Genomic DNA, 72,089 nt, shown 5'->3' with positions numbered 1-72,089 from the left:
CAAAGATATGGAATGCTTTAGATGCATAAAGAAACGGCACTTTCGAAATGAATGCCCTGAACTGACTCAATCTGAGCGCAAAGAGCTGAAAGCCAAGAAGGATCGCAGTTATGCGAAGAAGAAAGCGATGGTTGCTGACGATGCTGAATCTTCCGAAGACACATCAGAATCATCCGACTTCAACTCTACCAGCTCAGATGATGAGAGCCAAGCCCTGATGGCCAATGAAACTGAAAGCGTGGCTGACAACAGCTACGACAATGGAATGAATGGCTCAGATGTAATCTCTCATTCAAAAACTCCTTATACTGATAACTTCCTGATGCTTTCAGGAGATCACTCAGAATCTGGAGAAAGCTCTACCGATGAAACTGACGAGTTCGATCAGCTCATGACTGATCACTGTCAGTTGAGGAAATTGTTCGAAGAACTCCTCAAGCATAATCAAAAAATGGAAAAGGAGATCAATGATGAACGAGCCAAGAATCAGACAATCATCTACTTTCCGGATGAAACTTGTCTTGATCAGCTGATCATGGAGAATAGTCGATTGGAAGAAAAGCTCAGAATCTCCAACTCAGAATGTGATAGAGCTTCTCATGAAATCAAGAGGCTCAATCACAAACTGGAAGAAACAGCCAAGGACTGCATGATGAAGTCTCCCATGATGAGCAACTTTCCATCAAAAGGCCTCGTTGAAAGCATTGGAGCAAAGGTTGTTGCTGCTGATAAAGGAAAGAATGTCATGATCAATGCAAAAGACGATACTTCTGAAAAAACAACACATCAGAAGAATCAAGAGATCATGACATGGATGAAGTTCGCAAACGCAAACTGATGGCAAGGACTAATGTCCGTCCTCCACAAAGCTATAGACGAGCAAGGCAGGCCCCCAACCAGATCATTGGTGCGTCGTTTTACACCAAAAATATCCGGCAGTCAGCCGGTATGCCCACACTGCGCAGACAGCAGTAAGCAAAATCGTCTCCCAAGGGATCGGTGAGAATTCTCCTAAAATTCAACCTGCAAAGAAACTTAAGAAACGAAATTATGGGGAAAAATATGAAAAATACTAAAATAGATATAAATAAATAAATAAATAAAATTCAAAAGAAGTGCAATGGTTATAATATTAAATATTAAATAGAAAATTCTAACTATTAATAAAGAATTCCAGCAATCAATTAAGTCCACCCTAGCTTAATTATTCCGATCATTGATGTAAATATAACTTTAATTTATGCAAGCAAACCAGTTATAACCACCGAAGACGCTTCTGACGTTATCTTATTTCTCCTTAATTATTCGGTAACCAGGAAGACGCTTCACTAATTACTACCCTAATCGACTGACAACCGTAAGAGACGCTCTATAGGTTTAATGAGCCGACAGCATTAATATCTAGAGAAACCCGATTCAAAACCAATAAACTCTGACGCAGGATTATTGAATTAAGACTGCTTTTCCCTTGATCCTGATGTGTCAATTTACCACTAATCAAATCTAAACCACAATTACGGATGGCCGATTCAATTGGCTGTATAATTAATTCTAACCCACTAACTATTGCGCACTACCTAATGGATTAAAATAATTAATAACGATAAACACGGAGAATCACAGATACAAGCATAAAAATAAAGTATAAGAACAAATTAGATCTCACAGAATAATCTTGCTAGTGCTTCCCTAATCATTGCTGGAACAAACGAAATTAGCTAGAACACATAAATAAAATAAATCAAGAAAAATAAATAATAAATAGCGAAAAGAAAGAAGAATAAAAAAACTGGAATTGATGCCAAGGTTGTGCGCCTAAGCTGCTGTTTGAAGGAAAGTGGCGTGAATTTTTTTTTTCTCCTTTTTTCCTATATGATCTCCCTTATACTCCCTCCGTCCCATTAAAGTTGGCCACGTTCTTTTCGGCACGGAGATTAAGAAAGAGATAGTTAATGGAGATTAAAGTGTGGTCCAATAAAATTAAAGAGATAATTAAGTCTTTCTTTAATCTAAATCTGTATCTTCTTCCCCATTTTCCGGCAACAGCAACGCCGGCGCCGGCGACCGCGACGCCGCCGCCGACGATAATCGCCCCAAATTTTCTGGCTATGCGAGTTCGTTTGTCACCAAAAAAATCAAAAATCAAAAATCAAAACCAAATCAGACCCAATTTCCTCAAAACCAAATCAGACCCCAATCAAAACCAAACGGCGCCGGCGGTCGTCTCACCGCCGCTAACCCTCCATGACTTCGATGTTCAACGGCCCCATATCTCGATTTTCCACCGCTCGCCCTGATTTATCGCGGCCAGGCTTAGATTTTCAGCCCTGTTTCTCGCCCCAAAACCAGACGCCGCCGCCGCGTACTCCTTTCTGAACCGCCGCCTACTCCCTTCCCGCGGTGCAGACAGAGGGACGACGGCCATGGGGTCACGACGCAGACATAGAGACGGCGGCCATGGGGTCGCGCCACCTCAGATCTGGGCGAACCACCCCTAAATCGCGCGAATCGGAACCCTTGCTCACCGGAGACGACGATAGATTCAGACGGGGAAGCCGACGGTCAGACGAGAGAGAGGAGAGAAGCATCCGATGGAGAGAAAGCGGGAGAGAGTAGAGGCGACGTTTGTGCGCGTGCGTGCGCACGCAACGAGAGAGAGAGGGAGAGCAGAGGCAAGAGAGGTCAGGGGCGGAGGCGGCGGCCGACGGCCGGCGGCGGTATCGGCCGCCGGAGAAGAAGCAAGAAGGAGAGCCTAGAGAGTGGGCGGCTAGGGTTAAGTGTAAATGATGGAAAATTAGACTTAAGTTGGTTAAATTAGGGTTTGCTTAGTAACTTAATTAGTAGCTCTAATTAAGTTAAATGTTTCCTTATTTAGAAAGTGGCCAACTTTAGTGGGACACCCAAAAAGGAAATATGGCCAACTTTAATGGGACGGAGGGAGTATATAATATTAAGGAAAACAAAATTAAAACCTAATCTAATACTATTAACTAAGTAAAGTGGCGCAAGGCCCTAACAAAATAAAAGCTTAATTCAGCCCACAACTAAAAGAATAAAAATTGGTCCACTAAAAGACAAAATAAGAGTCAGCCCACAATTATCTTCTCGGCAATCTTCAATTTTGGACATTCCAGACGGTATGGGCACACCGCTCAGCCTGTTCGCACAGCTCTCTCTTTACAGCTTCACAACTTTCAAAACTCTTCTAAAAAATCGAAGCTTTTCTCCCAAACCTATCAAAATCATTAAAATAATTTATTAGTTCCACAATTAACTCCAAAAGATAATAATAAGCATAAACTATGCATTAAAATCCACAAAAAACATTCAAAATATACGTATAAAATACGCCCAATCAAACTCCCCCACACTTAAACAATGCTCGCCCTCGAGCATAAGAAGAACAAAGCAAATGGAAAAAATAAACTCAAAAGACAAGACAAGACAAGACGCAACTAACGACGACTAGCCATGGCAACAATCACAACAAGCAAATCTCAAAGTTAGAATAAGATACAATCATCCTTTTTTCTCAAACCATTCTTGAAATCTACAAATATGTGCATTCACCCTTCATTCGAATCAAAAGTGTGCAAATCAATCCTGCCTCACCATTTTTAAGAATATGTACAACCAACAACCTCTTTTGTCAATTTCAATCCTCAATCATTCCAACCAAGCACTAAATTTCAATCAACCTTATTCTTCCAACAAAGTAATATCACAAAACAAAACCACTTGCATCATGTTGCAAATGGACAAAACAAAGCTAAAAGAAGGCTAATGGTTAAAATTTTCGAGGCTTCAATCATATATAACAATAAAAAGGGTCAAGGCTTCAAAATGGCTTACTAGTGGATATCGAAAGGTGGGACATTTTTAAGCCAATGAGGTTTATTCCTAATGCCTAAATCATCTTCACAAATGAGTCCAATTCCAAAAATTTTTTATTATGGCAACATGGCAAACCGAATATCAAGAAGTCAAGTATGCATAACACTCATCGAAACAAGTAAGGAGCATTCAAATTATTGCTCTAAAGGCTCAATCCTCACTATATGAGTGGCTTTCAAAAAAAATTGATCACTTTGCACATTCGTCATCCTCAAACACATATGGGTTTCAACACATTTTTGTATCATCCAAGAAAACAACCAAACAATCCATATCAATATGCTCATCCTAACAAATCAAAATGCCCGCATGAAAAGTTGCCATAGACAAAAAAAAAAAGGGAAAATTGCACCTAAATACACAAACTTTGCCAAAAATCCATATTTGACGCGAAGTTAGGATTTTACATTTTAATACACCAACTTTCGTTATTGTCCAAATTTGACACGACTTAATTCTTAAAAATTCAAAAAACAACCCCTTTTTGTAAATAATTATACAAAGACCCACTTATGTTATAATTTGGGACATTTAAACCAAAACAAGATATTTCCTTATGATGTTTTCTTTTAAACCATTTTAGGCGCGGATCAAAGATTAAAAGAAAATATCATAAGAAAATATCTTGTTTTGGTTTAAATGTCCCAAATAATAACATAAGTGGGTCTTTGTATAATTATTTACAAAAAGGGGTTGTTTTTTGAATTTTTAAGAATTAAGTCGTGTCAAATTTGGACAACAACGAAAGTTGGTGTATTAAAATGTAAAATCCTAACTTCGCGTCAAATATGGATTTTTGGCAAAGTTTGTGTATTTTCACGCAATTATCCCAAAAAAAAATAACCAAAACAAAACGAGCACACAAACTCAAGACAAAAGACACAAAAACTCTCCCACACTTAAACAACACAATGTCCTCATTGTGTGGGGAAATACTAAGAACAAAGACACAAAACAAAGGAAGCATAAAAGACAAGAAAAAGAAAAAAATAAAAAAATAAAAACGAAAGCAAACTAACAAAAACTTCCCTGAAACTGGATCAATCATCAGGTGGTTTCAATTTCCGCTTTGGCAGTTTCACAATTGAAGGCACAATCTGTCCAGTGCTGGTCGGTATGGGCATACCGCGCGACAGATACCAAGTGTGGATTTCATTGGTGGAGTTCGACTGCACTTTACACCCTTGAATTTCATCATAACATTCTGGTGGTTCTTTATTCATTGTGAATATTTCCAGAATCTCCTTGCCACATTCTGTTTCCTTGTTTTGGGCCAACTTGAAAGGAAAAGGGAAAGGAATTAGTGCTTTAAAATTAGAAATTTTAGATTCAACACTTACCTTGGGAAAAGAGAGATTTTCATATTGTTGTGCCTCTTCAACAACTTCATCGTTTTGAGCACTTTCTTGCTCTTCCTTCTCCTTTTCATCTTCCATAGGCTTTGGATCAAAGAAGTCTTCCTCACTCATGAAATTCACAGCATAAACATATTCCTTGGGATGTACTTCTTGAGATGGAAGTTTTCCATGATTGGCTTGCAACTTGTTCACTTGAGTGGTGAGTTGAGTGATCTGTGTGCCCATACTATCCAACGCAGCCTGCGTCTCTTGCTGGAAAGCTTGCTGACTTTGTACCAAATTATTAATAATCTGACTGCTCTGTTCCAGACTTTTAAGAATATCGCTCATACTGGGCTCTGGGCGGTCGGTATGGGCATACCGTCCAGCCTGTGGCTGTGCACTGGTGAAAAATTCAGGCGAATGATTCCAGCTGAAATTTGGATGATTATCCTTCTGAATTTGAGCTCCAACAAAGCCTCTAACTAAGGAAGTTAGAGCATCGAGTTTCTCATTCACACATGCATCTTCTGCTCTGTTGACCGGCCTGTACCTATCATCATCTTCATATTGTTGACCATTGGAGACCATATCAAAAATCAATTGTTTTGCTTCATCTAAGGTCTTGTTGGTCAAACTTCCTCCACAAGCAGCATCAACAATCCTCCTGTCAAAAGAAGACATACCACGACAAAAATAATTAATGAGCAACTGATAATCAGAAAATTCGTGGTTAGGACATCTATGACATAATTGTTGAAATCTCTCCCAATAATTAGACAAACACTCTTGTTGCCTCTGCTTGATGCTACTAATAGCTATTCTTAGATTTACAGCCTTTGATTCTGGAAAGAATTTACGCAAGAACTGCTCCTCTAGATCGTTCCAAGTTCTGATTGAGCTAGGTGATAGATCAAACAACCAATCTCGAGCTCTACCCTGCAATGTATGAGGAAAAGTTAGTAATCTTAAATGATCTTCAGTAAAACCTTGAGGGTGTAAAGTAGTGCAAACTAAATCAAATTCAGCAAGATGTTTATGTGCACTCTCTCCAAGCGAGTCGCTGAATTTTGGAAGAACTTGAATGAAGACAGGCTTGATTTCAGCATTTTGATTAATCGTGGGCAACACAATGCATAGCGGATGATTTCTCTTGTGGCGGCCCAACTCTCTTATCAACGGTGGTGGTGGCAGAATGTCATCACGGCCATCATCCCCATCTTCAGACATCTCAATTTCAACTCAAGACCAAGAACAAACAAAAATAAATAAAATAAAGCAAGTCGAAATAATAAGAAAATTACTACTTAAAAACCGATCCCCGGCAACGGCGCCAAAATTTGGTGCGTCGTTTTACACCAAAAATATCCGGCAGTCAGCCGGTATGCCCACACTGCGCAGACAGCAGTAAGCAAAATCGTCTCCCAAGGGATCGGTGAGAATTCTCCTAAAATTCAACATGCAAAGAAACTCAAGAAACGAAATTATGGGGAAAAATATGAAAATACTAAAATAGATATAAATAAATAAATAAAATTCAAAAGAAGTGCAATGGTTATAATATTAAATATTAAATAGAAAATTCTACTTCGTCTGTCCGCCAAAAAGTATTCCACAATTACTATATTTGGCGTCCGCAAAAAGTATTCCACTTTCCTTTTTAAGCCATGGTCCCACCATCCACCATTATATTTTATCCTTACAAACACTCTTTATTTACAAAAAACCCACCCCAAATTCAATCTCAACCACACATCTCATAAAGTGGTGGGACCCTTTCTCCACTACATCAACATCATCACACATTTTATTAAACTCCGTGCCCGGCCAAAGTGGAATACTTTTGGCGGACGGAGGGAGTAACAATTAATAAAGAATTCCAGCAATCAATTAAGTCCACCCTAACTTAATTATTTCGATCATTGATGTAAATATAACTTTAATTTATGCAAGCAAACCAGTTATAACCACCGAAGACGCTTTTGACGTGATCTTATTTCTCCTTAATTATTCGGTAACCAGGAAGACGCTTCACTAATTACTACCCTAATCGACTGACAACCGTAAGAGACGCTCTATAGGTTTAATGAGCCGACAGCATTAATATCTAGAGAAACCCGATTCAAACCAATAAACTCTGACGCAGGATTATTGAATTAAGACTGTTTTTCCCTTGACCCTGATGTGTCAATTTACCACTAATCAAATCTAAACCACAATTTACCACTAATCAAATCTAAATCAAATCTTTACCCTGATGTTCGCACAGCTCTTTCTTTACAGCTTCACAACTTTCAAAACTCTTCTAAAAAATCGAAGCTTTTCTCCCAAACCTATCAAAATCATTAAAATAATTTATTAGTTCCACAATTAACTCCAAAAGATAATAATAAGCAGGAACTATGCATTAAAATCCACCAAAAACATTCAAAATATACGTATAAAATATGCCCAATCAATCATCATACTGAGAAGACTGGAAAGCAGATTTCAGTCAAAGATCGGGGAAGGAATATCAGGAATCAAGAAGAATCTTCCTCACCAGTCAAAGGGGAAGAATAACAACATCAGTCAGAAACTGAAATCAGTTCAGTTTCAGAAAGAACAACATCCATGGAGACAAAGCAATGATGGGTCCAGACGAGCCAAACGCCATCCACTACGACAAACGACGGACATCAGATGACTCATGCCTCACGACATCAGTCAAGTCTCCATCAGTCTGAAGTGACTCGAGTATCTCAAGGAAGATACTTCATCGAGCAAAGAAGACCTCAACAACTCATCAGACAGAACTCCTACAAGAGTGAGGCCTTCAAAAGGAAAGGTCAACAGAAGAATGCTCATGTGCCAACTGAAGCGCCAACTACTTCAGTCAGACGACCAGCAAAGTGCAAGAGATCAGCAAGACCAGTTCGGAAGCAGATATGGGTTCCAAAGGGAACTCGAGCTAACATTGAAGGACCCAAATCTTGATTGGGTACCTAAATTAACTCTTCCTTGCAGGTCAAAAACAGGAAACATAAAAAGAATGAAGAAGTTAAAGCTTCAATCAGAACATGGTATCTGGAAAGCGGCTGCTCGAAGCACATGACGGGCTACAAAGATTATCTATCTCAGTATGTTGAGAAAGCTGGATCCAAAGTTGCATTCGGAGACAACTCAATCGGAGAAACAAAAGGCTATGGTGTGCTCGACATGGGTAACGCCAGTATCAGTAATGTTAGCTTTGTTTCTGGTCTTAAACATAATTTGTTGTCTGTGAGTCAATTTTGTGACAGCGGTTTCACAGTAAAGATCAAAAAGGATGAATTCACTGTTAGAAACAATCAAAGAAAGGTGGTTCTGAAAGGATTCAGACAAGGAAGTCTCTACATCGTCTCATGGGAAGACAGCCCTCCAGAAACGTGTCTCACCAACAAAAGCAGCTCGGAGCTCAACTGGCTGTGGCACAGGAGACTCAACCACCTCAACTTCAAGACGATCAACAAGCTTGCTAAACATCAACTGGTAGAAGGTTTGTCTTCTATTGTATTCCAGAATAAGCAAGAATGTGAAACATGTCAAAGAGGAAAGCAGACAAGGACGTCATTCAAGTCAAAGTCGGGACACTCCTCTGGAAGGATTCTTCAACTATTTCACATGGATCTGTTTAGCCCAATCTCTCCAAGAAGCTACAATGGTAGAAAGTACACCTTAGTTGTTGTGGATGATTATTCATGATATACTTGGGTTATCTTTCTCTACAACAAGAGAGAGACACTGCTGGAATTGCCAAAGCTGCTGAGAAGACTGAGCGTTGAAAAGGAAGTCAACATCATCAGCATCAGATCAGATCGTGGGACTGAATCCTCAATACTGTCATTCGTGAGTATTGTGAGGAACAAGGAATCGGTCATCAAACTTCTGCAGCAAGGACTCCTCAACAGAACGGAGTTACAGAAAGAAGAAACAGGTCTTTGAATGAAGTAGCAAGGACGATCCTAGCCGAATCAAAACTCCTCTTGAAGTTTTGGGCCGAAGCAGTCAACAACGCATGCTACATGCAAAATCGCTCCTTCCTCACTCAAAGACATGGAAAAACTCCATACGAGCTATGGAAGAACAGGAAGCCTTCAATTGCATATTTTCATGCTTTCGGTTCTAGGTGTTTCATCCACAACAATGATAAGAAGAGGTTAAACACATTTAATAGCAAGGCTGATCCAGGAATTTTTGTTCGATACTCTGGAATAGAACAATCCAGCAAAGCCTATCGAGTGTTTAACTCTCAAACTCTTTGTGTTGAAGAAACACCACATGTTGTTTTTGATGAGTCTACAGATGATTTCAGGAAACAGGAAACTGAAAGAAGTGTTGAGAACACTGAAGTTTCCAAGACTGAAATCGACAACACCGAACCTTCTACTGTCTTGGTGTGGGGACCAGGAAAAGATGAAGATATGAGAAGCTTCAGTATCAGAAGATCAGCCAAAGGTCTGAAGCTCATACTGGAGCCAATGCAGATGGCATCAGTCAAGGGGGAACTCCAATTGCCGAAGAACGAGTTGAACATGCCGAAACAGCTCCAGCTCAACACTCCCCTGCTCCAGAAGGTGCTCAACACTTCAGAACCATTCTGACTGAAGAAGCCCCACCATCACCAGAAGAGATCAAGAAGTATCGAAGATGGTTTGAACTCCATTCAAAGGAGAACATCATTGGAGAACCATCAGACGATGTCAAGACACGAAGATCAATGTGCAACCTCGTCTTTGATATCAACCAGAACTGCATCAATGAAGATAAAAATTTCAGCTATTTCTTATCATCTACAGAGCCCAAGGATGTCGAAGAAGCTCTGAAGTCCACTCAATGGGTCATCGCAATGCAAGAAGAACTTAATGAATTCAATCGGAATTCAGTTTGGGAGCTTGTGGATCGACCAGACGATGCAAAGGTGATTGGTTTGAAATGGATTTTCAAAAATAAGAAAGACGAAGAAGGAAATGTTGTGAGAAATAAAGCAAGGCTTGTAGCAAAAGGTTACAGTCAAGAAGAAGGTATCGACTACGATGAGACGTTTGCCCCAGTTGCCAGATTGGAAGCAGTCAGACTCTTCTTAGCCTTCGCAGCTCACAAAGGATTCAAGGTACACCAAATGGATGTGAAGTGTGCATTTCTCAATGGAGTGCTCGCCGATGAAGTCTACGTGGAACAACCTCCAGGCTTTGAGGTTGCAGGACCAGAAAAGGTGTACAAGCTGAAGAAAGCGCTCTATGGATTGAAGCAAGCTCCAAGAGCATGGTATGATACTCTCTCTGAGTATCTTGTTGAACAAGGTTTCAAGAAAGGATCTGTGGACAGAATGTTGTTCACCCTCAAAGAATGAGAAGATCTTCTACTTGTTCAGATTTATGTAGATGACATAATTTTCAGATCCAAATCCGAACGCATGTGCAAGAAGTTCGATGATATCATGACCAACAAATTCCAGATGTCCATGATGGGAGAAATGAATTTCTTTCTAGGATTGCAAGTCAAGCAGACCAGCGAAGGAATACTGATCAATCAGTCCAAGTATGCCAAGGAACTGATAGCCAAGTTCGGTATTCAGCACATGAAATCAGTCAAGATCCCAATGAATACAAACTGGAAAGTTGATCCAGGATCATAAGAGAAATCTGTATCTTCAACCAAGTATAGAGAAATCATTGGATCATTGCTGTATTTGACTGTGAGCAGACCAGATATCGCATATGCAGTCGGAGTTTGTGCGAGATATCAGTCAGATCCAAAGGAAGCTCATATGGATGCAGCAAAGCGAATTTTGCGATATCTCAAAGGCACACCCAATTTAGGATTGTGGTACCCAGCTGACGACGACTTCAAGCTCACCGGATATTCAGACTCAGATTTTGCAGCATGCAAAATTGATCGCAAATCAACGTCCGAAACCTGTCAATTCCTAGGCAACAAGCTCATCTCATGGTTTTCAAAGAAGCAGACTTCAGTCGCCACCTCCACAACTGAAGCTGAATATGTTGCTGCGGGAAGCTGCTGTTCACAACTCCTATGGTTAGTCCAACAGTTGAAGGACTATGGGATAGACGAAAAGGAAGTCCCAATCTATTGCGACAGCTCCAGTGCTATTGCAATCTCCCAGAATCCAGTTCATCACACCAGAGTCAAGCATATCGCCATTTGACATCACTTTATTCGTGATCACGTCGAAAAGAAGGATATCTCTGTAGAATGGATTCCAACTGCTGTTCAGAGAGCGGACTTGCTGACCAAGGCTCTTCCAGAAGAAAGGTTCAACGATCTGTGTGGAAGGATCGGCCTCATCAACCCAGAAGAGTGAAGCTGTGTTTGAAGATTTTCTCAAACAATCATGCTGACTGGTGGTCAACCAACTGCTGTTCTACGACCGCTGACGTGGAAAGCAATAAAGACAAGCGCTCATCTGAAGAGAAGTCATCCTGATAAGTCAACCAAGATCAAGTGGTATCGACTGACTACAATGATCAGTCGATCAGTAAGTATTTTTAAAGCTTACTATTTAAAATTAGTTACTTCAGTTAAGAGCTTTGTGTTTTAAATTCAAAATCTTTCTCTAACTGATCAGTTTCTTTCAAAAACTTTAACTGGTTGTTGGAAAATGGAATATCCGAGAAGGACAAGTACTTTTTAAAAGGAAAAATTCATATTTGATTGAACTTGTTCTGATCTTCTCTAAAAATCTTTTCAACCTTTTGCCTCTGTGATCAAATTTATTGAGAATCTCATTGACATGACATAATGCAATGATATCTCTCACCTTTTTGAAGCTTCCGTCCCCTGTAGTGACAGCGGACGTGAATTTTTACTTCAAAAATATTTTAGGCACAATTTTCGAAAAAACTTTTTCATCTTCTTACTTGGTAAAATTTGTGTATTTATACCATGATATCTTCACATATTTTCTGCATCAACTAACAACTCTCCACAGCCTTCACTGTGAGAAAAAATTTCCAATCTTTTCAAAGTTGCAGAAAAATTTATTCCGACAATAAGAGAACTCAATAACTGCAAAGTCATGGAGTGGAAGAATGACGCGCACATACTTGGTCTTCACCGGACCCTTCCACTAGATCTCAACGTCTCTCTGACGTCAAAGCATGCTCTACCCTCACTTGTATCCAGCGAAGCGAGTGTATTCCATCCTCATGTCCGGACCATACGGTTTGAAGTACCTGTCTCAAGAAGACGGACTTCACCTGTTTCTCAATAGAGCTTCTCACCTTTTGTTAAGCTTCTGTGTGGTGCAACAGCAATGAGCAGGAGCTCGTTGTCAACCGGTGCAACATCGACAGTGTCTATCCTCACGATAGTCACTGATTCGATTTTCATTTCCTTCACTTCTCCATCTCCCTTCTCATCCCTCTCTCTCCCCACTGGCGTCCTCTTCCTTCTGCATCTCGGGACCCTTCCTCTTCTCAAGTCCTCCCACGAGTGCTTGAGAGTCGGAGTTGAAGTCTCATCCGATCATAGCTTCCATCATCAGCTCTCTTTTTGATGTTGCCAAAAAGGGGGAAAGTAGGAAGTTAGAGAGAAACCTTCTCAAAGGTTTTTCCTGCATCTTCTTTCTTGACTAAAGATGGTAAAGCAAAAGGATCACCAGAAGTTGTAAGGATGACGTTCCAGTAAAGACCTCAAATCAACGGAAAACAAGTGAGAGTGGAACAAGCTTAGGAACACGAAGACAGAAGATGAAGATCAAGAAGTTCAAGGCGCAGCGATGCAGACTGCTGGAGTCCATGGGTTTCCCATGATGTTTTTATTTTTCTTTTTACTCCAATGTAAGTCTTGCTCTGTACCTCGACTGATGTCTTATCAGTCTTACTTATAATGAAAAAGAACTTCTTTTGATCTCAACCTGAAGACAATGACTCTTTGTCCAGGCTCTGATTAATATTTTACTGTCTTCTCCTAGTTCTGTGTCAGAATTGTTGCGTTCTTGACTCTAAGTATAAGTTTTTAGGTTCTATTGTTAAGGGGGAATAGTATTCACCCTGTTTTAGAACTTGTGCTCTGAGTTCAGTCTTTTTGTTTGTCTAGAACTGCTGTGTGGTTTTGGCATCATCAAAAATGGGAAAATTGTTGGGAACTTTATGGAATATCCTAATCCTTGTTTTGATGATACCAAAATCCATAGGTCTTAATTGTAATAGACTAGAACTGTTTGAACTCAAGTGTTAGAGTTCGTTTCTAGTTTAGCTTGCGGCTCTGAAGACTGAAGGACGAAGGATTGAAGACTGAAGACTGAAGATACCAATTGAAGTATCAGTTGAAGAATCAGTTCGGAACTGATTACTTAATGCGTGCCGCGTGGACTCAGCGGACTGATACTAAAGTCAAGTGTCAGTTAAACATTCTTCCTCGGACTGAACTTCCAACGTTCAAAGGAAGCCACGTACTCCAAAAGTACAGCCGCATTAAATGCATAGATCTCAGGATCATCCCTCTCTGCAGAGGTCATTCCTATTTGGTGGCTACTTTATCAGAGACGTCACATCTCATGCTCTTCAACATAGCCGTTCCCACCAAACAAAGAACCTCGAAGATTGAAGCCTTATCCCAAATTCGAAAAGCTCTCCAACGGAAAAAATCTTGAAGACGTTCTCCGCCAACGGATCTATTCAAGACCTCTCCTATAAATAGCGCTCGAGGATCACTTCAATCTTCACCGATTCAACGACATAAGCTGAAACTCTGCCACAATAGTTTCTCAGCCAAAAGCTTAACCTCCCCAAAGCTTGAATCGAAGAAGAGAATTCCAAAGCCAAAAATCAGTCACTGCTGATTACATACATTCTCTTAGACCTTTGGCAAACCTCTGTTTACCCAGAAGCCTAGGTCAAACTTGCTCCAAAGAACTTGTTATTTGAAGTATAGTTGGCAAGTTTTCAAACCTCCTTTCGAGAGATAGAATCGAGTGTTTGAGTGGTAAAGGAGTTCAGGAAGGTACTCTGACTCCGTGAGATCCTAGCGCGGGTTGTGCTAGGAGTGAGAAATCCAACGCGAGTGAAGTGTTGGTACTGAAGAGTGGGATCTTCAGTGGTACGGTTGTGTGCACCCGGCAAGCACACGGTTCGGTTTGCAGTGCACCAGTTAAGCACTTGCGGAGTGGATTGTTGGTCTGATCAACCGACCGTGGATGTAGGAAGTATTTTCCGAACCACGTAAAAGTCTCTGTGTTATTTACAGCTTTCAATTTTACATTCTTACTTGTGTTCTTTCATTTGATAAACTGAATTCTGATTAACTGCAAAGATAAACCTAAGACTAACAACGTGCTCAACCGAGGCTATTACGAAACAAAGTTATTTTCGCTGCGTATGATATTAGTCTGATTGATGTATCATCTGATAGTCAGGAAGAGTGATATCATCTCTGTTTTAGCAAACTCGACTGAAGCCTTTACGTGCATCAGTTAAGTTCCAGTAACTTAACTGATAACTCCTTACTGAAGAGTTTTTCAGTATCAGTCGTCAACCCTATTTGGTCAAAACTCCTTTCTGTTAACAAGTGTCTTAGTTTGCTTGTAAAGTTTCGTTTTGATCTCTATCTTGAGATCCCTCCGTTTTAGAGGAGAAAAATAGCCCATAGGTGTATTCCCCCCCCCATACACCTATTCGAGACCCTCCGGACCTAACAATTAGAATATTAATTAAAAGTAATAAAAATATTTTAAAAAAATAACAAAAAAGATTAATAATATTTACCGACGGAATTACCGACGGATTATTAATTAAAAATAAAAAATAAAAAAATTAAAAATTAAAAAATTAAAAATAAATTAAAAATAAATTAAAAATAAAAAATAAATAATATTTAACGACGGAATATTTTCCGTCGCTATTCCGTCGGCAAATTTAAAAAAATAATTAAAAAATAAATTAAAAATAATAAATAATATTTAACGACGGATTATTTTCCGTCGCTAATAATTCCGTCGTTATTCCGTCGGTAAATTAAAAAAATAATTAAAAAATAATGAATAATATTTAACGACGAATTATTTTTCGTCGCTAATAATTCTGCCGCTATTCCGTCGGTAAAATTTTGAAAACATCTTCGTCGGAATTCCGCCGTTGTTCCGTCGGTGATTACCAACGGATTATTTTTCATCGGTAATTCCGTCGGTGTCAGATATATTTTTTTGTAGTGAATGCAAAAGGGAGAAGAGGGAGATTATCTGTAAGCTAGAGGGTAGTTACACCTCTTGCTGAGCACAAGTGGTGTGCAAGGCATATATATGTAAACTGGAGCAAGAAATGGGGGGGAGATGAGCTCAAGAAAAGGTTCTGGAATGCAGTCTGGAGCTCTTACCCGATGGAATTCAAGATGAACTTAGCCAAAATTTCAGACATCAATAAGAAGGCAGCTCGGGACCTTGTTCAATACCCAACTGAGAATTGGTGTAGAGCTTTTCAAAGCTCTAGGTGTTGCACCTACATGGTAGACAACAACATCAATGAGTCCTTTAACTCAAGTATTTCTGATGCTAAGCATAAGCCAATCATATCTATGTTAGAAGATATTAGGATGATGGTTATGTCTTGGATAAAGGATAGGAAGTCAGTGGTCAATCGTTGGAAAACTGAATGGTGTCCTAATGCAATGAAATTATTTGAGTCAAACAAGAAGGAATCGATGGAGTGTCATGTACTGTGGAACAGAGATTATGGTTATGAAGTTAGTGATGGAGAAGACAAACACATAGTGTTTGTAGATACCAAGAAATGTACATGTAGTAGGTTGTGGGAATTAAGTGGTGTACTCTGCCCTCATGCAAATGAGCCAAAACTAAAGTTCAAGCTTTCAAGAAAGGGTAAGACACAACATTGCAGTATTTGTAGAAGTTCAAGCCACAAGAAAGACCAGTGCCCACAAGGCCACAATAGCCTAAAAAGGTTTCTTCTATTAACCATAAAAACTGATCTTTGTGTTTATTACACATACTTTATTAAACTTTCATGAATGTAGGCAAGCAACAAATCAGAGGCTTCTACTTCAAGAGGGACAGTGGCTGGAGTAGGGCTCTATGTTAATCTTGACAGTGGAAAACAAATACTTAATGTAAGTTTGATTGTGTGCATTACTTGATAACAATGAATTTGATTTGTAGCATTAAACTAACCACATATTGTGTTGGTTGCACAGCCTGGAGGATCACAATCAATGGTGATAGATGAAGCCACACCAATTGATGCAGACCCAAACACAAGATACCTCATACCTAATGAAGCAAAGCTAAGGAAGGAGAAGATGAAGAGAGGAGAAAGCAGCTTAACAGTGAAAGAAAATAATCATCAAAGGAAGCCATTTAAAGCACCTAGAAGAAAGACAGAATCTGTGGATCAAGAACCCATCCTGAGAAGAAGTTCTAGAGGAAAAAATATCATTTCAATTATTGGATCTACAACCACTAGTTGAGATGGCATTTAGCATTGAATTTTGCTTGTTTTTAGGTTGAAGACAAATAATTTAAGTGTATCACAACTTTTTTTTGGGTTTTTGGAATTCAATTTTGTTGAAACAGTTTGTGGATATTGATACACATCTTTGGTTGGTCATGAATTTCAGAATACAATGTTATGTCATTTCAGGATTACTTGGTTGGATTTAAGAACACATTTTTTTGCCTATGAATTTAAGAATACAATGCTCAATATCTCAGGCTTTGATGGAAGATATAAATCAAGATGGAAGATTGAATACAAAATAAATTTCATTCATTCATTCATTGAAACAAAACCATGATAAATCAACCAACACATAACTCCTTTAATGCTATAACAAGCTTGATTATTACAAGCCAAGATACAATAAAAAACATGTAAAGAAATTTGCTTCTCCTTCTAATAGCCCTTGTCTCTTCTTTCCAACCTTCAATTTCTGTCCAAAGATGACCAATTTCGGCTTCCAAATCCATGGGTGAGGTCGAACTTTCATGCATCTTTACAAGCTTCATGTTTTCCTTCTTTAAATGGTTAATAACTTCCCTAGCTCGTTCATTCATTGGTTCATCATACCAATAAAAAAAAACATAATTTTTGGCCTGCAAAAGGTATAAATCTGCGTTATTTCCACCAACTTACAACAACCAAATGAGTGATGAACATAGGTGATGTACCTTTCAATTTCTACACCCATAGAACCTTCTCCCCGGGTTGTCGTCCGTCCATGAAGTCATTCTCGTAGCTTTCAACCTCTTGCTTCCAAATTCGCAATGACAATACCTAACCTCGTAATTGTTCTCCATCTGCCAGTGACCGCGCGACGACGCAGACCGGAAATCTGAGTTCGAACTCATGATATAGCTCGAAAACTAATATCCTGAATAAACCCTAACCTAATTCCACAAGACTTCTTTGATTTCTCTCAATTTCTGGAAGATGGATTCGCAAATTAGGGTTCTTGCTATTTGAATCCTAAAATCTTATTAGAGTACCGTTGGAATTCGTTGGTGGTGGGCCCCATTTAATATTAAAAAAAATTGAAGGAAACGGCGTGAGTAGTCGTCTGTTATGTAGAGTTAGTTGTACCCTTGTTCTGGACTATGGGGAAGGTATTTGTACCAAGAGTATATGGGGATTAAACGCTTTAGGGGATTTACTTAAGGAACCAATCTACACATTTACCCTTGTATTTTATTAAAATTTGTGTCATTTTCTTTTACGTAATTTTTTGAGGAACATAAGGAGTAACATTTAAAATGAGATCCCTAATTTACTCACAATTTTTCTCATGTATTTTACTAAAATTTGCATCGTTCCCGATGTGTTAAATATTTTATGGAGGAAGGGATTAACTTTGAATTTTGAAAATGCAGTGTCCCAGTGGTCGATCAAAAACACCAAGCCAGCTTCATCTGGTTCATGAGTCAACGTCAAGCGACGCGCCACGTGGCAGCGCATCTTACACTTCCATGTTTGACCCTGCCTCTAAATTTAATTCCTAAACTAAGACACCCCCAAAAGAAATCTCCAAAATTCATACTCATCTTAAATTAAAAATAATTTTAAAAAAAATAATTTCCAGAATTCCTCGAGCAGATGAATACTCGCAGCTGAAATTCTTCAGATTGCTTGCTGTCCTTGAATCCGTCGAAGCTGCTGAGTTCGCGCGATCTCCGAGTTGGCTCGGAACGATGTCGTCGCCCGACATTGCCGGAATCCTCGAAAACTCGAAGGAGCTCGATCGGCTGAGGAAAGAGCAGGAGGAGGTGCTTCTCGAGATCAACAAGATGCACAAGAAGCTCATATCTTGTGAGTCGTGTAGGCGTTTTGATTATTGTTATTATTATTGTTATTATTTTTGCATTATTGATGTATATATATTTTAATTTCTCGATTGGACCGTTAATTTTGATCAGAATTACGGGTTGCCTTTTTACTGATTTGTCTTTAATTAGAAATTACGGTTGGCACAATTAAGCGTGGAATGTGCGAGTTAATGATGATTCTAAGTATGTTTGTATTACTGTCGTGGTTTTTTTGAATTGGAAGTTGCTGACACTTGTTGAGTTTGTCTGTTTCGTGAATTTTGGCTTATTATGTGTGGGGTTGCAGAGAAGCTCAGAATGGTGTTTAGTTCGAAATCTTTAACTAATTTCGCGTGTTTTGGAATTGGTTTGAATAATTAGCTGATTGATGATGAGTTCAGGCGTGAAACATCTAACTTTTTATTTTATGTGTGCTTTGTTTAATTGTTGTTTGATTATCGGATTAGCTCAAGTTGAGCTTCATGTTTAAGGGGAGAGCTTGATGTCTGATAAAGCAATGAGTTGAGTTCTGAGAAGGTTTTATCTTGATTGAGAGCTCGGGTTGTTTTTAAAATTGTTTTTGAAAACGATTACGTAATTGATGTTGTGTAAATAGCGTACGAATTTTCGAATGTTATGAGCAGTTCTTATTGTGGACTGAAAATATGGGGTTAGTGATGTGGGTTTTGAGGAAAGGGAGAGTTATTATGTCAAAGCTTGTACATGTTCATGTCGAAAATTATTAATTTTAGTGCTGAACCCAATTATGCTCTACATAGTAGTGAATTATAGTTTAGAAAATGCCCATTATCTAATTCTATGTTGCAGCACCAGCATTGAGAGAAAGCCCTTGATGTAATGACTGATTCCAGTGTGATTCGTTGTGTATTTCATGCCTTATTTTAGCTCATAATGCATAAGAGGGACACATGGGTATGAATTGTGATAATATAGAAGAAGAAGAAGAATATCAACTTTTTATCATATAATCCGGTAGAAGAGAATGATGAACTATTACCATAGACTTTGATTGCACGGTGTGGGGGATAAAAATCTTGATTCATCTACTTGATTATTTGATCATCCGGTAACTTAGCATTTTTTGACCTTTTCTGTATTTTTTTGTTTATGCATGCAGCTCCGGAGGTGGTTGAAAAGCCGGGTGATTCTTCACTATCAAAGCTTAAGATGTTATATGTTCAAGCCAAAGAGTTGTCAGAGAGTGAAGTGAGGTACGTTTGAATTGTACAGTGATGTCTTATTTCCCTGGTTAGTAGTTTCAGTTTCCAAAGTTTCATATGAACATAATGGTTTTAAGTCAAAGACGCTTTTGAATTTAGTAGCTTCATCTCATATGAGTATTCCACAGCTATAAGCCCTCCTTCCCTAGCGCACTCACACACAAAACACTCCATGTGTAGTGACTTGTTTCAATTTGTACAGATAATAACCACTTATGTAAAAATGCGAGATATCTCAGTCCTCTTTATCATTGTTCTTGCAGTATTTCTAGTCAATTGTTAGGACAACTGGATGCATTAATGCCTTCTGGAACTCAAGGACAACATCGGAGACGGATAGGTTTGTACCCTTCCAAAAATTAATCTTCAATGGGAGTAACTGTTTGCATCTCTTTCTCATTCAAGATTTGATGACTGCGGAAGCTGTAACTGGTTAGCTAAAGCTAGGCATATCATTAACTTTTTTCAATTGGTAGAAGAAATAAATATGTGTAATAGAGAGAACATGGGAAACAGTTCTAGTTATTGAAGGAAGTTGCGTGATTTATTTATGAATTATGGCAACACATGTTGATGTAATGTGTTACAAATGGAAGAATAGCTGAAAAAAATGGGATCTAAATTGTCGACTCACCTATCATATTTATATTCTTTTGTCCATTAACTCATCCTATACCCATGAATATAACTTAAGAACTTCATGGATCACAGAAGGTAGTGAGCAGAAAAAGAAGAGGGTAAAGGCTGATTCAGAAGTCCCGAGGCTCTCTCCTTCAATGAGAAGTCATCTTGAGTCTTTGGCAAGTTTGAAGGGCGAACAAGTAAGTGCCCAGCTTACACTCTCAATCCTCATTTTCTTGTCAATTTCCCTCATGGTTTTTGGAGGATTATTGCCCTTTATAGTCTTGCTATTTTCATCTGAGTATTACTACTGCCTCATCTTGCTTGTCTCTTGCATTCTTACCTCCGCATGATTTAGGTGGCAGCGAGGATCACTCAAGAGAATTCTGGAAAGGATGAGTGGTTTGTGGTTAAAGTAATCCATTTTGACAAGGAAACAAGAGAGTAAGTGCCCAGCTTTGGACAACTCTAATGAGTAGCTCTTCCTATTAAGTTACTGGGATCAATCAAACGAAGTTTGGCATTTTTGAGAAAGTAAATTAATTTATATTCTGTTTGCATGTCATAATTTAATATATGTAGATTTGAAGTGCTGGACGAGGACCCAGGTGAAGATGAAGAGAGTACTGTGCAGAGGTAAATGCCTTCTATATTATACTCTACATGACAATTGGAAATTTCTGCATAACATCTTTTAATTTTTTATCTCCAGACAAGATTGTTACTATTTTAGTTTTATTTTGGATTTCTCTACTTGGTATTGGAATTAAAATGGCTCACTGATCCTGTTGATTTTGACATGAAAAATGATATTCTTAAAATTCTGTGCATCCTTTTTTCAGAAATTTCTGGAAATATAGATAAGTAGTTTATTGTAAAATGTGATCACTTAATAAGTTTCTCAACTAGTATTAGAGCATAGATTAGCATGTGTATATGATAAAATTATTTGTATAGCATTATAGCTGTTTAATCTTTCAACATAAGGATTTTAATATATGAAATGAGAAGAGTCAACTGTTCGTAGCTGTGATCATTTGGTTGTTGTAATAGGTTCTGCATACTAATTTTGCATTAGCTATTTTATACATATGCAAACAACTGCATGTGATGAAGTCAAAATTGCATTTGGTTAGCCACAGACTAATTCTTGCCCATTGAAGTCAAAATCGCATTTCTTTAGTAAAAAAATTTACTGGTTGAATCTTGTTATTGAGTTTTGAGACATGTACTATATCTGTTTTCTGTTTTCTGCTCATCAGAAAATACAAGCTGCCCATGTCACATATCATACCTTTCCCTAAACGGAGCGATCTATCGAGCGTCCCCGACTTTCCTACAGGAAGGCATGTTTTGGCGGTTTATCCAGAAACCACGGCACTATATAAAGCAACTGTATGCCAGTCTCGTAAGGTATTTGTTGCTGCTAATTGATCACATTTACCTATAAAACAGAGTGAACTAACCTACTGCTTTTCACATACAATCCGATGCTCGTGAAATCTCTGACTATGTAGAGGAAAATTGATGAGTAAGTAGTTTCTGCACCTCTTCTTTTCCCTCACATTATCTTCTTCTTCAGATGACATGAGATTCTGAATCACCAAACTGTGTTTCTTGGCTCTTGGCAGTTATGTTGTGGAATTCGACGACGATGAAGAGGATGGATCTTTACCACAACGAGTGGTGCCGTTCCACAGGGTTGTCGCCCTTCCTGACGGATATCGTCAGTGATTATTTGCTAATAGCATTGTAAAGTATGGTGTTTTCTTAGATGAGGGGGGGTGTGTGTGTTGTGTGTGTGTGTGTGTGTGTGAGAGAGAGAGAGAGAGAGAGGCGTGGCGCCTAAATGTATTTATTTAGCCTCATCCTAACAGTAACTAAACAAGGCTTATCCACTTTGATTTCACTGTAGTATTAGTAATGTAATTGATTTTGATAGTATGTTGGTTTTTTTTTTTTTGGTCTTGTTTTACTCAGCAGCTACGCTACCTATGCGTTGGTGCATTTTGTAGTGAAAGCTCGTTAAACTAATCATGGGTCTTAAAACCAACGTTCTCCAACGAGCTTTGAGTTATCCCTACACCATCTGTTTGTGTGTGTCGGTCTAACGGTAGGAGGTTAATATCTAAGATCATGGGTTCGAATTCTTCATCGTGCGTCAAAATTACAATTTACATGTACAAATAAATTACAATCTTCAAATTACAAAATTGAACAAGTCAACTAAACCTATTAATTTTTTTTTTTGTTTTGAGAGAAACCTATTAAACAACTTTACTAGTACTACACTAATAACTAATTTAAAATTGGAACTTTAAAAAAAAAAAATCGCCTATTTTCAACGGTTAAGCCACGATTTGATTTCCAGCTACGGTACCGCCGATTTTTGGTTCTAGATTTTTAAGATCGGAACCGAATCGGGTGTTTCACGGTTCTAGCCCGTGGTCAACAGTTTGGGGTCCGAACCATTGACCACAGACCGGTTCACCTGGTTCCGGTTAGCCCTGGACATCACTAACCCTGCTGCAGCTGCACATCTGCCCTCTGTCCTCGACTGTCGGCTCCTCCCCATTGCCAACCCCTCTGCCCTCGACATCCATCGCTGCTCTACGTTCATTGGGCTGCTGTTATTACTTTGTCGATGATGCTCTGCTGCTCTGTTCTACGTATGAATAATTTTAAAATCCTAACTTTGTGGCTTTCTGCGAATTTATGTTTGTAATAGTTTAGGGTTTTGATTTTATGCTATGATTTTATATTACTATTTCTGAATTTTTGTTCTAGGTATGTATGAGCTCTTCTTGGTCGTAGTCAAGCTGTAAAAACCTAAATAAGCATTTTCATCTTGTAAAAGTGCGGGTTCCGGGTCTTCTAAAAGTACGTAGTGTTGTTGTACCTGAATGTCTTGTAAACATGCTTACACTTGTTATTATTACTAATTAACTGGAATGCACGGATTCGCAGGAAATCACCCCCGTGCAGTATCCGATTCGCGCGGGGGGCGGGTGCGGGCGCGATTCGCGTCCGATTCGCACGGGATTCGCCACCTGGCGATTCCCCCAAAAAAAAAAAAAAAAAAAAATCGGATTCGCGAATCGGGTGCGCCAATCTCACGAATCCGGCTGTAGCGAGGGAGATACAGAGGAGGATGGGGGCGAGGGAGAGGGCCGACTGTCGGTTCTTCGTCGGAGGAGGAGCCGCGGCGGCGAAACCGAGAGAGCGAGAGAGAGAGAGATGGATCTGGCGTGAGGAGGATGGGGGCGAGGGAGAGGGCCGACTGTCGGTTCTTCGTCGGAGGAGGAGCCGCGGCGGCGAAACCGAGAGAGCGAGAGAGAGAGAGATGGATCTGGCGTGAGGAGAGAGCCGAGATTTGAGAGATTTGAGAGAGCCGAGATTTGAGAGATTTGAGGAGAGAGCCGAGATCTGGCGCTGGTTTGGTGTCGAGAGCCGAGAGAGAGAGATTTGAGAGGAGGGAGGGAGGCGTGGGTTGAAAAGGGGGGAATTAGGGTTTGGGTGTTGGGCCATAGTCATTGGGCCGAATTTCACTTAATTAAGTGTTGGGCCAATTCATTTAATTGCTATTTTCTTTTTCTTTGATTATTGAATTTTTGTTTGATTTAATTGGATCTTTGAACTTTGAATTATGTTGTGATTTAGTTATTTGAATGGTCATATATATATATATATATATATATATATATATATAGCATAGGCGTATCCTTCACGAATCGCACCCTACCATTTTTGAAAAATCCGTATCCCCGCACTGGAATCGTATCGCTCCCGCACCCGCCCCCTCTAGCTAATTAATTATTGGATTGAATTCATGTGTATGCACGTTTTTCTTGTTGATTGTTATCTCAAGGTCATGAGATATATAACATATGTAATGCAGCATTTATCTTTGTTTGATGCTATTATGCAAGTGGTTAACTTGTCTGTGAGAAATCATTTTCAGACACGCTGAAACTATTTGATATGATTTAATGTTGAAGGAATTTATTTTGCCATTTTTCATATTGAATGGGGAAAAGACAATTTAGATTCCTTCTATTTTATGTAAACTAGCACGAACCATTCGTGCGATACAGGACGAACATTGAAATTAAATAATATATTTAAATAAATAAATAAAAATATTAAATAAAATTAAAATATATAAATACAAAATATATTTTAAAAATAAAATAAACTAAAACATTCCACGTCAATTACTTAATAAAAGCCTGAACTTGAAAATATAAATTTTCAACTTTGTATAAAGCGTAATGATAATTAAAGTTATTAAATAAATGTAAAAAAAAGTCTATAATAAAAATTAGCATTATGCATTATTATTATCGAGTATTACACATCATAATAAATAAATAAATATTTTCATACACAAACATAAATGAAAAATTGTAAAATTTTAATAAAGAGAGAAAATAAAATATTTTAATTTTTAATTTTTTTTCATAACTTATTTGCTTTAAATTCATTTTCACGATTTTTATACTATATTAAATTTAAAATGCATATTACATATTTTTTTAAATCAAATCATGTGACAATGTTTAGAAAATAATTAAAATATAGAAAAAAATAAAAAATAGTGATAAAAATTGATGGGAGAAGAGAGAGAAAAAAGAAAGAAAAGAAATAGATACACATTTTAGAAAGAAAAAAAAAGAAATTGGTAAAGTACTATCATGTTTTTAAAGTGGGCTGTGATACTAAACCGTATTTGGATAAATTGGATGAGTGTCCGAAAATATGGGATTATAGTTGGAAAAGAAAAAAACTAATTTTTTAAAATTTGGCGGTAAAAAATAGTTGTTAGAACTGCCTTTTTATATATAATATAGATATAGATTTTCGTAATCTTACCATGTAAATGCATCATCTATTTGGGAGGTTGCATAACCTTTTATTATGTTGGTGCATGTTGCAAGAACTTTCTGCAGTGTTTGATGTTGGTTGCTATTAACATTTATTTTATGTTTATTTTGCTATATCTATTCCAGGATCACATTTTGAAAATCCTTATTTAATTAAGATTTAAGGACTGCATTTCAGCTCATTTACTGTTGGTAATTTGGTTATAGTTTCTGGGCCACTTTTATTTCAGTTTCAGATGAGCTTAAGCCTATGGAAAAACTAAGTGGGTGAATTTGGTTGAAGCATATTTACAAGAGGCAAAGTGGTACCACAATTGAAAATTTGAAACACACCAAGCATGGATTCATCTCTGGTATAGCTAGAGAGTCAAGAAATTAGCTTGCTCAGAAGTGCAGTCAAAGTTGCAGTATAGTGTAGTTGGTTTACTTTTTTCTTTGTTCACTTCTAAGCATATTTTGTTTTTACCGTTGCTTTAGAGGGTGTTTGGCTAAACTTATTTCAAAGAGCTTAAGATTATAAGTTGTCAAAGTGTTTGAATAATTGAACTTATAAGCTACAAAGAGAATTTTTAGTTAGAGAGAGAAAATTTTTGTTACAGAAAGAAAATCAAAAAAAGATAAAATTAAAATGAGATATGATTAAAAAAATGGGTAATTGCCTGTAAATTCCTAACGTTTACACGGAATTGGTTTTTGCACCTTTTTTTATTTTTCTTCTTTTAAATACCTAACCTTTTATTTTTGTCTGGAATTTGTCCGGTGACCGGTTTTTACTGACACCGGCGCCGGAAATGCCACTGTGGCAGCCGGAATTGATGAGGTGGCAGCCGGAAATTAACATGGTGGCACTTTTGTGACATATGGAAAAAATATCTAAAGAAATTTAAAATAAAAAATACACGTGGAAAGAAAATTAAAAAGAAAAGGAAACCCCCCCCCCCAATCGTCTTTTCCGTTTTTCCCCTTCCCCCCACCCCAAACCGATCACCGGCGCCGCTCCCTGCCACCTCTGTTGGAATACAAGCTCGCGGGCGTAGTTACAATGAAACCAGAAATGTAGGAGATGGGATTACAAGGTGAAAACTGAATTGAAATTACAATAGAACAAAATCAGAAAAATAGCCGAGTCGAGGAGGGTCCTCTGTCCGCAAGACGAGATACGCCCCGGTAGTGCTCTCGGTTTGGCGTGTCGTCCCCAAAGATGAAACGGCTTCGTCTCGTAGGTAGCAGCACCGCAGACCAACGAGCTCCGGCGAACTGGAACGAGGTGAGAACAGAACTTCAACGATGCAGTATGCAGAGTTTCAGAGTGATGTTGCTTGTGATGAATTTCAGGTGTTCATGATGCATGGAGGCTGTCCTATTTATAGGCACAGTCCACATCAATAGGGGGAGCCTGCGGGATTAATACCTGTCATATCCCAGTTTTTAATCACTGATTAAAGACTTAATAATTAGGGTTCGGCATCCATTAATAATAAAAACTGATTTGATTTATCTGATATGATTTAATTGTTATATATGTGTTTTGATGTGCTAAATTCTTATTATTATTTGAATCCGTTTGAGATTTAAAGAATTATTGAGTAGTCAATAATTATTATTTCGGATTATAACTGACTTAGCAGAGTCATGTTATTTAATTTATATACGATAGAAATAGTATTTCTATTATTTACTTGAAGTCGTAATTAATTTTCGACTTATAAAACGAGTTATAAAATATGTAATTTATAGAGATTTATAACGAAGCTTCGTTATATGAGAACCCGAAATTAGTATTACAAATACAGAATAAGGATTTTATTCATCACATTCATCTAGCACCTACACATTTCCACATCCATCTTACTCTTAAATAAATTGATGGTGTTGGAAACACTCATCATATGCCAACCATCCCACTAAACACTCATCATATGCCAACCATCCCACTAAACACTCATCATTCCACTAAACACTCATTATTCCACACACTCATCATTCCACTAAACACTCTTTACACCTTCTTTTGCCAGCCATCTTCTACACCTTTAACATCTCAACATGCAATTAGCTTTTATTTAATCAAAATCAGCAGCCAACATTCCTCCCATTCCTCCTAACATTCTGATCCAAGCTATACGTTCTTATGCTTGAATTATAATTCACTGATTCCAGCTTTCCAAATCAGTTTCCAAGATTTCCCAAAACAAGAAAGAGGTAATAAACGTCCATTAATTCTTCCAATTCTTTCATAGTTTTCAGATCCAAAATTTCATTGTTAAGCTTGGCTGAATAAATTCGCAGATCCAATTTTGGTGAATTCAGAAAGAAGATTTTCCTCATTTCCTACTCATATCAAGGCTACCTCCTATTTCCTCCATACTTACTGTAAAATTCGAACCATCAAGAACATCAACACACGCACTCATAATCATTATATTTCTATCTATTACAAGTACAGATCAGTTTTTGTAAATAGAAATGATGAAAGAACATATTTTTAAAAACCCTAACTTGTTCTATATTTTGAATCTGGACTGAAAAATTTGGGGGTTCTTGTGTCTTTGCCTTCTGTGTATGTCCGGGAATGGAGAGTTGGGGGTGAGAGCAGCCGGCGGCTGCTCGCGGCCGGAGGCGGCGCGGCGGCAGCCGCCGCCTTTTTCCTTTGTCTGTCTGAAACGAGAGAGAGATGGTTAGGGCTGCTGTAAAAAAAAAAAAAGAGAGAAGAGAAGGTAGAACAGGGGAGGGAGAGAGAGAGATAGGAGGGAGAACTTATCTTCTCCGGTGACGACGATGCGGCGGCATCGGCAGCGGCGACACGGCGGCGGGAGCACCGAGCTGTTCCTGGTCGGCCGGAAAAGAGAAAAAGAGGGGGAGCTCAGATCTGGAGCCTACCTTCCCGGCGAGGCAAGGCTCGGCCTCCACCGCGATTCCAGCCAGACGAACGACGGAGGAGGCGACGGACGGCGGCCGAGCTCCTTCACGGCGAGGCGCATGCATCGATTCCGGCGAGGGGGGAGAGAACAGAGAGAGAGGGAGGCGGACGGAGGAGGTCAGAGAGATGAGAGGGGAAAGGGAGGTGCTCGGCGAGGCGGCGCGCCGGAGGCGGCGCCGCACTCGACCGAGCAGAGAGAGAGTCGGGAGAGCCGAGAGGGAGAGTGAGAGTGGCTGTGTGTGTGCGTGTGTTATGTGTTTGTGTGTGTGATATATGTGTGTTATGTTAGGGTTAGGATTTAATTGGGCTTTTTATTAATTTTGTTTGGGCCGATTTATTTATTTAGCTTGGGCCGAAAATTTTAAATAAAATGGGCCGATTTTATTTTATGTTGCTGGGCCTTCCTGCTTTGTAAAAAAAAAAAAAATGGGCCGATTTTTATTTAATAAAATGTAATGGGCCCATTTTAATTAAGTTTTGAACTGCTAATTGATTAATAAAGCCTACGAATTTTTGGCCTTATTTATTTTAAAATGTTTGAATTTTCACTAAATTAATTTAGTGAATTTAAATATCTTGATTTAAATTTTAATATTTAAAGTTGAGATTATTTATTCTAAATGAAGTCCATTCTATTATTTAAATTATTAATGGACTATAAAGCAAATATTTTGGGATTAAGCCTCATTTATTATATGATAAAATTATTTTCAAAACTTACGAGTATGGATTTTTTTTTTTTTAAATGGTTAAAATGTTTTATTTCATCTCAATGGATTTTAAAATGTTTTATTATTTATAAATGAATAATGGAATTTCTTATTTATTTACATAAAAAAAAATGAAATGTATAGAATATTATAAATATGGTTTCTTTTAAAAGAAAAAGGATTAAATTATTTTATGAGTAATTCCATTATAATGGAATTAAAATGTCCTATTAGAATGGCTTCATGTTTTAAAAAAAAAAAATATATTGAGACTATTTATGTGGAATTGTGTTATAGAATGATTAAGTATATGATTTACTTTATCAAATGAGCTTGGGATTTAATTGGGATATTAAATTGCTAAGCATGTGTTTATAAATGATTTATTTATTTAAGTGATGAAAATGTGCGAAGTATGAGAAAGCATGATTTATAATGATTAAATTTTCAGGGTAATAATATATAGCTTGTTCTTAATTGATGGAGTACTTGACTAAATGACGGGTGTAGAAGGAAGTTATGGATTATGTACATGTTGATGTTCGAACAATTGGGTTTGAACCTATATGATAGTTACATGATAAGTGATTACATTTTATTGATTGAATGAAACGAGATTAATATGGATGCTGCTAGAACCCTAAAACTTTAAAAGATACCCTAGGCACGTAGAATTAGACTTTGTCTTATGACAATTTCTTCACGAACTTATCGACTCTTCATCAATGAAGGTCCGGGCGACAGAAAGTGAAGCAGAAGAAGAAACGATTCCACGCCAGCTTTAAGAACAATTGAGGTGGGCATTATTTTATTATTACGTATATAGAGATCCCCTGCGTGACGTAGGCCTCATATGCGAATATATATGCATGATATGTTTTGACTATTTATTCAGTTCTTATGAAATGCTTATATGTTTAATGCCCTTTATGAAAATGAAAATGTTATGAAAATGAAATGTTTATGAAATGATTGACTGCCAAAATGTTTATGTTTTTATATGTATCCTATCTGTGTTGGTTCGCCAACTTTAAAGGAAATCCAATTGGGATCCTATGCTAGACAAAGGTCGCTAGCTAGGGTTAACGTGTACACTCATGGAGACCGCGAGTCGCTTGCGACCGGTCTTGGCGTCCGTGGTAAGGAGGCCTCCTTCCCGGCGCGTGACAGAAAGGACAGATATGGATCATATAGACTGAAAATGGGATGCATCCACCTTTATGAAAATGAACGAAATGTTTTAGTAAGCGCAGGTCATTTATGAAAACCCCTGTGTGTTACTGTTATGGCAGTTCAATTTATATATGTATGCATGTTGTATTTTTGGCTTATGTCACTGAGTATTTTTATACTCAGCCCTGCATGTATTTCTAAATGTGCAGGTTGAGCAGGCGATGGAATGGATTGGTGTTGAGCGGATTTCCCTTTTGATGTTTATGTAATGAAACCTTGAGTATGCATCTCCATATGCATAACTCACACGTTTTTCCGCTGCAAACACTCTGAATTTGTTATCGTATTGTGGAACTTATTACTCCTTCATTTTGTTTAACTTTCATTTGGGGTTTAGTCGTTATGGCTGGCTCGTTTGTTAATTACCCAAGTGGTTATATATATATATATATATACCACTAGTTGTTGTTATTAATGTTGGTTATTTAGTAAATCCCTTTTAATTTCCATTTCTTATTGTTCACCCAAGTCATAACCCCGGTTAACCCGTCATTGGGATAGTGGGCTGTGACAATACCATTGATGGTATTCAAATGGTGTCGGGGGTTACAGCAGTAACAGCCCTGCTGTTTGAATCTGCCATGACTCCTCCGACAGCAGTTACAGATGTAACAGCTCTGACTCCTCCGACAGCAGCAGTTACGTGGGAAGCTTCCTGGGAGACCAAGGGTCCTCCCGGGCCAAGCCCTAGCGGGCTTCGTGTGCGTGCGCGTAGGCCCAACCGAGTTGGGCCTCGTCCCCTTCGAACCAAGTTTTCGTTGGTCCAAAAAGATAAGAGTCGATGTGGGCCTAGGGTAGGCCCAAAGGCCACCCAAAGACCAATTGCCAAGATCCAAGTCCACGGCCGCGCGTCGGGGACGGGACCGGGGCCAGGGCCGAGGCCGGGCGTCGGGCGACGGGGCCGGGCGGGCGGCGGCGGCGCGCGCGTGTGGGCTTTGCAACCCGTCACGTGTGCACACAGTTTTATTACATCCTGTGATGTAATAGCTTTTATACTGTAATAAATGTGATCCACATTCCGATGTGGGATAAGCATTAAATCTTATTTAGTGCTTATCTTTTCCCACAGCTCAATGTTTCAAGTACCCAACTTTAAACAATTATTTCTCACTCACCGGAAATCTGTTTTGAGTAAATAAATATACTACGATCATCTACTCGGAACGTAGACCGATCCTGTCCCATTTAATTATGCTAAATTAAATGTTTTTGGTACTCGAAAAATTATCAAACATTGGTTACTCACAACCAATTTCCAACAATCCCCCACATGAGTGGAAATAGCCAAATGCAAATGCAGACACAAGCTCTGTTCTCAAGAGACCTTAGTGCATTAGAATATGTGGTTTGCGGCCTTGAACCATCCTTAGTTAATACTATCGGATATACTGGTGAATTGGTAGAACTTGATGTCTTTGAACCATTTCTCCTTCGTGTATACCGAGACAACAGTATTAACACACTAACGCCTCAACCTCATTTCGTTCTCACGTTTTTGTCCTTTGCGGGCCTTGGATAGCTCTTTGGATTCATAAGTGTTAGGTCGATGCGGCCCCCACATCTCACTTATATAGGTGATTCTTTCCCGAGTATCCTGCTATACTCAACCTTCCCGAGGTGTTTAGGAATCATTAAAAGTCAATGACTTAACCTTACCACTAAGCAGGCTTCAACACTCAGTTGCTCTCTAGGGAATGCAAGTAGATGAGTGTTCTACTTGGAATCTTATAGCTTAGTTTTCCCATTGAACCATGTTCTTGGGATCTCCAGTCATCATGGTTGGGTTACCACTATAATCATCCTTATTTTGTAGATTTAACACCCATTCCCTCTAGCAATTTATACATTTGATCTCGATTCAAAGCTTTAGTGAGCGGATCGGCCAGATTATCTATTGACTTTATATAGTCAATTGAGATAACTCCATTTTCGATCAAATGTCTTACGGTATTATGTCGTCGACGTATGTGTCGAGACTTACCGTTGTACAACCCACTTTTCGCCCTCCCAATAGCTGCTTGGTTGTCGCAGTTTATCATGACAGGCGGCACGGGTTTTGACCAACATGGAATGTCTTCCAAAAAGTTTCGTAGCCATTCGGCTTCTTCACCTGCTTTGTCTAAAGCGATGAATTCTGATTCCATGGTGGATCTAGCAATACATGTTTGTTTTGTAGACCTCCACGAGATTGCTCCTCCCCCTATAGTGAACACGTAACCACTCGTTGATAACGAATCTTTCGCGTCGGATATCCAGTTAGCATCACAGTACCCTTCAAGTACCGGGGGGTATCTCGTGTAGTGTATTCCAAAATTTAGAGTATACTTTAAGTATCTCAAAACTCTCTCAAGTGCTTTCCAATGTTCTTTACTTGGATTGCTTGTATAGCGACTCAATTTGTTCACTGGGCATGCAAGATCAGGTCGAGTGCAATTTGTAATATACATAAGGCACCCAATGATTCTTGCATATTCCTCCTGTGCAACAGGTTCACCCATGTTCTTCTTCATGTGAACGTTGAGTTCTAATGGGGTTTTTACAGGCGATTTGTCAAACGCATTAAACCTTTTGAGCACTTTCTCAATATAATGAGATTGTGTCAAAGTTATTCCATCGGTGGTCCTGAGAATTTTCATTCCAAGGATCACGTCAGCTAACCCCATGTCTTTCATGTCAAAATTTCTTTTTAACATGTTCTTTGTATCTACAATGATACGATTGTTGCTTCCCATAATCAACATGTCGTCTACATAGAGACACAACATAACGTACCCATTACTAGTGCTCTTGATGTAGACACATTTGTCACATTCGTTGATTTTGAAGCCATTTGATAACATGACATTGTCAAATTTCAAGTGTCATTGCAGCGGCGCTTGTTTTAGTCCATAGAGAGACTTTACTAGTTTGCATACCTTTTTCTCTTGTCCAGGTACTACAAACCCTTCAGGTTGTTCCATATAGACTTCTTCTTCTAGATCACCGTTTAAGAACGCAGTTTTAACATCCATTTGATGAATCTCAAGTTGTGCAGAGCAGCAATCGCGAGAAGCACTCGAATGGATGTAATCCTCGTCACTAGTGAATAGGTATCGAAAAAATCGTACCCCTCACGCTGCTTAAATCTTTTAACGACTAAGCGCGCTTTATATTTGTCTATTGATCCATCAGCTTTATATTTCCTTTTTAGGATCCATTTACATCCTAAGGGTTTACAACGTTCAGGTAAATCAACCAACACCCAAGTGTGGTTTTGCATGATTGAATCAATTTCACTCTGGACTGCTTCCCTCCAGAGTAGTCCGTCTGGTCTAGAGAACGCCACTTTGATAGATGAAGGTTCTTCATCTAGCATGAAGGCGATATATTCTGGACCAAAGTCCTTGGCTATTCTGCCTCGTTTACTACGTCTTGGTTCTAACACTTCAAGGTCAGGGCCTGGTCTCTTTCGCGATTCGGGCACTGTCTCAATAGGTTCAGAACTAGTAGCTTCTTCTCTAGTATCGTTGCTTGTACTAGCTTCTTCTTTTCCCTTGTCTTTACAAGGAAATATATTCTCAAAGTAGACAGCGTTATTTGATTCCATCGTCATTCCTACAGTCATTGTTGGAATGTCTGACTTGTGAACCAAAAAACGATATGCATTGCTGTTTAGTGCATACCCAATAAAGATACAATCAATTATTTTAGGACCGATTGTGACTTGTTTTGGTGGAGGCACTTGCACCTTGGCTAAACACCCCCACACTTTAAGGTATTTGTATGAGGGCTTTCTGCCTTTCCACAACTCATAGGGAGTGACGTCCCTTCCCTTGAGTGGTAATTTATTGAGGATATAGTTGGCTGATAGAACAGCCTCCCCCCACATGTTCTGGGGTAACCCAGAACTGATCAACATGGCATTCATCATCTCCTTAAGAGTTCGATTCTTGCGTTCAGCAACACCATTAGATTGAGGTGAATATGGAGCAGTTGTTTGATGTATTATACCACTAGCGTTGCATAATTCCTCAAACGGAGCAACATATTCTCCCCCTCTATCACTTCGAACCATCTTAATTCGACTACCAAGTTGATTCTCGGCTTCTGTTTTGAAGTTCTTGAAAGCTTCAATAGCCTCATCTTTACTTCTTAGAAGATAAAGATAGCAATACCTTGTGCAGTCATCAATAAAAGTGATAAAGTACTTCTTACCACCTCGAGTTTGCACAAACTTTAGATCACACACGTCGGTGTGGATTAGTTCTAAAGGTTTAGTGCTCCTTTCCACAGAGTGAAACGGAGACTTCGTCATTTTTGCTTCAACACAAATTTGACATTTGTTTTGAGTGTTAAACTCGTTTATTTTTAGTAAGTCCATATTTACTAATCTTTTTATCGCATTTAGATTAACATGTCCTAATCTACAATGCCATAAATCACAACACTCAACCAAGTAAGAGGAAGTAGCAGCATTTTCATTGATAGGCTTGCCAGTTACACGCTTGACCGGCTGAACATTAAGCTTGAAAAGCCCATTGGTGAGAAAACCCCTACCAAGGTACTTTCCAAACTTGGTTACAACAACTTTCTCGGACTTAAATACAAGTCTAAAGCCCTTATTAACTAGTATAGACCCCGAGATGAGATTCTTGCCGATGTCCGGGACATGCAGCACATCCTTCAAGGTTATCTCCGTGCCGGATGAAAGCTTGAGCACCACATCACCCATTCCGGCAACTTCCGACGACGCTTGGTTACCCATGCTTAGCTTCCTCCATTCAACAGCTTTGTAGGTAGAGAAGCGCCTCTTGTCGGAGCACACGTGCATGGTTGCGCCCGTGTCAATGAACCAAGCACCTTGGTTCTCAACAAGGTTGACCTCCTCGGTGATAACCGCCGCTAAGTCATCCTCGTTCCAATCGTCGAAGTCCTTCTCGACAACGTTGGCATCTTGCTTCGCCTTCTTCTTCTTGGGCTTGCGACAGTCTTTCGCCAAGTGGCCCGGTTTGCCACAGTTGTAGCAATCCCCTTCGAACTTGCGGGCAGGAGCTTTAGCTTTGCCTTTGCCTTTGTCCTTGGAATTAGGACGCCCACGTTTGTTGGAGTTGGATGGGCCACCACGCTCCAACAAGTTAGCTTTGGCCTCAACTTGGCCCTTCCCCTTGCTATCGAGCCTCCTTTCCTCGCATTCGATGCGAAACCTCACGATCAAGTCCTCAAACGTCATCCCCTTTCGTTTGTGTTTGAGGTAGGTCTTGAAGTCCTTCCAACTTGGGGGCAATTTGTCAATCACCGCCACCACGGTGAATGAGTCGGAGACCACATGTCCCTCGGCGAGTATGTCGTGCAAGATAAGTTGGAATTCTTGCACTTGGTCGATGACGGGCCTCGAGTCCACCATCTTGTACTCCATGTACCTGGTTACACAAGTATTCTTAGTGCTAGCATCATTTAGCTTATACTTTTTGTCTAGTGCCTCCCACAACACTTTGGAGGTCTTTACATCAACATATACTTTGTACAAACTATCCCCTAGACCACCTAGAAGGAAATTTTTACAAAGAAAATCGCCATTATGCCACGCATCATAGGCTGCACGAACGGTGAAGCTCGTCTTGTTCTCCGCCGGTGTGGGCGGCTCGTTGTCCGTCAAGTATCCCGCATACCCCAACGTCGTGAGATAGAAGAACATCTTTTGACGCCAACTCTTGTAGTCGGAACCACAAAACTTAGGCGGCTTGTCGGCTGTTGCATTCGCCCTTGGGGGTTGTGTTGGCACCGACCCCGCCATGTGGCCATAGCCCATCATGTTGGTCCCGAAGGCCCCAACGTTCTGTCCAAACATGGACCCCATGGAACCACTCGAAGTGGAACCAAATGTTGACCCAAACGAGGTTTGGCCAACCGTTCCTTGCGTGGAACTTTCTCCTCCAAAAGTTGTTTGGTTAGCACCAAACATGAACGGAAGCGGTGTTGGACCACCAAAATGTCCACCACTAAATGTGGAGGCAGCAGCGGCAGAGGTGGCGGGTGCCACGGTTGATGCGGCCGCGGCGGAGGCAGCCTCGGTGGAGTTCGCAGGACCGATCGACATCTCCAGCAAAGGTGTTTAAGTTTCGAAAGTTTTAAGTTTAATTACAAGTTCAAAAACTCCCACGTTGCAAGCTTATCTCGTCTTGCGATTGTTGGAATACAAGCTCGCGGGCGTAGTTACAATGAAACCAGAAATGTAGGAGATGAGATTACAAGGTGAAAACTGAATTGAAATTACAATAGAACAAAACCAGAAAAATAGCCGAGTCGAGGAGGGTCCTCTGTCCGCAAGACGAGATACGCCCTGGTAGTGCTCTCGGTTTGGCGTGTCGTCCCCAAAGATGAAACGGCTTCGTCTCGTAGGTAGCAGCACCGCAGACCAACGAGCTCCGGCGAATTGGAACGAGGTGAGAACAGAACTTCAACGATGCAGTATGCAGAGTTTCAAAGTGATGTTAACAGCTCTGACTCCTCCGACAGCAGCAGTTACGTGGGAAGCTTCCTGGGAGACCAAGGGTCCTCCCGGGCCAAGCCCTAGCGGGCTTCGTGTGCATGCGCGTAGGCCCAACCGAGTTGGGCCTCGTCCCCTTCGAACCAAGTTTTCGTTGGTCCAAAAAGGTAAGAGTCGATGTGGACCTAGGGTAGGCCCAAAGGCCAGCCCAAAGACCACCCAAAGACCAATTGCCATGATCCAAGTCCACGGCCGCGCGTCGGGCGTCGGGCGACGGGGCCAGGGCCGGGCGGGCGGCGGCGGCGGCGCGCGCGTGTGGGCTTTGCAACCCGTCACGTGTGCACACAGTTTTATTACATCCTGTGATGTAATAGCTTTTATACTGTAATAAATGTGATCCACATTCCGATGTGGGATAAGCATTAAATCTTATTTAGTGCTTATCTTTTCCCACAGCTCAATGTTTCAAGTACCCAACTTTAAACAATTATTTCTCACTCACCGGAAATCGGTTTTGAGTAAATAAATATACTACGATCATCTACTCGGAACGTAGACCAATCATGTCCCATTTAATTATGCTAAATTAAATGTTTTCGGTACTCGAAAAATTATCAAACATTGGTTACTCACAACCAATTTCCAACAACCTCCACCGCCGCCACCTCCCCTTCCCCCACCCTCTGCCATCACCACCACCGCCGCCCCCTCGCCTTCCCTCACCCTCCACCGCCACTCCCAAACAGAAGCACACAATTTGAGGGAGAAGAGTCGAGCCCCCTCTGTTTTCTTCGAATCCACAGAGAGAGGCGGAGGCGGAGGTGCCTCTGTTGACTGTTGCCCGTCTGTTGAGGAAGAATTTGGCCGTTGCGGTCTGGGGAGGGGGAGGGGAAAGTGGCGGTGCCGAGGTGGATTTGGGGATTTAGGGCTTTGGGTTGTAGTGCCGAGATGGGGTTTGAGGGAGAGACGATGGCGGCGGCTTCGCCGCTGCTGTCGCCGAAATTTCAGAGAGGGGAGGGGAGGAGAAGGCCGGCGAGGTCTGGGGAGGTGGAGGGGGCGGCGGGCGCCGGCGTGTGGTTGTGGCAGGCTGCGGCGGGATCTGGGGTTGGGGAGGGGGGCACCGGGATCTGGGGATGGGGGAGGGGCTGACGGGATTTTGGGGGAGGGGAGGGGTAGACGGGGTCTGGGGAGGGGGAGGCCGACGGGTCTAGGGAGGGGGAAGGTGCTGCCGGCGCCGGCGTGTGGTGGCGGCAGGCGGCGCCGGCGGGGGGGGGGGAGTTAGGGTTTGGGAGGTGGGAGAATGGAGAAGATGATGATGTGGATGTTTTCTTTATCATTTTTTTTATTTTTTTTTCACATGTCCTAAATTTGCTTAGGTGTCACTTTCCGGCTGCCACTGCATCAATTCCGGCTGCCACCTTGTAATTTCCAGCGCCGATGTCAGTAAAAACCGGTCACCGGACAAATTCCAGACAAAAACTAAAGGTTAGGTATTTAAAAGAAGAAAAATAAAAAAAGGTGCAAAAACCAATTCCGTGTAAACGTTAGGAATTTACAGGCAATTACCCCTTAAAAAAATAATCATAATTGAGTTATTTTTGTAAAATAAGTGTTGTTTATAAAATGATGAAAAAATAAGTTAGGATAGATGATCTTATTTTTTGGAGAATTTATAAGCTTAGCTCTTTAGGAGTTTATTTTGCAAAACACTTTGAAGGAGCGTATAAGTTATAAGATCACATGCATATAAAATCACACAAAAATACATAAAGTTTCACATACAAATACATTAAATTATACAAAAAATGCATTTCATTTTTACAAATCTGGTATTTTCGCCACCCCACCCTGCACCACCCCCCACCCCCCAAGCCAAATTTTTTTCACAAATCTTTTTTTTGACCGCTGCCCCCCCAAGTCAAAACAAATTATTTTTTTTTATCTTTTTACACATTTGATTTTTTCACAAATCTGAAAATAAAAAAAAATGGCTTGGGGGAGGGGGGTGGTGAAAATACCAGAATTTGTAAAATTTTTAAAAAAATGAAAAAAAAATTGGCTTGGCGATGGGGGGTGGGGTTCGGGGGGTGGTGTGGGGTGTGGTAGTGAAAATACATAATTTATAAAAATCTAATGCATTTTTCTGTTCAAAGTTATGCATTTTTGTGTGAAACATTATTCATTTTTGTGTGAAATTATATGCATGTAAAACATGTCAGTTTTGGGGGGGGGGTGGGGTGGCGAAAATACTAGAATTTGTAAAATGAAATGCATTTTTGTGTGAAACTTTATGCATCTAAAATATGTTTGTTTTGAGAAAATCTAAAAAAAATATATTTTTTTTATTTTTAATTCCAAAAAATATATTTCGATTTTAACCCTCTGCAGATTTTGCCTTGGAATGCCTTGAAAGCTCCTAGCCACGTGTCACAATCTTGATGTGCCACATGTCTCAAATGTGTGGTCAAGATTAAGTACGACGGTGCTACATTAAGCAATGGTACTATGGGAACCCAACCCTATATATATATATATATATATATATATATATATATATATATAGGGTAGGTATCCATAGAGAATACCATTTAAGTAGAGAATAAACAATAATCCTAAGCCTTTAGATCTACCTAATCTAACGGCAGATATCAATTCGAATAAACCAAATAAAAAAGAAGGAAAAATACTGAATTTGAGAGATTTAGAATACAGAGGGTTATTTTGGGGAATTCAGCAGGAAGGTAAATCAGTAGTTCCGAGAATCACTCTACCATAATCTTGCCGTTTCCAAAACTCCCCTCTAGGGTTTGATGTTTGATTTCAGAAATTCTCCATAGCATTCGAAGTAAAAATCGAAGAAACTTGGAATTAACAGCAACATTTAGCAGCATTTGGGATATTTTTCGACATTGAGAGAGTAAAAGAAGACAAGGAAGAAAGGTATATTCGAATCTTTCCAGTTTATTTTTAGAAATTGACAGTAACAAATACACTGTAATTTTCGAACAGTAATAGAGATTGATACTTGTTCATTAGTATTTGAGTTTTACTAAAATTAAAGAACTGTAAATCTTAGTGTTTAACTGAAAATTCTTTCTGGTTTTACTGCTTACATTCGAAATGAGGGCCCCAAATCAATGTCTTATACGGAATATTCGAAAATGAAAAAAATAAACATTGTTTTTACCCATAAATATTATATATATATATATATATATATATATATATATATATATAGGGGTGGGCTAGGGTGAAAACACCCCTTAGTGTATAAAATAGGAATAAATACTAACCATAGATCTACTTAATTGGACGGTCCAGATTAGATTTTTATTAATTAGTCGGTTCAAATTCAATACACTAATGAATCATGCAGAGTTTTCGATTAAGGCTATTTTGGGGAAATAAAAAATTGGCTAGTTATCTGCACCAAACTTCCTCCGAAAATAGTGTTCAATTTATTAGGAAACTAAATTCTGATATGATTGCCTGCGAATTAAAAGGATTATAGGGTTTAGTTTCAATTATCTCACTTTACAACTTCCGGCGGCGTGAACAACTGGATTCTTTGCAGACACACGGAGATTCCAGTTTTTTTTACAAAAAAATTCATACTGGGCTAGAGGTTTATAGATCGAACATGTCGATTACGAAATCAAAAAGAGCAGGTGAGTGCGATTGAGACCCGTCTATGTAAATAACTATTTTTTGATGTGTTTTTTTTTTCTCTTGGTTGTAAAATTGACGATTTTGATTTCAACAATCGAAAAATCGGTGGTTTTCGATTATGATTCCAACTTCGTGATATATGAATTAGTAGTGAGAATTGAATAGTATACGATTATTGATTTATACTTTTATGATTTAGACATTGCTCTATGTGTTCAAAAGGAGAAATCGGTGGTTTTCGATTCTGATTCCAACTTCGTATCGTATGTTGTTCGCATATGTTGTAATGTTTATATTTATGAATTTGCGTCGACCTTTGGATTAATGGGGTGTAATTGTTATAGAAAACAATGTATCTTTGGGGTTTAGAAACCTAATTAATGAGGATGTATGTATGAATCGTTTTCATTTTTCTCTTGAATCCAAGTGGAATAACCAAAAATATAATAATAGTATTAATTGTGATATATGATTATTACTACCTTTACGTATGGTAAATATATTCGTAAGGAAATGATTTTTAATCCTTTATTATTTCGAAATATGAATAGGGACAGGTAGCTCGAAGGACAAAGGGAAAGAGATTGCTACAAACGACCATGAAGATGATGTTTTGCAAGGTTATGGCTTTAGTTTTCTTGTTTATATTTTGGAAGTGCATGCGTGCATCTGATAATGTTTACAGTGAATCACACTTAAATGTTGTATGAATTATTTTGTTTGAGAGGTTATAGCATGAGGTTTTTTTTATTTCTTTTTTTAACCTTTGGATATGGATGCATGCGTGCATCTGATAATGTATGCAGTGAATCACACTTAAATGTTGTATGAATTCTTTTGTTTGATAGGTTATAACAGGAGATTTTTTTGTTTATTTTTTTTAGCTGTGCATATGGGTGTATGCATCTAGTAATGTTGTACCTGAATTAATATTAAATGTTACATGAATTCGCAATTATGACATTTCTTATACGAACTTTATAACAGGAGGTTTAGGTGGTACTTTTTACTCTATTTAGGTTGCACTTGAATTTTGGCATTATTTGGATATATGTCTTTTGCTTATGTTTGTGTAGTTTCTGAATTATTTGGTTGTTTGGATGAATTAGGAGTTTTGAAAAAGATGAAAGAATTGGAGGTTGCAAAGAAATCTTGTGAAGATGCATCACACAAGTCGGTGGATGTTGGAGGGTCTCCAGTCGCTGCTGTCAAGAAGACAAGATATGAGAAGCACAAGGAGGGTATGGTGAATTACAAGGAGTGGGATGTCAGACAATTACAATGCTCGTAGGTCAGAGATTGTTCTTTCTTATGGGAAGACAATTCCAGTTACCGAGGATGATGTTTACCGAGTACTAGTAGTTGGAGGGGACGCTTTCGATGAAGAAATCCAAAGAAAATTAAGAGTTAGGTACCTTCATGGGTGATGGTACCTCTGCATGGAGCTATGGTGTAACTGCCAAAATGAAGAAGCAATTGAATATGTTGAGAGTTGGGTATTGATATGCTATTATTGGATGAAAAAAAAAATAGTGTTAAGATGTTGTTGTTGTCAGTGCAAATGCCTACTATGATGAAGTTTTTGGTGATCCAACCATCAATATTGACACCACTCTCCTTGGATAACGACCTGTGGACACCAGAATTGATTTTTTCCTAGTAGTTGGAATGGATAATGAACTTTTAGTATGAATAAAACTTTTGAATTGTTGTACAATTATTTTGTTTTGGAACGATTTATAAGTTGGTTTTATTTGTCATTCGGAATCTTTACGGAATAAAGTAGTAATTTGGACTTGTAGAAGATTTACCCAATAATTCTTCGACTCATAATCACTAATTTACGTTATGAAAAATTGATATGTTAGACATTGTTACTAATAAAAAAAATTGATACATTGCTACTGAGGTACAACGGTTGAAAAATCACATACAAACATCTTTTCCTTCCCACTTCTCGTGGTCGAACATTGTACGTCAGATGAATGACTATCTGCCCAATGTTTCAATTCTACCAATAGTGATTCAGACAGATCATCGTTACCTTCCATGTTTGCCTTTTTTAACAGTGCCCCTGCGAACCCCGAATCCAACGGCATATCCATAAACTGGATAAAAATCATACGCTTCATCGAGTGTTTTGAAAGCTTGACCTATGTAAGGTTTCTTACTAGCCTCACAAGTTGAAAAGTATGATTGAGAAACATGGCCTGATGAATTTCATCTCCTGCAAATGAAACAAATAACAGATACTAAAACATGAGATGTTAAATGGAAATGAAACATGGTATTTTTTGTGTTTTGATGAGATGAAACATGGTATATTAAAAATATAAAGAAGTTATCTACATATATTCATGATTAATATTATAATATATTCAGTTCGTGTTTTTCTGGAGTACAATCCCGAATTTAGAAACGATTGATATGCATGAATGAAATCAAATAACTACAAACATATTACTAGTTATTTAAAATATGAATTACTAATTTGTACTTGGTATGAATCATTGGATAATCTTATTAAATAACTATAGGTATTTTGAATCCGTGATAGGCTATCGGGAAAAGCATGAGACATAATTTAAATCGTGGTTGCAGAACTAAGCAAGGCCAAAAAATTCACAACGCTAATGAAATTACATAATTATATGCATTAATTATTCAAGCAATTTCAGTTCGTGCTATTATGAAGAAAAGTCCAGACCTTGGATACAATTAATATGTATATCGGTCATGAATCACCTAGTTGATTGCATGAATTAATTTATATAGAATTGAATCAGATAAAAAATAATTTTCGATTCGTGTTGTATCAACGGATGATTCGTGCAATTTAATTTTTGATTTTTTCTTTATCAGCACGTAATTCATGCAATTCCTATAGAAGTAATAAGTATGTGTTGTTTGGCATACATCTGAAAAATAAATAATTAGACCTGGATAATTCGAAGAGAGAAGTGAGAAGAAAAACGTACCAGACAACTCCATATGCAACAACTAAATTACTATATAATTTTTGGATTGACCCATATTTTGTATTTTGCGGCAAAGAGCAGAGAGAATTTCAGATTAATATGTATTTTACGTGTTGGTTAGGATTTAATGTGTAAAGATATGTTTTGATATGAGAATAATTAAATACGATTATGGTAACCGAATCTGCTAAATTAAAATGACAAAAAAATCCCTAAAGCTTATTGGTGTTTATTTATTGGCTGGTCTTTAGGATGAAATCAAGCCATAGAATCTATATAAATAAAGGGGTGAGATCCGTTTCTATTTTATACAAAAAAAACTGTTTTTATTTTAGCCCACCTATATATATATATATATATCAATTTTACAATCACAAGAACATCACAATCTATTCTTGGACAACACTCTAGTCTAGCATATTTTAGTGTTGCTAATTGGTTCTTGTTACAATACAACTTGTGTTTAGTATATGAAATGACATTAGTTAATAACAAATATGACTTTTGTTCATTTTAAATAAGACTTTTTTCTAATAACAAATATAATTTTTGTGGTTCATAAAAATAACACTTGTCATAATAGCAAATATGACTTATGGTAAATATGACTTTTTGTTATATAAAACATGACTTTCTATAATAATTAATATGATTTCTGGTCATAATATATATTGAATTTTCATAATAGCAAGCATACATAATGACTTAATAGAAAATATATTTTTTTCTAATAGAAAATATAAGTTTTTATTATAGTAATATGAATTTTCATAATAGCAAGCATATTGAATGTATTTAATAAGAAATATGACTTTTCCTAATGGTAACTATAATATTATTTGTATGAGATAACACTTAGTAGTAAATATGATTATCCGATATAAGACTTGTGTTCATATCAAATAAAACTTTTGTTCATCATATATAAAATTTTTCTTATAGTAAATATGATTTTTTTAATCATAAATATAACATTTTCTAATAGTTAATATGGCTTTTGGTCATAGCAAATACTCTCTTTGTCCCATAAAAACATGCATAGTTTGGGACGGCACAGGTTTTAAGAAATCCTATAAAATATAGTGTGAGTGGAGAAAGTGTCGCACCCCAGTTCTTGAATGAATAAATACAATCGAGGTGAAACCATTTTATAGAAATAACATAAGGAAAAATTCTTATTGAACCCGAATAATAAAATAATAAGTCGGGCTAGTTCCCTTTGGATCACAAGTTTTGTTTCATGCTTCTGACAACCGACATTCATTAGCATAAATCTAGGAGTTACAAGTCTAAACTCGATCAGGGATATCATTTGAAATTTAACATGAAAGTCTCAAGTTGAGAAAACAAAAGACAGTTAAAAACTAGTGCTACAACGGAAGTCTTAATAGAATATTGAACCCTAGCCTCAGCTTCGTCCCGTCAGCACCGGCCAGCCAACCAACCTGAAAATATTTGAAAGTATTTTTGGGCTAAGTACTAATGTACTCAGTGGACAAGCATTTTCTGAAACATTTCATATTTTCATAAAGAGCAGTTTATCCAATCATACTTGACATGACTTAGAAGGTTTTAAATTGAAAGTACTTCTAAGCATGTTAAATTAATTTCTTTCATTTGTGCGCACATGTCACACTCCATTTCTGTTACTCGCTGTGATCCCAGACCTTTTAGCCACTGACGGATCTCTGTCTCTTGCTTACTTGAACTGAGGGCGTAACCCAGACAAGTTTACTTTGACCTCGGGACGCTACCCAGGCAGACCTCATATTTCTCATACTCCGGAACACATCCACCCGAGCACCCTTATAACGTCTCTGGTTAGTGCCCGATAAAGATCAACCCACCGAGTCAGCTAACAAGTGTACAAGGAAAAGGTAGTGCAATCAGTGATTGAGGAATTGAAACCTTAGGTTTTCCACTTACCTTAGAAGAACTAGGCTCGGTGGATTCTGGTGACTCCTCACGAATTGCATCGTCCTTGGCTTCATCGGGCTTTTCTTCTTTATCCTGCTGCTTAAGCTGTGGTTCAACTAGAATTCTCCCACTTCTTGTAGTCACTGCACTTGCATTTTCCTTGGGATTCATCTCCGTAACAGAAGGAAGTCGGCCTTGATTCGCCTACAGCTTGTTCACCTGAGTGGCTAACTACGTGATTTGTGTGCCCATACTACTCAACGCTGCCTGAGTTTCATGCTGGAATGCCTGCTGACTTTGCACCAAATTCTTCACAATTTCACTGCTCTGGGCGAGGCTCTTCATGATATCGTTCATATTGGGTGCAGAACTCGGTGCAGGTCGTGCGGTATGGGCATACTGTCCAGCCTGCGGCGGATTCGGCGCGTACATCCCTGGTTCCTGCTGTCTCCACCTAAAATTAGGGTGATTTCTCCACCCTGGATTGTAGGTGTTGGAAAAGGGGTCGTTTCGCCTTGGCCTTTGTGCGTTCATCTCTTGCTCATCGGCGGATCCCATGCATGCTTGCTCAGTATTATTATCCTGCAAAGATAGACATGCATCAGTATGATGATTATTTTCAAAGAAAATTCCACATTGAACGTGTTGAGTTTTACAGACAGCAAGTCCTCTAACTAAAGAGGTGAGAGCATCAATTTTCTCGTTCATGTTGGAATTTTCTACTTTCTGCACTGGCCTATAACGATCATCATCCTCATCCTCATATTGTTGGCCATTTGAAACCATGTCAACGATGAGTTGCCTTGCTTCGTCCAAAGTTTTATTGGTCAAGCTTCCACCACAAGCAGCGTCAACAATTTTCCTATCCAAAAAAGACATACCACGATAAAAATAGTTAGTAAGCAATTGGTAGTCAGAAAATCCATGATCAGGACACTTGCGACACAGCTGTTGGAATCTCTCCCAATAATCGGCTAGACTCTCCGCCTTCTTCTATTTAATGCTGCTAATGGCCATTCTCAAATTTGCAGCTCTGGATTCAGGAAAGAATTTTCACAAGAATTGTTCTTCTAAATCTCCCCAAGTTCTAATCGAACCAGGAGGAAGATCAAAAAGCCAATCTCTCGCTCTACCCTGCAAAGTATGAGAAAAAGTCAATAACCTTAAATTATTTTCAGTAAAACCATGAGGGCGTAGAGTTGAGCAAACTAGATCAAATTCAGCCAGATGCTTATGTGCACTCTCTCCAGGTAAATCACCGAACTTGGGTAGCACTTGAATGAAACCAGGCCGTATTTCAGCGTTTCCATTAATGGCGGGAAGGACAATGCACAAAGGACGATTGCTTCCATGACGGCCTAGCTCTCTGATCAGTTGAGGTCTCTCCTGTCGAGGATCCACAATCTTTCTATCCTCCTCATCATGGTCAGCCATTTGAACTTCAATTTCTGGTTGTTCCTCAAGACTTGGTGGGGCAGAATTGGATCTCTTTTTCCACTCCTTAGCTTGCTTCTTCAACTTTCGTGCGGTCCTCTCGATTTCTGGATCAAAAACTAATATGCCTATACGAGAAGAACGGGGCATAAACTAAAAATAAAATAACTAAAAATAAAAGACAGACTAAAATCAGTAAAATCCTGCTTAAAACCAATCCCCGGTATGCCCACACTGCGCAGACAACAGTAAGCAAGATCGTCTCCCAAGGGACTGGCGAGAATTTCTCCAATTAAAGCCTGCAAAGTAACCACGAAATTTTGAGAAGAAAATATAGAAAATACTAAACTAAAAATTAAATAAATAAAATTCAAATAACCAATTTTGATAATGACGAAAAGATGAATAAAAATTCTAACAATTAATAAAAGAATTCCAGCAATCAATTAAGTCCACCTTAGCTCAATTATTCCGATCATCGATGCAAAAATAACTTTAAATCATGCAAACAAACCAGTTATAACCACCGAAGACGCTTCTGACGTGATCTTATTTCTCCTTAATTATTCGGTAACCAGGAAGACGCTTCACTAATTACTACCCTAATCGACTGACAACCGTAAGAGACGCTCTATAGGTTTAATGAGCCGACATCATTAATATCTAGAGAAACCCGATTCAAAACCAATAAACTCTGACGCAGGATTATTGAATTAAGACTGCTTTTCCCTTGACTCTGATGTGCCAATTTACCACTAATCAAACCTAAACCACAATTACGGATGGCTGGTTCAATTGGCTGTATAATTAATTCTAACCCAATAAATATTTGCAACTACCTAATGGATTAAAATAATTAATATCATTAAACATGGAGAATTGCAGATGCAAGCATAAAATAAAGTATAAGAACAATTAGATCTCACAGAATAATTTTGCTAGTGCTTCCCTAATCGTTGCCGGAATAAACGAATTTAGCTAGAAAACATAATAATTAAACAAAACAAATAAATAAATGAATTACGAAAGAATGAATAAAAATAAAACTTGAATTGAATAGCTCCAAGGTTGCGCAAGGTTCTGCTCCCAAAAAATAATGGCGTCTGGAATGTTGTTCTCCCAGCGCTGACTTCTAATCTCTCTCTCTATATATAAGGAATTAAATAAAAAACTAACCTAATCTAATACTAATTACTGAAGCAAAAAAGTGGCGTAAAGCCCAAACAACTAACTAAACTAACCTAAACTAATAGGAAACCAAAAAGTGGCGTAGGCCCACTTATTAGAAATAAAGTAATTAGAAAATAAACTAAGGCCTAATCTACTAAAGATTAAAAGAAATAAATGGCGCAAGGCCTTGGGCAAAAGGGGATCAAATTTAGCCCACAAGAAAATAAAAATGTAGTCCAAGTTCTCTACTTTCGCCACACCAACAATTCCATTCAATTTGAAATTCAGCTTGTATTCTTCACAGTTCCGAGCTTCAAAATTCTTCTCAAAATCATGTCTTTTCTTCAAAATCTATCAAATACCATCAAAATACATATAAGATCATAATCATATCCTAAAGACGATATTTAACACGAATTAAACACAAAAATCATACTAAAATCCCCCAAATAAATACGTATAAATACGCCCAATCAGTTATAAATTTATTTGTACGTTGACCAATACGACAGCTTCGATTAAAACTCGAAGTACGATCGCATCACCTATCAGCATTCAATTGAATTTCAAATACCAACAGCTGGAAATGGGATACAATTCCTACTCTCAAACCTAAGTGACTCTAGTTTCTTTCTCACATTGGGATAGAGCTCATCAACAACATCTTTGACTGAGGTCAGTTTTTTAACTTGTAACGACAGGACATCTACGGCGCCAAGTTCCTAAGGTACCTCAAGGCTGTTGAAGCTCAAGCCCAAGACGACATGATCGATCATGATGCTCGCATCACCCTTCTTCGAAGAAGAATTCATCGAGCCGAAATTGATCATCTCACTCTCCAAAGGGACCTACTTCAAGAAGCATTTCCAAAAGTTTAGACGGAACTCAGCGAGCTTCATCAATAGGTCTTGGAAGTAGAAATAAAATCCAAGCAACAACTTCTTGATATTCAAAATCAACTTGGAAAAATGCGCATCGAGTTCATGACAGACTTCATGACTGCTACAGATGCTCAACTGATGATCGCGCAAGAACTCCGACCAATCCTTGTTCGCTTGGCAAAAGTTGAAAGTGAGCTGAATTCATAAGAGAGGTCCTGATCTCTTCACACATATGAATTATGTGTTTACCCCTTGCATTAAAAATGAATCCATTAAATGTTTCACTGATGTTATTGTCAATTACATCAGTTTTAGGGGTGCAAGAGAAGAAGGCCTTACAGAACTTATCCACATCCCTTGTGATGAAGTCTTCAAAAGCAGCTGCACTTTCCTTCTTCATTGCAAGCAAAGCAAGCTTGTACTCTGCCATTGTAGTAGCCATCACTGTTCTCCAAAAGATGTCCATCAAGCTTGAGCCTTTATGATACTTCTTTCAATTCATATAAATGTGCCTTGCACAGTTTCTATGATCTGCATTAGGAGCCAAGTTGGCTACTGCATTTTCCAATCCCTGCACAAAAAAGACAGTGCATTTTGATACAAGTCAGAGATAAAGGTGAGTGAAATGAAAGTTATGAAAATCTTTGACATAAAGACAGTGGCACTCACCTTCTGCTGGTCAGAGATAAAGGTCCACCATTGTCCCTCTTGTATGTCTAAATCATGGAATAAGCATTTGAGAAACCAAGCCCAACACTCTTAGTTTTCTATCTCTACAATGGCACAAGCAATGGGGAACATTTGGTTGTTCTCATCCTTGCCAACTGCCACCAACAATATATCTCCCTAATATGTCTTCAAATGACATCCATCAAGACCAATTAGTGGCCTGCAATTCCTTTTAAACCCACACATCAGAGGAGAAAGTCCAATATGCAAGCCCCTAAACACATGATCTTCTCCCAGAAGCAATTCCTATATGCCATCCTTATCCACCCTTCTTAGTTCAGCTAGGTATCTCCTGAGCATGCCATAATGCTCCTCAACTGAACCCCTCACCATCTTTCTAGCTAATGACCTAGCCTTATACAGCATATCCATCCCAACCCGAGTGCTAAACCTCCCACATAGATCATCCTTCAATTCTTGAATTGTAATGTTAGGCCTCAATCTAAACACATTAAGATACCTACAAGCAATCCACTTAGAACCCAACAGTTTGTTGTTCATATCCCTAGTACAAGTATGATTTTCTTTCACTGTTTAATCATTAATGTCTTAGTAGCACCCACAATTGAACCATAAATTCTCCATTTACATGGAGCTTTACAGTAAGCTTCACATTGATCAACCGATACCCTCTTAAACCTAATGTGCCTTCCATTCTCTATAGCCCATGTCCTAAGAGCATTTCTACATACCCAACCACTCTCAAACCTCATGCCTAGCTGGAACTCTAAGGTCTTATGATCACAATTTGGATCACAAACATTCTTCTTAGTCTTACACCTACTGGTCTCACCCTCTAAGTCACTTTCATCAGAATTGACATAGCCATCAGAGGATTCATACTCTGAAATATTGCCACTCCCCTCTAAGGCATTGGAATCACCCTCTGGATCATCTATGTGATCAAAGACTCGATTTTTCTCCCTTAATTTCCTCCTACTATTTTCTAACTCCTCATCCCCTGAATTGGAATCTTCTAAACTCACATCAGTTGATTCACTCTCTACAGGTACATAGCCCTCATCATCACTCAATTCCCCAAAGTAATTGTCTATCAATATCTCATCAGGGTCCCTGCTCAACCCCTCAACCTCAATTGTCACATTCTCAAACTCCATGTCCGCCTTACGAACACCTGAGATATCCCCACCCTCAATGAACACATCAACATGCCTGTAATCATCACTAATATCACTCAACAAAACCATAACTCCCTTATCATCTACAATAGCTTCCTTACTGTTTTCCTTCAATTTTACAAACCACAATCCATTCTAGTTTTTAATACCTAGTTTATCTACTTCATCTACCAAGCAATGTAATAAAGAATTGAGCTTGGGCCCTACCTCTTTGTCATCACTCCAAGTAGGACCGAGCGAGAGAGAAGAGTTTGCGGGACCACCAATACACACACAAGACTTTTGTTGGTCAATGGTAAAATCTTGGATTCAAGGTTGACAAAGACTTCTCATTCAGAGATTGAGTGAAAATCGCGTCTGTGAGTGTTGGAATTTAGGGCAGAAATGTTTATCTAGGGTTTTAGTATTTTAGGAGAAATGCTTAGTTGGAATACTTATCTTATGTGGCGCTCATGTCACTCTTTAAAACTTAACACCTGGATTGAATTGTGCCACAGAGGATCTGACTCATTTCGCCGATGGCCGGAAATCAGACGCGGGGGAAATTTTCTATCGATTTTCCAATTCGTGGATTTTAAATCAGATTTTTTTGTCATGGGAAAAAATCGAAAATTGAAAAAGTATGTGGATTTAATGAAAATTAACTCTTAAATTTAAAAGCAGTTTGAAATTTATTATTTTAAATAAAATGCTATGAAGAGTAAAAAGGAGGCTATGAATAGAATTAACCCAATTTAAAATGTTTGCGAGTGCGCGCATAAAGGCCCAATATCACTACTCCGCCTATCCAGCCCAATAGGCCCACTTTTACAAAACTGGAGATGATACGTTGGCACGCATATCATTATCATTTATCACACGAGCTCTGCTTTGCCCTAACCGGAATTTACAGTTTTTTATCTGGAATGGGGAAGAAGAAAGGAGAAGAAAACCCTAAATCTGACGAGCCCAAAGAGGGCCGCAATTTGCTCGGCAAGCCGAAGTTCAAGAAGCTGGAAAACGGCCGCTTCAAATGCGTGGAGACCGGCCATGAACTGCCTGCCCACGCCAGAGACGCCTACGCCGAATCCAAGCACTGTCGGCTTGGCCTCATCGACGCCGCCCTGGCCCGAAGCAAGCCGCCGCTCAACATGTTTCGACAGGACCCCGCTTCCAGGTACTCTTTCCCCCCAATTTTTACGTCATTCTGAGCTGATTTGATTTTTTTTAGCTGTGTTTTTCTGTTTGGTTAGGGTTCAGCTCAGGAAGGTGGAATTAAATTACATCAATTTGTTTTTGTGTTGAATTAGCTGAAATTGAATTGGTTTTAGTTTTTGCTAGTGTATTGGCAATGGTGGGGAAAGTGTGTTTAGTTTTGATTGATGGGGTTTTTGAAATTATTGATGAACTGAAATTTCGTTTTCTTTTTTGGATGTTTTGTAGTTCCAAACTAGAGTGCAAATTGACTGGGCTTACGATTAATAAATCGGAGGAGCATATATGGAAGCATATGAATGGGAAGCGGTTTCTCAACATGCTAGGTTTGTTCAGTCCTATATATTTTCATTAAAAAAAGGTTCTAATGGGACAGAAATTGTAAGAGTTGGATGCTTTAGTGATTGTATGTATTGATTATGTGATCAGAGAAATTTGAGTCTGAGAAAGAAACTCCAAGTGGGGTGGAGGGAAAGCCGGATGAGGAGAAAAAGAAAATGAAGAATGAAGATGGGAGTTTGAAGAATGAGAAGAAGAAGAAGAAGAAGAATAAGAATAAGAAGGAGGAGAAGAAAAATGTTGATGAAATTGTAAATGAAGTGAGGGATTCTGCAGGCAAGAGTAGTGATACGGAAGATGAAGCTGAGTTTTGGATGCCCCCTGAGGGAGAACGATGGGACCACGATGATGGCGGCGATAGATGGAGCGATGGTTCAGAGTCAGCACCAGAGGAAGATGAAGATGATGGTCGAGAAGGTATGTCTATTTTGTCGGTGTTTTTTGTTAATAATGTGAAGTGTTTTGGATTTGATCGAGTAGTTTTTATAATAGAAATTTCCCAATTGTTAGCATCTTTACCCTCAGAATCAAGAGTTTGTTGCAATTCTTCATATGAAAATGGCTAATGCTGAAGAAATTTGAAGCTTAGCTATCTCTACTACTGATTGGAGAGAAGGAGAAGAAGAAATTTGAAGCTTAGCTATCTCTACTACTGATTGGAGAGAAGGAGAGGAAGTTGACTCTCCTAATGCTATTCGAAAATTGTGTTATGATGATTTATTTTTTTGCTTTATTTATATATGAACAATTGTTTTATTATGTTTTCACTTTCAAATCATGTGACAGCCAAAAAAAAATGATATGAAATGTATACACTATGTTGGATATAAACAACGCAACCTTGAAATTTCATTTGATTCAGTAGTTGTAGTAGTATATATTTGCAGCGTACAGTATCTGAAATCTTGGATTTCCAACTTGTAATGTTTTTTTTTTTGTCAGATGGAGGAGATGAAGAGGCTGAGCACGATGCTACAGTGCTATCCAATGGGTATGTTAAACACTTTGATCTATTCTTTCCAAAACCTTTTTATGCTGGAACTTGAAATACGAAAGCAGCTTGATGACGGGCAGTGAACCCAATGGCTTGACCTTGATTTTCCTTTTGTCTAGATCTATCTTTCCTCCCTGCTTAATCCATACGTGTTGGTTGTCTTCTCCTCGTGCAGGACCAAGCGAATGTCTCTAGAAACTGAACCTTGCATTGCCCCAGAGACGAAGAAAAGGAAGACGAAAACTTGCTAGCGATAGAGTGCCGAAGAGATTGTTCAGTTTTCAAAGAACGCAGAAGGGGGATCTTCCTCATTGTGTGTAACATTTTTGTTTATCAATTTTCTTTCCTTAAAAAAAAAAAATACAATCAATCTTGAAAAGCTTATAGTCATAGCTTTGTTCTTTTCAAGTATAAGTTTTTTTTAGCCTATTTTCAAGTATAAGTTATGAATGAGCAATACCTTTGAATTGATAGATATGTTCGGTAATTCGGGATGAAAAGGTTATTGTTGTTGTGTTTAAACTATTCATTAGCAGAAAGACGTATGAATATAATATAATAGTGTCGGGTAATTGTACATGAACCAAAAATTATGCTTTTAAAAACACTAATTGTAAACTGTTTTGATTTTTCACATAATTCAAATTAATGTTGCGGTAGACCTTTAAAATATAGCCGGATGCTACACCACTTTAGCTTTTAGAACAAATTAAATTAATTAAGCACAAATTGACAATTGCACGAAAAAAATAACAATTGAAAGTTTGTATATTTTGAGATAGAATTTTTAATCCATGGGAAAAATTAAAATTGGATGAAACTTTATGTATTTAAATGCAATTATCTTCAAAGGAGATAGTATTTGATTTGAGTGATAAGATATGATTATTTATTTTAATCAAATGTTTATTTTGCAAATTTCGATACGTAATAGATAATTTCATTCGCACCCTAATTACGAATAATTATTTATCATCCTAAAATTAGATAGGATTAATAATTTCCATTTAATTTTAACAATTTTATTTCATGAAAACCAAATGGCCATATAACATAGAGGATCGTATAAGTAGAATTATGTTTGTAGGAGAGAGGGGAAGATAAGCATAATTTTGGAAGCAGCAGTAAAATGAGATTTATTTGGAGTATATTTAAAAAAAATGCATGGTGAATAATTATAGTTGGGATGTAGGAGTAGGAAGGCGTTTGGGTGCGGTCCCAAAATAGCGGTCACCAAACTCGCCCATGCCTGGAATGACGCGCATTTCTGTGTTAAGCCCTCTATCTATCTCTGACGTCACTATCTTCACTTTCGGATATTTCTTGCACACTGCGTGTATTCCTTCAGGTGACTGCATCATCATACCCTTTCATCATTCATTCTGCTCTATTTTCTTACTTTCTAATAATTCAAATACTCGTAACTCACTGCGATTAAATTCAGGAAAATTATGTTCGACTCTGGAACACCTTTGCTCACCAGCACAGATATTGCTTTCACCGCTGAATTCCCTGATCAATCTTTTTTCTCATTTTCAATCAAATTTAATTTTGCATTCAAGATTGGTTTTTGATGGAAATACATACCTGAGGCGAGAACGGGATCCAGCAATAGGACATGGCGACTAGAGATATCTGATGGAAGCTTTTCATATATCAACTCCTGCAAATTTTTCAAGTGAGAGAGAGAGAGAGATCAGAATTGTAAGAATATATAAGCACAAATCTACCTTTGCACCGGTGTTAGTATCTCCATGGATTAGGATTTTGCCGATTTTGATCCCTTTACAACACGCTCGCAACGCGTTCTCCATGCTTTCCCCACTGATCCAACATGAATTAGGAGTTCAGTATAAAGTCTACTATTCAAACGTTCTATATTAGAATTAAGAAAGGGTTTAGCTAAGCTTATTTACAGAATTTATAATTTTTAATAATTTATATTTATATATATGTGGAATTCTTCTCAAAAATAATACTCACTTATATTTTCCTCTCAAAATATCTTTTTAGGGTGTGGTTCTAGAGAGAACTACATTATTTGTGAGTCTCTGAGAACCATCAAATCTAATGCATTCACTGTAAAAATTAATGCATTCGCTGTTAAAATTAATGCACTCAAAAAAATAAAAAAAAATTGCTCCCTTCAGGATTCGAACCCAGGATCTGCATTCATCCAACAAGATGATACATCTACATAGATCCAAAATATAGACAGATGCCTTTCAAGGGCGTCCAAGGCAAAATATACGCAGGGGTAAAATAAGAATAAAATTTTAAGAAATAAAAAAAATTATTTTTTGGCGAAAATTCATTTTTGTGGTACGGCTGGCGTCAAAATTATTCATATAATTAAACACAAATATGCATAAACATAAATACAAATACGCGTAACGTTGGATAGAAATATATATGAGAATATATCACTATGCGACCCCTCAAGTGCCTCTCGCTGCTGCTCGTCGCCGCCATAGTTAGGCATATAGTTGAACATAAATGTATATAAACGTCCTTTGAGCTGCCAGAGACCTCCTTCGTCTTCGCCATGGCACCCTTCATTGGAATTGATGACAAAATCGAAACCCTCACCATCTCCGGCGCCAATCTCGTCGTAATAAGTAATAATAAAAAAAAGAATCAAATATACAAACGACGTCAGACAACTATCACTAGGAGGGGCTTAATTGCACTCAAATCGAAATATGAGGGGCCTGATTGATCGAATCTTTATTATAGGGTGCCAGAAGCCATATTGGTGTCTATTATAGGGGCTAAATTGCTATTTTTCCGTATAATTATTATCGTGCATCGCACAAAGAGCTATTCTAGTGTCTCAAGAGCTTATAAGCTAGAGAGATAATTGTGAGATAGAGAGAAAAAAAAAACTAAAAGGAAATGAACTTTTAGAAAATATATATTGGAAATAAAACACTAGAATATGGTTATTTTTATAAATGAGTTAATATGCAAAAACACCCCTAACGTTGCCACCCCAACTCACTTAAGCCCCTAACCTAATGTTGGTGGCAACTGACACCTTAAAGTTCATTAAGTAGTACATTTAAACCCATACACAAACGGATCCTTACACAACCGTTAAGATTATCTTTAATTATTATTAAAGGGATCCACATGTGAGAGAGCGGGAGTTTAAGAAATAAATACATATTTCCCTCATCTCTCTCAAAACATTTCAAATACAGAAACAAAAGGTTTTCTTCGCATACTCAAAAATTTCTTTAAGAAGAGAAGATTGTTATGATACAAAGCTTCACATGAAATGTCAAACAAAGAAAGGTGAGTCTTAGCTAAACACCTTCTTTGTGTGTGTGTGTGTGTGTTTTTTTTTTTTTTTTTTTTTGTCATGCTTAAATAAGATGATCAAATTTCATAGACTTCTCTGATTTTGCTCTTCGATTTCTTTTATTAGGTGAGAGAATAAACTTCTTCTTTTCTTGTTTATAGTTGTTACAACATGTTTCCAAAAAATTGTAATTTTATTTTATTTTCTTTTCTTTTCTTTTGATTTTGGTAGTTATTGAGATAAAATAGAAACTTGGAGCTTTGATGGTTTTGATAGTGACATTTTGTTTATGATTTGAAGTTGATCAGTTTTGAGTGTATTAAGAAACATTATTCTGAGTTAGGGTTCCCAAATCTTGAAGGGATATATGTTTATGACACTGATAAGAATTTTAAAGAGGAATATAATTAATGATGAAGAGTCATGTAGGAAGACTATAGTATGTGGAAATAGTGAATCAAAATAGAATTGAATTATTTATTGATGATGATGAGATGCCTCTGCCTATTAGTTTAGTGCCTAGTACTTTACCAATTGAAGTGGCGAATTGTGGTAATGGTGGTGAAGGTATATTGAAGTAGGGGGAAATTGTGGATGTATTGAAGCAGGGGTAATGATTATGAAAGGATAGAGATAGAGATAGAGATAGAGGATGAAGCATGGGGTTGTGGTGATGGAAGTATTGAAGGTGATAAGATAGAGGCTGAAGAGACTGATGAAGATATAAATAAAGTGATAGAGCTTGAAGTGGATGATTGAGCTAAGAGAATATATGTAAATCTTATGGGAAATATTAGTGAAGAAGGTGAACATCGTCATGAAAATTATGGGGAAGATAGTAGTAGTAGCGAGACAGAGGCATATGAGTTTATTATTAATCACTTGGAAAATGCAGAAGGTACTCAAGGATATTTCCAATTAGGGATGGCAATTGGTGATGTAAAAGAAGCAAGAGAAGCAATAAAATTGTATATGGTGAAGTATAAATTCAAGTTGAAATTTCATTTTGTCATGCCATAGTTTCCATGGACTTTTTCAAAATTGATCCCATGTCAATGATTTCAAATTGGTACGACAAATCTATGTCTCAAAAGACTTATATGAGTATAGAATCAAACCTGGTCCTGGAGTAAAGTTCTTTAAGAAAGAATTTCATGCACCAATTGAACCTCCACCTAGGGAGAAGATAATTGGGAGGCCTAGGAAGAATATGATACTCCTTCTGTCTGCCAAGATTATGTCAAATTGCTTGGGCACATGATTTAATAAAATTGGTGATGATTTTGATGTAGTGAAGAAAGGGTCCCACCACTTTATGAGATGTGTGGTTGAGATAGAATTTTGAGTGAGTTTTTTTGTAAATAAAGAGTGTTAGTAAGGATAAAATATTAAAGAGGATGGTGGGACCATTGCCTTAAAATGAAAGTGACATAATCTTAGCGGACGCCCAATATAGTAATTGTGACATAATCTTAACGGACGGAGGAAGTACAAGCCAAGAATGAACCATCATCAAGTACTTACATATCTAGGAAAGGGCAAATACAATGGTGTAGCATTTGCAGTCACAAAAATATATTTTGTCCAACCACATCCTCTCAGGTAATTGGAAACTCACAATCTTCTACGTCAAGAAGGCCTACAAAAATGCCTGCACGTAGGAAGACTGCTGGAATTGGATGTCATTGAATTTAAATAGTGGTCAAACCACTATCAATGTAAGCACATGTTTCAAATTTTTTTACTCACATTTAATGTGTATAGACTTATTTATATTCATCTTGAGATTCTCTTTATGCAACATGGATTATCTTCTCAAAGAGTAGCCATAGAGGGTGAGCATTCTACTCCACACAATAGTAATCCAATTGTTCAAGGTGCAATATTGAAAAAGAGATAGATAAGGCGAAGCAAAAGACCACTAAGAAATACTATAAATTTAGGTGGGGAGGCTCAGAAGTGAGATAACCAACACCGCTGCCATTTAAACCGCCTGGGTTGAAGTGGAACAAAGGACCCTTTGTTCCAACAATACAACTCTTGGTGAAACGAACAAGAAAATCAAGAAGATGAAATGGAGGAGATCCAATAGGAACAGGTGCTTCTACAACTGCAAATTGAAATGGATATGCTACTGCACAAATTGCTTGGTGTTCTATTTATGCTTTTGTTGCTCAGACAAATGAACTTCCATCAGAAGTGGCTATTATTATTAGGAATAATGAACTTTCATTTTTTTTATAGGTATTAGAATCATCTGGATTGTCATTGCATCCATTAATGTTGGGAGCTCATATGGTTATGAAATATTTAATTGTTTGTTCCAAGAATTTCGAATTTTGCTTGCTTTTTTGAATTTGATTGATTTACTTGTTATTTTCATGTTAATTTTTGGAACTTTTACTCTATTATGTTTATCAAAATTTAATGACAGATTTTGATTTAAATTGATTTTATTTGTACAGAAATCCAAATGATGCATGTTTTTGTAGGAGTTGTTGGGAGGGGGGAGGGGTGCTTGAATAAATTGTAGAAAACACAGTCCTTATTTTGTGAAATCATAAAAGGGGAAGAAATGGAGCTTGTGAGATATATGGTGTTAAGCATTATTTTTGGTCCTTTACTTCTCATTATCACAGTAAATGTTAATAAGCTTCTAGTATATTTAAGTTTGGACTCACTTTACAATAGTTTGATAATTTCATTTATTTATGGGGTTATTGCCATAAAATACATCAAGTTTGTCAATTTTCTGGTTTATATCATCACTTTTTCTTTTTGTCAAAAAATACATGAATTTAAGATTGATTCTTAAATATTCCACGGTGAATAACTCCGGCGAAATCGAAACTTACGTGTCATTTACGTGGCTTACGTGGCATTTAATTTATACGAGATTGATGACGATGTGTTGCCACATCCCCACCCATCCCAATTCCCACAGATCGACCCCCCTCTCCCACCTTACCCCTTCGGCTCTGCCCGCACCCACAGCCCGGCGGAGCCTCCCCCTTCCCCCAACCCATTCAATGTATTTGAAAAGCAAAAGAAAAAGAGAGGAAGATATCTTTCTCTTCCTTATCTCATTATATTCCCTCCGTTGACCGACAGCGGCAGCCGACGTCGTTTAGTCCGCCGCCGTTCAGACTTCTGCCCTCGCCGGAAGAGGGGCCGTCGCGATGGCGGACATGGTCGTGGGTTCAAAGAGGGAAGAACGACCGTTGGTGCCTAGGGTTTTCAGAGATGGCTTAGGGGTTACGACCATTGGGTGAGCGGCCGGCAAAGGGGAAGAGGTTGGCCGGATCTGTGGTTTTCTGAGAGAGATTTGTGGTTTTCTGTGGTTTTTTAGAGATGGCTTAGGGGCGGTGCTCGGAGGTGACGCCCTTTGCCGGGTAATCGAAGCAGGAGAGGTGGAGTTGGTGGAATCTTTGAGTGATTATTTGAGGGAGATTTGAGGGAGTGTGGCGATGGCTTCACCGCCGCTGAGGAAGGGGACGGCGCCGCATGGGGCGGCGGTAGAACCTAGAGCAGAGGAGGCGATTTAGGGGATGTGGTTTTGCAGAGGGCGCCGCCGCCACCGCTTGAGAAGCGGTCGGCAGCTCTGTTCGTGGAGGAGGGCAGCGAAGGGGGGAGGGACGACTCTGCTGGTGGGAAAGTCAGCGGTTCTGTTGGTGAATGAGGGTGGCGAGTCTGTGATTTGTGTGTATGTGTGTGTGTGTGTGAGAGAGAGAGAGAGAGAGAGAGAGATAGAGATTTGGCAACTCCGGCAGCCACGTTGGCAATTCCGGCAATCACGTTGGCAATTCTGCTGCCACCTCAGATTAATTTGGGCGAAATTAAAAATGATGGGACAATTGCGAATAAATTATAAATTCATGTGTTTTGTGGCAAAAAAAAAAGTGATGATATAAATTAGAAAATTGACAAACTTGATGTATTTTATGGCAATAACCCCTTTATTTATACACAATTCTTGCCATGATAAACCAAAACAAGTAAAACAAAGAAAAGAAAAGAAAAAGATCATGTTTGTTTTACTGGATGAGCCAGAGGACTCCTTGGTCCCTAATTCCTTAGCCGATTCTTGTTTCAGCTATGAAAACTTTATAGTGTATTGATTTTCGTAAGTTACTTTCATTTTATATGAAGGTCAACAATATTAAGGATGAAATTAACTTTTCAAAAACTTATAAGCTTCTAAACAACTTAAAAATTATTTTAATGAGCATATAAGCTTAGTCAAACGCCTTCTAAATATTGAATAATGTAAGTTGCAATGGAGATATTTACCTTCTGATGATTGAGACACCACACAATCTTTGATAGAAAATCACCCCGGTGTACACTGATCCTATATGTAGAACAAAAGATAGGTGAAGAAGAGAGAGATGAGTTAGATCTTCCATAGGACTATAGGAGTAAGAATACCTGTAGGTGTAGTGATCTGTTTTTCAGTGAATGGAAGATGGCCGAGACCATGTTCGACAACCTTGAACAAAAACGAAAAACCATATTGTATTATTCTATAGTCATATTATCTTAGATTGTATTCTTTTTAATTATATATTTATCATAAGAAAATCAAGGATAAAAAAAGATAGAAATTTTTTATCACATTTTAGTGATTTCCATTATCTTTATCCCATGCTCTTTACTGTAGAAAAATTTGAAAAAGTATTATCATATCAGTAATCCATGATAATATTATTATGAATTGGAGTAGAAAGTGAGGAAAACAGGGTTGTTCAGATTATTTTTGTCATCCTGCGAGAGGAAAATTATCTACCCTATATAATATGTGAAAATAATGAAAAATTGGTCAAAATATATGTTTTTCACCGTTTCCATCAAAGAGAACACTCTTAAAATAAAAATTGTATGTTACCAAACGAATGAGACGATCTGCATAGAAGACAAAGTCATGCTTGGTAGTTTTTGCATCCCTTACAAGCGTGTGCATCCCTCGTATCTACACCAAAAAATGTTTAGTTCATAATCATGTTTAATCCTCTGCATTCTATTCCACGAAATACAAAAACCAACCTGAAAAGTTGAGTATATAACAAAAACATTGGAGTAAATCTTGCAGAGATCATGTTGGCCAAGCTTTGTACGAATGTGTTGTACTATCAAGTCGATTGCAACTTCGTTATCCGCCCCTCGAGGGATTATAACGTCGGCGTACTTCATTGATGGGAGTATGAACTCTTCAAAGCTTGGCTTTACAAACTTAGCATACTACAAAGGGCCACAATTAACTAAGTCAGCTCTGTAAGAAATGAACATTCATCACATGCTTCAACACAGATAATGTGCACGATGCTAACTTGGTCGAGGACATTCTCGACATTTCTGCCTCTCTGGACAGTGTCACGCCGTAGCCTCCTTCCCAGACGAACATCAGAATCTGCACTGATCAAGGTTTATTGACGGCTATTAAGCAATACATACTGATAACAGCATTTCTTCATCAACTTTATTTATTGAAAAACCAACTTATAAGTTCTATCATCATTTATGATTGAGTCTTCATCCGGCAGAGTTATTTTACATACTGGAATATCAATATTATTTTCTTGGAGAAGAAATGAATACTTTTGAATTTCAGTTTTTCCTTTCTACACAAGAATTGTCACATCCGTGAGACTATACCTATAAATTTTAAAGTGGATCAAAGCTACAAAAAAGCACAAAGCATGGAACCTGTATCAACAAAGATCTTCATGTTCATAAGATCACGTACACGAGAATCATGAAGAACGAGAATTCCCTCCAAAATTATGACATCAGAGGGGTTCACCTACACAATAGCACCAACTCGAATTATGAATCAATAAATATAAACACACTATCTGATTGTTTGGATTAAATAAAAAAGGTTAATTATGTTTTCTATCCTCAAGTTTTAGCATTTTCCAAAAACTATTCTCAAGTAACGTTATCTATTTTAAAAACCTTCTACTTTTGAAAAAGTTTGATTTATGTCTTGCAACAGAAATGAGTCATGTCGCTGGAGTGGATATCTTTTCCATCGTACTCATCAAACCAAAATAAAAATAAAATTCACCTAATCGGTTTGCGTTTCAGAACTTAGAACACGGTCGAGGTGGAACTTTTAATAATTTTTCGTAAGTGGATGAGGCAGAAAAAAATCCATTTACGAATCTGACAAGACGAATCATTGTCGAATTCCTAAAGCTGAAAATAAACCAATTTTTTTCTAAGATTTAAGAATTTTTTAATATAAAAACAGTAGGCATTTTTTCCGAAAAACTCTTAACGTTAGAGATACAAGACATTATTAAACAATATTCATGGTGATATAGTACAAGTTGAAACCAAAGCTACAAGGCTTGTTAAACAAAAAACCGAAATGCCAAGCTACTGCTAGTTTGTTAACAATATTTTGCACAAAAAGAAAGTAACAAGTGATGGAACGATACAACTATATGGTTTCATTTCAATTTTCTTTGATTCTAATTGAAGATTCACTATGTATTAATGCTAATGTTATGGAAGATTGTAACTAAAAAAGCATAAGAAGAGTACCACACGGCCTGGTTCAACTCTTTGGTGAGTCTTGAAATCATAATTTGGAATGGTAGCTACTCTTCCATGTTTCAACTTTTCCACACACGAAAGAAGAAGCTCTGTGTCAAAGGCATCTAAAGAGCAATACAAGTGATTAACACAAACGAGAAGGAGAGATCAAAACTACAAAATTATAAATTTTGCATTTACACCGCCAGTTTACCTGGATGATCGAAGTTATACTCACCGACTTTCTTCAACTGCTCATCATTCAAGGAGCGATAAAACGCATCCTATATATCACAAACAATCATATCTTCGCCATAAGATCTCGCGATTATTATGAATTAATTCGTGTAGAAACAATCGTGAAAACATAAGGAAGAGGAAGAATGATTACTTGATTGAAGAGAACAACACGCTGATCATGGAGTTGCGCGATAATCATATCGCAAACGGTCGTTTTACCCGACGCAGTCCCACCGGCAACACCTTCAATTAAACAACATTATTCGATAACAACAGTTTCTCGCACATCAAAATTCACGACATAGCAAAAAAAACAAAAAACTAATCAACTCTAAACAACGAGATTGAAACAATGCAGTTGAGCGGGTCGCACCGATTATGAACGGAACTTTGAGCTGACTCTGCTCCGACCCACCATTGGATCGATTATCGCTAGTATTCTTTAGCGCGGCCGCATTTACAGATTTCATGATGTCAGATTGGATCGGAGGAAAATCTCGCAATTATATATCCAGAAAATTTATTTTGGCATTGAATTTAGATCATTTGCTCTCTATTCTTAATCAGGATTCAACACCTTCTTCGTCGTGGAAGCTGAAGAGTGAGGAAGGAGGGTAATGGAATCAAAATTTACGCAACTTTGATGAAGAATTTTTTTCCTGAAAAATAACAAGCAAATTGAGCTCTTTAATTTTATATGCTTCTTTAAAAGAATGATTCGCGGGAAAATAGCATCTATTATCACGTGCATAATTATTTGACTGATGGGCTGTGATAAAAGGCTAAGAAATAGACCTACTAAAACTTAAATTTTTTTGTCCAAAAAAAAATAAATCTTAAATTTTAAATTTTTAGGTTATTTTACTATACTAGTATACCGTTATTTTTACTTTTTGCAATGCACGAAGTGTTATTTTATATATATATATATATATATATATATATATATTGAATTGACTATTTATAAGAGATAGTATTATTTTTATATCAAAATAATCATTATAACTTATTTTAGCTGAGTTTTATTTGTATCATTTCGTTATTATAAATGATGCATTTGATGACCATATTCATTATGCATTACTTCCATGTATTGATTGCATCCAATACTAATACATGATATAGGACAAAGACCATACAAATTAAATTACGACGATGATCACATGTCTAATAAAAATAAGGTAGATTTAACTAACGATATAAATAAGTTAATACTTAAGAGAAATAGTATTACATTGAAAATCATGACATTCATCAGTTCGTCTAGTACAATCTATAAATGAAATATACAAACTTTCATTTCATAGAAGAAAAAATATTAAGAGAAGAGAACAAAAAAAATATATAAATGCATTCCAATAACTGACTTCTCCTTGTGGACTCTTGGATGAAGTCAGCTAACTCTTGAGCTTTGATAGCTGTTCGGGGTTTATATTCCACATCATATTCACTCAACTCCACAGACCATTTAACCATGCGCACCAAAAGATCGGGCCTCCCCAAAATTTGGTTGAAAGGTAATGAAGTCCGAACAATAACTTTATGTGATAGAAATATGGTCTTAACTTACGAGCGGTGACCAAGATGGCAAGGGCTACTTTGGCTACTTTCTCTGTGTCAGTGTAATTGAGCTTTGCCGACTGCATAATCTTACCAACAAAATAAATGGGCTTTTGAACGCCATCCTCTTCTCTGATTAAGACAGAGCTGAGTGACTCTTCCCCACCGTAAAATATAAAAAAAGACTCTCTTCTGGGACTGGCTTGGTCAAAGTGGGGAGGGTAGCCAAGTACTCCTTAAGTTCCAAATATGCTTTCTAGCACTCTTCATTCCACTCAAAATGAGAGCCATTCCTAAGAATTTTGAAAATTAATCGGCAAACTCTAATCTGCGGATCGAGCAATAAAATGACTCAGAGCTGTGATCTTTCCATTCAACTTTTGCACGTCTTTGATGTTTCATGGAGGACTGAGATCAAGTATGGCTTGGACTTTGTCCTGGTTGACCTTTATCCCTTGAGGTGTTACCTGATACCCCAGTAATTTTCCCGACTGTACTCCAAAAACACATTTTTTAGGATTGAGCATCAATTTTGTTCTCTCTCACAACCCCGAAAACCTCTTCCAGATATGCCTCATGATCCTCGGCATAAACACTCTTGACCAACATGTCATCTACACAAACCGCCATATTTCTTCTAATTTGAGCATGACAAATCAAATCCATCATTCTCTGATATGTAGCCTCTGCATTCTTCAAACCGAAGGGCACACTAATGAACCCAAACACTCCGCAACACACAGCGAAAGTTGTCTTTGGGATGTCATCCGGGTGCATCTTGATCTGATGATAGCCTTGATAGGCATCCATCATTGACAACAATTCACAGCCTGAAGTGGAATCCACTAACTGGTCAATCCGGTGCAGATGGTAATAATCTTCGGGGCAAGCCGCATTCAGATCTCAAAAATTCACACACATTATCCACTCTGTTTATATTTTTGCCACTATAACCGCATTAGATAGCCAAATCGGGTAATGAATTTCCACAATATGCCCAGCTCTGAGCAATTCTTTAATTTGTTTTCGTATAGCTTCCTCTTTTTCCGCTCCAAATTGACGTAGTTTTTGTTTGACTGGACTGATTTTGGGATCCTCATTTAATCAGTGCTCTGCGATGTTTCGATCGATACCTTTCAGAACTGCAGAGCTAAGGCAAATACATCTGCATTCCTTTGTAAGCACCCAATAAGCTCCTCCTTCAGATCTGGAGTTAACAGAGAACCTATCTTGGTAGTAAATCCATCTTTTCCTGCAAATAATTCGATACTCGGGCATAGCTCCTCTGGCTTGACCATAGACGGTTGTTCCCCTTCCTCAGTGAAGTCTGTTTCTGGAAGTAGCTCTGTTATGATCAAATCGACTGCACCTGTCTTTTATCTTTTCCTTGCGGGCTCATCTGCTTTCCTCGCCTCTCTTTTTTGTCCTACTTGTTGTGTCATCACCAGGAGATAACATTTCTTAGATATAGCTTGATCTCCCAGCATCTCTCCAACTCCACCCTCAACAGGGAACTTCATTTTCAAATAGTATGTCGAGACTACCGCCCTGAAAGCATCCAGAGCTTGCTGCCCCAGAATAATATTGTACGATGGATTTGGCAAATCAATTACAACAAATTCCACCATCCTCATCTTCTTCTTTGTCATACTATTGCCAAGCGTCATGGGTAATTCTACTGAACCCAAGGGGATCACTGATTCTCCCGAGAATCCATACAAGGGATTATGGGATGGCTTAAGCTCTGCACCAATGTTCATTGCTGCTAAACAACTCCAGAATAAGACATTGACCGCACTTCTTGTATCAACGAAAATCCTGTGTATCAGACATCCCCCAACATCTGCAGAGAAAACCAAAACATCATTATGGGGACGAATCATAGGTCTATTATCCTTGGGACCAAAAGATATCTCATGGTCTGGTGCCGTGAGTCCCAAACTATATATCGCTGACATCTTTGCTTTTGCTTCTGCTTTGGCAGATCGGATAACGGCCTTGCATGCTCGATTAAAATTTCCATCCATCGAACCTCACGTGATCATCCGGACCTCACGACGTGGGCCTTCAATCTATGGAGGGGGTGGCAATTCCGGCTCTTCCCCTCTCCTTTGTTGTGGCGCGGCTCTATTTTGTACGAAATCCCGCAGACGCCCTACTCGCACTAAGTCTTCTAACTGATTTTTGAGGTGTTCGCACCCATTGGTGTGGTGACCATAACTGTTGTGGAAAGCACAATGAAATCTTGAGGGATTCTCGGATGGAGTTCTATCTCGCCACGTCGATGGGAGCTTGAACCACGGCTCCCTTTTGACAATATGAAAGACAGTTGCTCTGGACCCTGTTAATGGAGTAAAATCATCATATCTGACGAAAGCATTAACCTCTTGAGTCAGTGGTCTTCGCTGGAGAGGTGGGTGGTGGACGTCGCCAACCACCAAAATAATTCCTGCAGAATTATCAAAATATATTAGTATCGTGATAAGAAGGGTCGATCCCACAGAGAGCAGATAAAATCATTCAATTCCCTAAATCTATAAAATTGGTGATGCCACCACGCCTTAATTTTGGAGAAAATACTCCCTCCGTCCGCCAAAAGTATTCCACAATTACTATATTTGGCGTCCGCAAAAAGTATTCCACTTTCCTTTTTAAGTCATGGTCCCACCATCCACCTTTATATTTTATCCTTACAAACACTCTTTATTTACAAAAAACTCACCCCAAATTCAATCTCAACCACACATCTCATAAAGTGGTGGGACCCTTTCTCCACTACATCAACATCATCACACATTTTATTAAACTCCGTGTCCGGCCAAAGTGGAATACTTTTGGCGGACGGAGGGAGTATTAATTAACTAAGAAAAGCAAATTAAATCAAATAAAATAGCTCTTGAAATAAATTAATAGAAAGGTAATTCGGCTCAAATAAATCCACTCTAATTCAACTCTGATCCTCGACGCAATAATTAATTAATCCCTACCAACCAACCAGTTATAGGATACCGTGAAACGCAACGGACGTACCCCAATTCCTACTTACTGTGTCGATAAACAGCTGGAGACGCCAGACCTGCTTATTTCCCTTATTAAAATATAACCTAGCTGGAGACGCCAGACCTAGATTTAATATTCTAATAGCATTAAGATGAAGGAACCCAATTTATACCAATTATCCTAGATACGCTAGTAATAATTAATATACCAATTAATTCCCCCTACGAACACGGTAGTTGTATCACTAATTAGTCCAATTCCAACAATTACGGATTGGCAGGAACTAATTGACTGTAATCCAATTAAACTTAAGTTGATCAGGCTTAAATAAAATCAGAATTATCTTGGAACCTAGGAATTAATCGGAATCAACAGGAATCAATTTAAAACCAATTAGGTCTCACAGATCATTAAATTAGAGTTTCATTATTCTCGCCGAATTAAAAGATTTAGCTACTCATAATTAAAACTAATAATAAATAAATAATCAAAAGTAAACATAAACCAAATAACAAATAATCGAAAGAAATAAATAAAACACGCAAACCAATTGTCGGAATTATTCGACTTCTTCAAATAATACTCCAAAAATATGCTTCAATGTCACCTTCTACTTTGCACAAAAATCGAAAGTTCTAATCCAACTAAACTAAAAACAAAAGCAATTAAAAGTCAACAAACTAAACTATTAGTTCACCAAAAAAGTCGAAAACAGTATGCAAGAGAAGGGAGTATGCGGCTACCCTAAAATCAACTATATATATAAGGAAAAATCCCTTAATTAGCCGCCTCCCTAAACTACCTAATGGGCTTCGGCCCCTACAAAAAATAAAGCATAGAAAATAATTAAAATCAAGAGTTTTGGACTTAATTAAATTCTAGACAATTAATTCCAAGTCCAATCTCTAACTATCTTCAAACTTCACGCTAAATCTCCATCGAAAGCTCGTCTTTCTCCAATTTCTTCCAATTAGCAGCTCCATCTCCAATTCTTCTCATTCCTGCGCCAAAACATAGCAGAACTTGTAATATCACATGAAACCACGACAAAACGCATACTAAACTAGGTAGCTAAAATACACACATCAAATCCCCTCACACTTAGATCATACTTGTCCTCAAGTATGAAATAAGAGAAGAATTAATGGTGAAAATCAACCCCTAGAAGCAACTCCTTTCCTTGACACGAAGACTCTAGAAACGAAAGAACGGAAAACAGACACAACGACACACGCAAAGAACAGGAAAGTAAAAAGAAACGAGACAAGACACGACAAACCAAACGACTAGCTAAGCAACATCAAAGCGTCAGGAACGAAACAGTCTATCAAATCAAATCATGCAATTCACCATCACTTCCCAACTCTCGAACTAAGAACATGAACCTCCAAAGTGTGTTTTCATTATCAATCTAGTCCAAATTAGGCAACAATGAGTGCAACTCTCACGCTCATTCAATCTCTCCATAAGATAAGGTAATTCTCACACAAGAAGAAACTCCAATTAGTCATGATATTTCGCAGTCACATTATGGCTCAAAAAGGTCTTTCTTCTTTGGTTGTAATGGGGCTAAGGACTATCAATGATGTAGGCAAGATCCTAGGGGTCCTAAGCTCAAACATTGAAGATCAAATATCGTGCATGCTCGAATCAAATCACACCCAAAGAATTCTAAACATATGAGGAGCAACCTTCAACTCTACTATGGGCAATAACCATCAAACAACTCAATGCATGTATACTAATTCAACCTTGGTGCAACTTTTATTTCCTCTCTCTTTTTTTTTTTCTTTTTTCTTTTCTTTTTTTCTTTTTCTGTTTCTTTTTTTTCTCTCTTTTTTTTTCTTGCACCACTTCATTAAAACAACACAATCATGCAAAGAGTACATCAAAAACAATCTGCCCAACTGTCAAAATCGTCCTCTGTTCGGCCAAACAGACCATCTGTCCTAGATTCAGAATGTAAATTCGGCTCGGTTCTGTTTGGACAAACAAGTATCCTTATGCACATTCCTAAAAAATTCACTTAAGATGTAATTCAATTCTAACATGCACAATGGGACCAAAGAGAAGATTCACAAAAAATAGGCCTTGACTATATATATATAGTGACTAATATGAACAATCACGGCAAGGCTCAAACATGGCTCACTAGGGGTTAGTGTACGGGTAGGAATTCAAAAGCAGGCCAATTGGCTACCCTAGTGCCTCTTATCATTTACCACATATGACACACTTGATATCACGACTTCATGGATCATCAAATCTCTCAAAACAAAAATTAGTAGAGAGTGCTCTACTCTATTAAGCTCAATACCTCACTTATGTGTAGTTTAGATTCACTCATCAACCTTATTTTGTCATTCCAGACATCATGTAATCAAAACACACATTGTCAATCACAAACTCTCAATTCTTAAGTCGGGAAAGATCAAGTTATCACACATTTTCAATCTGACAGCATGCTCCAACACTGAACTTATCAATTACTTTGGCTAGAAGACTTCACACGACTCAACAACGCCCCCCCCTCACACTTAAATTTTGCTTGCCCTCAAGCAAAACAAAATAAAGCATAAGTAAAGGGCAACGAAAAACACAGAACAACACTCAAAACATAAAAACTAACACAAGAACAAACAAAACGAAAAGGAAAAAGGAAAGGAATCACCGCGTGCGCTGCCGCCGCAGCTCCTGTCTGATCGTGGCGCTCAGGTTGGCTATGCTCTCCTGCAATGCTGCGACGTGCCCGTCCATCTGCGCCAGCTGCTGTGTAACCTGATTTTTTTTTTTTTTAAGAAACTTTAACAAAAATTAAATATAAAGAAAGGGAATTAAAACTGAAAGAAAAACTGAACGAAACGGAAATAAAGAAAAAGAAAAACAAAACGGGAGAAACAAAGGGAAAGAAAATCGGGTTGCCTCCCGATAAGCGCCATTATTTAACGTCGTCGGCTCGACTGTTGATGCAATCAGAATCTCGTCTGAGGTGACAATGGAATTTCTTCCACTGTTGTCATATGAGATGCATCGCAATATGGCTCCAACTTGTGATAGTTGACTACAAACGTCTTTGTCGTAGCCAAACTCTTAATCTCCACTGGTCCGCCTGGCCAAACAGATTGTATCTCAAAAGGACCTATCCATTGCCTTCCAAGCATGAATCGAACCTTTTCACCAACTTCAAATGTTCTCCAGAATCGATGCTTGTGATAAGCTATCGCTATTAGATCTGCATACCCCATGTTGGTATTATAGGCTTCCAAACGGAGCTCCTCCTCACACTTATCTTTTAAGTCGGGTGGTTTCACATTAAAATGCAGAGTTCTATAACGTGGCTTCCGTCTGGGCAAACGAACCGTATGTCCAGAACCTGTGAATTTCGGGCCATCATGAAGAATTTTGTCCTGTTTGGGCAAACAGAACGTATTTCCAGAATCTGCCAATTTCGGGTGGGCATGAAGAGACTTGGTAGACTCTTTGACTTCTTCATTGTTCATCCCACGAGCATCAAGACCAGTTGCTCTTTTGATCAAGGTCGGTTCCAACTTGTCCTGCACAGATTTAGTCTCAAGATGTTCTTGGACAGAAGGGTCAGTAATGTTAGTGGCACAAACAGTTTTAACAACAAGAGGATTTTTCATGGTATCATCAATATTGAAAATGAACTTCTCTCCATGATAATCCAAACAAATAGTACCACTATAAACATCAATGAGTGCCCTAGTGGTCCTTAAGAAAGGACGACCTAACAGAACACCGGCTGACTCTTTCGACTGCATACCACTCATCTTCACCACATAAAAGTCAGCAGGATAAACAAAATCATGCACCTTTACAAGAACATTCTCTAGAAGACCCTCGGGATGAACATATGACCCATCAGCTAACTGAATGACCACTCTAGTGTCTACCAATTCTACACCCGACAATCTATTATAAACAGTGAGAGGCATAACATTGATAGACGCTCCTAAGTCACACATAGCATGCTCGATCCTAGTATCACCAATGTAAATGGGAAGAGAAAACATACCAGGATCTTTGCACTTGGCTGGTAACTCCTTCTTGAGTGCAGCTGAAACGTTCTCGCCCATCACAATCTTTCCAGTTGCCTTGGACTTTCCAGCTATGAAGTCCTTCACAAATTTCCCAAAGGGAGGAATTTTCAGTGCTTGCAAGAATGGAAGATTCACTTCAAGTTTGCCGAAGATCTTCACAAAATCGATGAGTTCCTCTTCCGGCTTCTTCCTCGCCAATCTTCCTGGAAAAGGGAATGATGTTACAACCTTGGGATCATGTAAGCTCAACGATTTAGAGACCTTGGTCTGCTCCTCTTCGTTGGATTCAATTGCTGCTCCCTTTCCTTTCTGCTCAACTGTCGGCTCACTGTTCTGTTTGGCCA

The 72,089-nt window shown here is 38.3% G+C and overlaps 4 protein-coding genes across 10 annotated transcripts; 2 read left to right on the top strand and 2 right to left on the bottom strand.

Moving 5' to 3' along the window:
* Positions 1 to 4,934: 4,934 nt before the first annotated feature.
* On the bottom strand, positions 4,935 to 6,461 carry LOC130990651 (uncharacterized). The gene has a single exon (XM_057914877.1). The coding sequence runs from the start codon at positions 6,459 to 6,461 to the stop codon at positions 4,935 to 4,937; it is 1,527 nt and encodes a 508-aa protein (XP_057770860.1).
* Positions 6,462 to 18,216: 11,755 nt separating this feature from the next.
* On the top strand, positions 18,217 to 22,328 carry LOC130987532 (SAGA-associated factor 29 homolog A-like). Of its 4 annotated transcripts, none has more exons than XM_057911084.1 (9): positions 18,217 to 18,535; positions 19,661 to 19,754; positions 20,027 to 20,103; positions 20,478 to 20,584; positions 20,743 to 20,828; positions 20,967 to 21,020; positions 21,647 to 21,797; positions 21,902 to 21,915; positions 22,016 to 22,328. In XM_057911084.1, the coding sequence occupies exons 1-9, from the start codon at positions 18,409 to 18,411 to the stop codon at positions 22,116 to 22,118; spliced, it is 813 nt and encodes a 270-aa protein (XP_057767067.1). In that variant the 5' UTR covers positions 18,217 to 18,408; the 3' UTR covers positions 22,119 to 22,328. The 4 variants fall into 4 exon arrangements, with proteins under 4 accessions (XP_057767067.1, XP_057767066.1, XP_057767069.1 ...); XM_057911083.1 differs by having other exon boundaries at positions 20,475 to 20,584; XM_057911086.1 differs by having other exon boundaries at positions 18,219 to 18,526.
* A 28,988-nt stretch (positions 22,329 to 51,316) lies between these two features.
* Positions 51,317 to 53,540, top strand: LOC130987531 (uncharacterized). Of its 2 annotated transcripts, XM_057911079.1 has the most exons (5): positions 51,317 to 51,669; positions 51,936 to 52,033; positions 52,137 to 52,463; positions 52,989 to 53,037; positions 53,216 to 53,540. In XM_057911079.1, the coding sequence occupies exons 1-5, from the start codon at positions 51,335 to 51,337 to the stop codon at positions 53,289 to 53,291; spliced, it is 885 nt and encodes a 294-aa protein (XP_057767062.1). In that variant the 5' UTR covers positions 51,317 to 51,334; the 3' UTR covers positions 53,292 to 53,540. The 2 variants fall into 2 exon arrangements, with proteins under 2 accessions (XP_057767062.1, XP_057767061.1); XM_057911078.1 differs by having other exon boundaries at positions 52,137 to 53,540.
* Positions 53,541 to 54,040: 500 nt separating this feature from the next.
* On the bottom strand, positions 54,041 to 63,800 carry LOC130987530 (uridine kinase-like protein 5). 3 transcript variants are annotated; one of them, XM_057911074.1, is made up of 14 exons: positions 63,498 to 63,794; positions 63,276 to 63,367; positions 63,099 to 63,168; positions 62,894 to 63,009; positions 62,048 to 62,144; positions 61,672 to 61,751; positions 61,388 to 61,582; positions 61,230 to 61,313; positions 60,773 to 60,833; positions 60,635 to 60,695; positions 54,771 to 54,864; positions 54,628 to 54,703; positions 54,470 to 54,552; positions 54,041 to 54,392 (listed from the first exon to the last, which is right to left on the bottom strand). In XM_057911074.1, exons 1-14 carry the CDS (start codon positions 63,592 to 63,594, stop codon positions 54,216 to 54,218), a joined length of 1,383 nt encoding a protein of 460 aa, XP_057767057.1. In that variant the 5' UTR covers positions 63,595 to 63,794; the 3' UTR covers positions 54,041 to 54,215. The 3 variants fall into 3 exon arrangements, with proteins under 3 accessions (XP_057767057.1, XP_057767059.1, XP_057767060.1); XM_057911076.1 differs by lacking the exon at positions 54,470 to 54,552 and having other exon boundaries at positions 63,498 to 63,800; XM_057911077.1 differs by having other exon boundaries at positions 54,171 to 54,561; positions 63,498 to 63,800.
* Positions 63,801 to 72,089: the final 8,289 nt, after the last annotated feature.

This window comes from Salvia miltiorrhiza, chromosome 6 (assembly GCF_028751815.1).
Source record: "Salvia miltiorrhiza cultivar Shanhuang (shh) chromosome 6, IMPLAD_Smil_shh, whole genome shotgun sequence".
Lineage (NCBI taxonomy): Eukaryota > Viridiplantae > Streptophyta > Magnoliopsida > Lamiales > Lamiaceae > Salvia > Salvia miltiorrhiza.
The sequence above is the reverse complement of the archived record's forward strand: the minus strand, read 5'-3'. Positions and strand labels throughout refer to the sequence as shown.

Excerpts from the sequence above, each read along its gene's own strand:
- LOC130987530 (XM_057911074.1), bottom strand. The coding sequence starts at position 63,594 with ATGAAATCTGTAAATGCGGCCGCGCTAAAGAATACTAGCGATAATCGA. Across the intron at positions 63,169-63,275 it reads GTGTTGTTCTCTTCAATCAA|GATGCGTTTTATCGCTCCTT; the intron begins GTAATCATTCTT and ends TGTGATATATAG. Across the intron at positions 61,583-61,671 it reads TCGAGAATGTCCTCGACCAA|TATGCTAAGTTTGTAAAGCC; the intron begins GTTAGCATCGTG and ends GGCCCTTTGTAG.
- LOC130987531 (XM_057911078.1), top strand. The coding sequence starts at position 51,335 with ATGATACGTTGGCACGCATATCATTATCATTTATCACACGAGCTCTGC. Across the intron at positions 51,670-51,935 it reads CGACAGGACCCCGCTTCCAG|TTCCAAACTAGAGTGCAAAT; the intron begins GTACTCTTTCCC and ends GATGTTTTGTAG. Across the intron at positions 52,034-52,136 it reads GCGGTTTCTCAACATGCTAG|AGAAATTTGAGTCTGAGAAA; the intron begins GTTTGTTCAGTC and ends TTATGTGATCAG.
- LOC130987532 (XM_057911083.1), top strand. The coding sequence starts at position 18,409 with ATGTCGTCGCCCGACATTGCCGGAATCCTCGAAAACTCGAAGGAGCTC. Across the intron at positions 20,104-20,474 it reads ACAACATCGGAGACGGATAG|AAGGTAGTGAGCAGAAAAAG; the intron begins GTTTGTACCCTT and ends CATGGATCACAG. Across the intron at positions 20,585-20,742 it reads CAAGTTTGAAGGGCGAACAA|GTGGCAGCGAGGATCACTCA; the intron begins GTAAGTGCCCAG and ends CGCATGATTTAG.
- LOC130990651 (XM_057914877.1), bottom strand. The coding sequence starts at position 6,461 with ATGTCTGAAGATGGGGATGATGGCCGTGATGACATTCTGCCACCACCA.